This window comes from Chroicocephalus ridibundus, chromosome 1, assembly GCF_963924245.1.
Source record: "Chroicocephalus ridibundus chromosome 1, bChrRid1.1, whole genome shotgun sequence".
Taxonomy (NCBI): domain Eukaryota; kingdom Metazoa; phylum Chordata; class Aves; order Charadriiformes; family Laridae; genus Chroicocephalus; species Chroicocephalus ridibundus.
The window spans coordinates 146,730,435-146,802,523 of record NC_086284.1 but is presented as its reverse complement, the minus strand read 5'-3'; the positions used below and the strand labels follow the sequence as shown (position 1 = coordinate 146,802,523).

Here is a 72,089-nt window from a genome sequence, read left to right as displayed (position 1 = left end):
CACCCCTCCTGGGCACCCTCCAGTGCACCCAGCCACATCCCGCTCTGCGTACCAAACCCCCCTAGAGCCTGCTGAAGGCCACACTTTGAACCTCTCTGTAACACTTGGCATCACTGTGGCCTTGTAGAATGATCTCCCTGCTGACCATTGCTTCATGGGCACATGTTGCACCACAGCAGCTTGCCCTTGCGAATGCTTGGCTCCATCCACAGAAGGGTTATCCCCAGCTTTCTGGGATATTCAAGACATCATACAGCAAGACAGCAAGAACTATATTCAGATTTAGTTAATACCTCATGTATGTAAGAGGCCTTTATCCTAACGCCATGTCTTACCGTAGTCCATGAGATCATTTCAGAAGCACGGGACTCAACTTACCTCACTGCCGTCTTGAATGTATTTCACAAAAATACAGACCTTTTTCAATACTGCATGAAGTTCAGGTGAGGATTTATGCTTTTGCTTCTCCATCTGGAAAGCAGTATGCACACACCATTCTTGCTGACTGCAAAAACATGGCTAACGTTACATATCTTTTCTTCTTTCACCAACTAAGATTGAGGTCATTTTGTGAAACCAATTTCCAAGCTGTCCAATTATTATTATTAGCAAATGCTTATTGCTGCAAGCTGACAAAGTAGCTAGTGCAAGACCAGAAAGGAACTTCGGAGAAAAAAACATTAGATATTAGATGATGAAAGGAACAAAGCTTTCATTATTTTTGACAAATTATATTCTATGCGGAGCCTGATATTTTCAAAACACTGGTGGGGGTTTGGAAGAGACCATCAAGCAATAAATCCTGTCCTGCTAGACTATGTTTTTGTGCTGTGCTACTATTCACAACAGAGTTTTGTCACCCCAGCACGGCATCCTACAAGTGTGCATCAGCCTGGTCTTTAGATGCTTGCAGTCACCAAACATGATGCTGGGGACTCATGGTGAGCTGGGTGGTGGCTGACTGTGGGAGCTGTGGTCAGCCAGAGTCTATGGGGAGTGATGCTGGAGTTCGTGGATGCCGGGATGGGGCTGTAGGCAGCAAAGACCCTGGTGTCAGTGCCCTGGGTTGGTGACTTGTCCCCAGGAGCAGACTGGGAAGCAGTGTGGCTCCCCAGCTGATTTACACAGTGTTCTTCACAGGAAGGTATCATTCTTCATGTCAAGCTGGTGGGGGACACTCGTGCTGTGTGTGACAGATGGCAGTGAAATACAACATGATGGAGCAAATCCCCACTTCTCTAAACCTGATTTCCTGGTCTGGGTTGTTTGCATAGCCAGGTGAGAGTTAACTTTTTGGCCCCCAAATGCTTATGTTAAAATATATTTTCCATATATGTGTGTTTACATCACATCCAGACTAATCTAAGCTGATAGGCAAGAATTTCTAATACCCCTAGCATATTAATAATGCTTCTCGGCCCTATCTCTCTGAATTATGTTTCCTACTTCCCTTTAAGAATTCTTTGAACTTGAAAAAAAAAAAGATTTCTCATGTGATAACTGGACAGTAAAGATAAGAAAGATAAAATACGTTCCCACATTCTCTTATTGGACGGCGTAGAGAGATTTAGCCCGCAGAGACAAGATCAGTGCTGTCCAAGAGAAACAGCCACTGAGATTGAGGCACTCACAGTTAGGACACATCACCAAGGGGCTTGGATTAAAAGAAATATTTAAAAATACTAAGTATTCAGCAGGTTTTTGGCTGAGAACTCTCCTTTCAGACCATGGAGTTGGTGGTCTTTCAGAGACTGCTGAGTTATCAGTTAAGAGTGAAGGAAATATGCTAGGATGATCAAGACATACTACAACGTAGAAAAAAGACAAAAAACATGCATTCAAGGAAAATATTGTCCATACTTTAGTTATTGCAACCAATAATTTTAACATTTAGGTTGTTAAAAATTCAGAGAGGCAGACAAAGAAGTGATGAATTCTCTCTTCACCTTTAACAAAGGTTTAACAGCTTCTTTTTTTTTTCCTCTACTCTAAAAAAGAATTGATCCAACTGAAGACATTACTTCTACCCTCGAACATGGTGTAGTTTTCCAGAGGATACGTGTTAGCCTGAACAGACTTTTCTGGGCTCAGTGCAGGAGTAGATGTGTTTGATGTCGTGGCCTGTGCTGCTCAGGAGGTCAGACGGGGTGATCTAATGGTCCCTTCTGCACTCCAAATTTATGAGAATAGGGAGGGTTAATGAGTTTTGGTCAAGAGAAAGGCTTCTTCTGATTCAAAAGTCTTAAATTAAGCTCCCACTGAGGAAATAAACAAACATGAAAGAACCCCAAGGGTTAGGTATCACCAAATGGTTGATTTGTTTTGACAAATGCATTTCAGTGCTAATTACTGATCCTTCAAACAGTACTGACAAATGTCCCTGGGAATAATTTGTAAAAATTAGGATATCTTATCATTACAGGAGTTTACTTTGTTTCTACTGTTGTTAAATTTTGGCTTAGTAGCAAGGATGAAAAAGCCAGCTTCTGTGTGGGCCAAAGTGAAATTGTATTTCTTGGCTTTATGGTCGAGGTCTACTGCAAAGATCATTAAATTGAAGAATGGCACTGGAGTGACTGCAAAGGGCTGACGCGGTTTGGGGCTCAGTGTCTTCCCCACCCAGGCAACATCAATGCTCTCCTCAAGTGCTATTTTTGTAACCACATTAGCCACGAAAATTAATTGCATCCTTCCATGGCCCAGCCTCGTTATTCTTCAGGGTATATTTTTTGATGTTAGGTCTTTGATTCTGGGTGATCCGGGTTGGTCTGTCAAAAAGGGGTTGCTTCTGCTGACTGTGACAGTTTCCAGATTCAGCGAAGGCCAGGATTTAAAGCAAAACCGAAGGGTTGCAACACCCAGAAAATGAAACTCCACTGAATGTGAGGGAGAGCAAGTGATAATTGTTAGCCCCTTGGGTGGTCAGCTTTGCATCTCATAGCATTTTAAAAATATATCAAATAATAAAAGATGTTCTGTGCTTAGCCTTAGCCAGTGTTTCTAAATTGTGTTATAAACAGACACTATTCCTGGCTGATCAGATTAAATTGTTTATGATGTGCTATTTTTTCCATATACAAAATCTCACCACATTCTCTAAATCTTTTGTGTTAAATTAAGTGAGTAATAAGATTTCTGAAGCTCTCCTTACAGTCAGCCTCTTTGTACTGCCTATACATCAGGGTGAAAAATGGAATACAAGTCTGAATGGGCTTTTTGAAATATTTAATTTAACCTAATTTTAAAGACACGAGTATCCTTCCATTTATATCGGTATTAATTATGTCATTATCAGTCATGGGTTTTTTTCTGTCAAGGACAATAATCTGTTCAAATACCAATTCTGATATTCTGGTTAAAGATAGAGAGTAACAGGCAATGAGCAAAGAGTAAGTTTACATTTTGATCAACTGCTCAAATACAAAAAAATTGCTTATGATATTGCATCATGTTTCTGTGAAAGTTTGTAGTAAACTGTGTGACTGAGGCCAAGTTTTTCAGTGTGTCATTTTTCAGGGATAAAAAAAAAAAAAAAGCCTTCCACAATCCATTTTATTGTGGTACATCTTGAGGAATGACCCCAAGAAAATATACAGTTGGGCACGAGTACATTTATTACTGAGGTCCAGCTCAGTACTACAATTTGCCTTTGATTTTGAAGGACAGCTGTCCCATCACTAAGCGCATAAGGCTATGCCCAGTATTAAAACTGGGTGTATTTTTTGCTTGAATAAAAAAAGTTTCACCGGTTTCACCTGAGACCAGACAATCCCTGAAAAAATGTTAATGTGGAGTAAGAGGTTGCCATCCTTCCCTTAGGGGCATGGGCACAACATTAACTTCACTGCATGTTGTGTGTCTGCTGTAGGCCAGGGTTGACTGGTACAGGACGTCAAGTTTACGCGCAAGTTGTCATTCAGTCACAGCCTAAGTCAGGAACACCAGCCTGGTTGATAGAGAAAACCTACGTAAGTCACCTACAAGACATAAGACACAGAATTAAACCAGGAGTAGTAAGATGACCACGTAAGGCCACAAAGCGGCTGCCAGCAGCCGAGCCACATGACCTTTAGTTCTGCCCCTTCTGTCAATGAAAGCTCCGGGCAAAATGGCACATCTTCTGGGGTTTGTCTTTCCTTGCTTCAGTCCTAACAAATGCTTCACCCCCGTTTATTTAAACTTGGAAACAGTGCAACCCAAATGATACACAAAGCCCTGAAACATTTTGTCACAATAGTTTAGAACTTCTTGCATTTATAAGTAATGGAAAATCCCACGTTTAAATGCAAAGGGATATGCTTTACATTGTTTTCAGGGGGAGCTGGAGACAGTCCAGGGCTAATATACTTCAGTCGTATCAAATAGTAGAGCAAAGGCAGGAAACCAGAGTAATGAGAAGTTAAGATGACTAAAATAAACATTTCCTGACCACGCACTGAATGGTAAGTTCAAAGCAGAGGTGGCACAAACTTTACTGATGGAGATGTTTAAAGTGAGACCGTACACAGACGTGTACAAGCACAATAATGTAGCAGGGAAACCTGTGGATTAAATCAACCGTATCTTTCTCTTTTCACTTGTTGACATCCAGACAATTCACTGAGAGGCTGCTAGCGATGTCCACAAAATAGAAAGACCATCTTAAGTAGGTAGCCACACCTTCCACACTGCTTGCAATTCACTGCAAATCTCACAGCTAGCAACTACTGATAACTCCTTATGTCCTTCCAACATAATACAGCTATGTAGATTAATACATTCTTTCCTATTCCACCTCAAGCACAGGACTATTAATTAGTCAGCAAATTCCTTAAACTTAAATTCTCCTTGTGTACGTTATAAATCAAAGGAGAAAAGCTTGTTTAATTTGGTATTTATATAAATAGGTATTTATATAAAGAGGTAAGAGTTTGCACTGCCAGATTTGGCAGTAGGGATTCTCCAGGTTATTGTAACTTCGGCTTTCCAGCCCATAGATTCCACTTAAAGCCTGGTCTCTGGCCACACAAATTTTTTTTATATGTGTATGTGTTTATATATAGGTACGTATGTGTGTATCTCACAAATCCTTAGGTCTCAGAGACCCCCTCGTGTGCTTTAAAGAGGAAAAGACCATCACTGTAGCGGACTTCTCTCCCATCCAGGGCTTCGACTACCCACATTGACCTTTGAGCAAAGCTACCAGCTCCATCTGTTCTGGCAGACGTTAACGAAGGTCCAACACAGCAGAAGATGCATTGTTTGTTTGGGAGAACATGCCCTGAGGGGGGAATTTTCATCCTTATTAGGGCAACCTAGCAGTGATTAATGTGACATGATGTCACAGGAGAAACACTGGTTTTGAGACTGATTTTTGTTTGTAACTCTTAGCAGTGTGTTGGTTTAGATTTCTGTCAAGTGCCTCAGAGAGCTTCACATGACCGCTTTCCTCTTTGAAGTTTTCAACTTGACTTACGAATGTATGCAGTGGCGGAGAAAGGCCGGTATGTGCCAGTGCGCCATCTGGACAGAAAATGGGGCAGGATAGTTACAAAGCAAAGATTATTTTTCCTCCCCGGTTCGGATTTCCAGGCATTTCGTATGGATACTTCAGAAATGTCATTTGGAATATTACACAGGGCAAATAAACAGTAATGGAATAATGTGTGCATGTGCAAGTGTGTGTGTGCAAACACTCATGTAAAGACCATTTATGTTTTGTTCATGAACTTTTTTTGTGAAAAAGGAAGGGTTGTTTTAGTAGAAACAGATTTCAGACCTCCCTTTGAAAAACTTGCCCGTAGTAATTTGGTACAGGAAATCGTCAAGAGGCTGTGGCAGTTCAACTCAGTGAACTTGCCTTACGTAGGGACCCATCTTCTGCCAAACAGCATCAGTCATGGCGTGCACACAAATGAGGGTACGAATGGACCTTCCAAGGGGTGAAACATTTATTAGCAAAGGCATGGCAGGCATGCCAAATGGTTGCATTGAAAAGATCTGAGTTTTTAAAGGCTAACGTTTACTCTCAGTGGCCCCAGGGAGCTCCGTGAGCGCTCTCAGCCACGGGCAATGCCATGTGGGGAGCTGCACACACCGTGCAGGACACGCACGTTCGGCCACGAAAAGCAGTAGCAACCACACAGCTACGTGCCTCCCTGTTCACATCAGGCAGGGACTCACTGCCAGCTGGGTCACATGCCGTGGCCATGCGGATTTCACAGAAACAGTGAGGATCAGCCCCAGATCTTCTTGCTCTCAAAAACACATGTGCCTATAATGTCCCCCCGGGGAAGGCTCGCTCGGAGCTGCCAGAAGCACAGTTCAAAGGACTGTGAAAGACAAACCAGATTCCCGATTCCCTTCCGCAGCTTTTGCTTTGCTAAACAATTGATGATTACATGTAAAGGTCTTGCACACGCTCTGAACTGGAATAGTCCCTTGTGCCCTCTCACTGAGCAGTAACCACCTGGATTCCCTGTAATAAATAGCGGATAGTGAACACTGAAACAGTTCCTACAGCATCAGCTGTGCCACTATGGTGCATCAGCTCAACAAAGGATGGCTGGGCAAAAGAAAGAGAAAAACAAAAATGGTAGGGCAGCCATCTTCAGCACATGTGGAGTATTGTAAAGAAACAATGACAGGGCAAAGAGGAGTCCAGGGATACTGGAGACCAAACTACTCCAGCAGACTTGAAGGAGCACATCATCCAAGGGAGGAGAAGACAGCGCCTCCAGGGAACCAGGCTAATGTGGGAATGCACTGAAGAAGTCAAGGGACGGATGGCTTTTAAAGAAAGCAGAAGTGAATATCAGCTGTTCACAGTTTTAGAAATATTTCTTACTAAATGTACTATTCTTTCTGGTAAAGTGAATGTGATTTTAGTTATTTCAGATCAAAGACTGCTGAAAGGGAGATCTGCAAGTACTGGATTCCGGTTGCTGTGCTGGGTAGGACACGATAGGACATCGGTACCTAACTAAAGTGTGAGCTATAGACTACTGTCTGCTGAAATGAATAGATGTGACCATAGATACAACACTGAGGATGCTGTTACCCAGTGAGATGGAGAGAAACACCTGAGCACCTCTGAAATCCTAAAGAGTTCATCAATCTCTGGAGACTTGCTTTAAGTCCCTTCCAAATTAGAAGGGTTCTCAAGGAGGCCTCTGAAGTTAAGTACATGCTTAAGAGAACAGAGTGCAGGCAGGAAGAGCACTCAAAGTGAAAAGTGGCAGGAATCTCCAGAGCATAAATCTGTCTAGCAGAGGAGTTTTCCTAATGCTGAAGCAGCCCTTCCCGGGCAGCGTGGGTGTGTGCCTTCCATCCCCAGAGAGTTTTTTAACCCTAAACTTGCATACAAACACTAGCATCTTTGTTTAGACTTTTCAATGCAACCTCTGCTGGAAAGGAAAACAGCAGTAAGGTTTTAGCTGCCCTTTCCGTATGACAGCAGTGTACTTTTGTTTCATAGATTTCTGGTAAGAAAAAGAAGACAGGAGCTCAGTTAATAATGAAAAAAAAAAAATACATCAGTAATCAATCAGCAACAAGATTTATCTTTCCCTATTTTATACCTGATGGTTCAGTACTGGTTTTGAAAACGTTGTGTCCTTTTTGATAGAGACAGAACTACAGACACTTCAGGGTAGACTGGTGCTGTTTGAAATGGCAGATGTGAAGGCTGAACAATGAAAATAAAATTAGGTACGCTGTTTGGATCACCTGTGTGAATTTATTAGATCTGTCCTTCCTGTGAGCCTGCAAAGCGCCTTCCAAATGCTGTGATTGCAAGCAGCCCATAGCAGAAAACAGTTATCAGGTAGAAAGTGGAGGTCCAGGTTAGCTAAAATTTGTGATCAGTTCTGACATAATCTGAACATAATATGAATCTTTCTAATCCTAGCTCCTAACTGGCACAGTGTGGTCTTCTGTGGAGGACTTCAGGTTTTCCGGATGCAATTCCAACGTATGTTACAAGCATTATTCACGCTAACTATACTTTACTTCCAGAAGATAGAACAAATATGTGTTTTAATTTTATAAACGAAGCAAAGTTTGTTTCTGGTTCAATGATGTAATAAGTACACCGTAGTTGCAGCAGGCATAAATCATCACTAGCCCCTTATGCCATAGATGCTGCCCTGGTTTGCGCTCAAGTTTGTTGTCTCTGGCCCCCAAATTCCCCGCGGGGGAATGTATGAAAGCGGGGATATGCGATGGCTCAGTACTGAATGAGGATTTGCAGAGCTCGCCGAGCTACCTGCCACCAAAATGCAGCCAAAGTAGCCCAGCCCAGCTCAGTCTTGCTCAAACAGGCACTGGGAGGACAAACTCCTGTATATCCGCTGTCATAAGCCAATTTAGCCTTAAGCGTAAAGGAAAGAGCCTTACCATTCCATAATTACATGTACTACTTGAAAGCAGGGAAAGAAAAATGACTTCTCTCATCCGAGCACAGGCACAGGAATCACTGGAGAAACTAAATGTCAAACAAGAAGCATCTCCAGGGTACTGAGCATTCCCAGAGGAAGCAAGAGACACATTTCTCCTTGCGAAATTTTCCCACCGGCAGTAAGCATGACCATCACGCAGTTTATATAACAAAAAATTTAACAGATCCCAGTAGTAATAGATCAACTGAGCTTTTTGGGGGTGCGATTATTTTGTTTTCTTTGTTGTTTTTTTTTTATCTATTTCATAAACCTGAAATTAAATATCTACAAACAATATTTATATTATTTTCCTGTTGATATGGCTTTCTCTTTGCCATTTAAAACAGAAGAGTGAGGCCATTTAAAACAGAAGAGCGAGGATTGCAATGCAAAATCGCATCAATAGCAAAACAAGACCACACTGCACTCATCACTTTCGAACATACATTCTTATATTATATGAAAGGAATTGGAAAGCATGATAAGGTTGTAATAACTTAAATCACAGGAGCCGGTTTACTGCTGAATTCTCCTCTAGAATATGTCCCAGAGTACAGGAGAGGGAGGCTCTCTCTAGTCCTTCGTGCACCAGCCAAACCTGGATTCCTCACAAAAAATGGAGAAACACCCTGACACCCAAAATAAACGCTGTCTTTTGATATAAACTTTCCTTACTGAGTGCTAAACCCCAACATGCTAAGGAGAAGGATAAGTCTTCTTTCCCTTGCATAATAAAATGAAGTCCTGGAAAATGACTACTCTCTGAAGTACTCCCCTTTTCTTTCCTCAGTCTAGTCCTAGGCTTTGGTTACCTCCACATACCCATGCACACCCCCTCTTTTCCTCTGACTATAGTCAGCCCTGTCCTTTCCCGCTTCTTGTTCCCATATGGGCAACTCAGTGTCTCAGCACGGAGCTGCTGGTCTGGGGCTGCAGCCTGGCTCGCACCACCCTTCTGGAGGCAACGTGACCATGGTGCCACATGGTGACCCAGCACTGGCGGTCTTCTCTGGTGATCAGCCTGGCAAAAAAAGAAATTATCAGAAATGTAACTGAATTCCAAGAAACGTTAAAAATAAATTTCTACTGAAAAGCCATAGACTGTGAGAAGACAGGAGAGGTAAGGTTTAAATTCCATGCCTTATCTCTTTCACTGTTCAGGTTTCCAGGGTCAGGGCTTTTGGGGTTTATTTCTCTTTGGGATGGGAATCTCTGATCACTTGCAGAATACTATTAATTTTTAAATATTTGTAGCCTGAAATTTGACTGAAGATGCTAGACTTCTTTTTATTTTAAATCGGAAGATAACACAGATTTTAATGTCATGGTAAGGCACTACTATGACATTTTTCACACTTCTGTTTTGATCTGAACTCAAGGAATCACAGGAGTGGAGACAGAGATATTTCCCATTTGCCTTTCTCTTAATAACCTCTTTCATTGGATTCATGACAAATCTTGCTGGAAATATGTTTATCACACCAACTGAAACAGCCAAACTATTTCTGACAAACTATAGGGTAGGGTGAAATTATAGACATAGGAATCAATTCTTACTAGTGATCAAGCCTGGAGGCTGTTTATCAGGCTGGCTTTACAAGAAACCAAACCATAGAAATCCCCAGACATCCATTCCTTTCCACAAAATACAAAGCTTTGGGAGAGTGGAAAATCAGAATAAACATTCTTTACTCTGTGTGTCTATATCTATATAAATGCATGCGTATATGTAGCTAAAGGAAGATTTAAGCAGTGAAGATTAACAGATATACTACATTAGTCCTTCATGTTGATTTTCTAAAAACTGCAATGGATTTCTTCTGAATGCCTTCAAAGGATGGATCCTGATCTCTGATGTAGTATTGACTGGATGGAAGAGGATGCAGAGCAGATCAAGACTCCTGTAAGAAATACAACATTGTCTCGGACAGAACAGTATTAGGAAATAAGCCGCTGAGACTGTATGTCATCCTTCAGTGATAAGGAATTATTAGGTCATGCCTCACTCAGAAGAGAAGGCATATTGCAGCATATTTCTTGTGCGATCATCAGTAAGAAGGGCCGATCATTCACCAAATATTTTTGCAATCCATTCTCTGAATTTCCCAGCAGACATATTGTTCCGTAACTTAGCAATGTCCTACATCAGCGGTTATTTCTCTTACTGAAAGACATGGGATAGGAGTTGAATGAAACTCACTTGCTTTCCTCATGCTTTTGTCCCTGTTTTGGCGGAGGCAGACAGAGCTAGACATGGACAAACAGAGATATTCAATAAACACACCCATCATTTTGTTCGATGAGGAGAAAAATGGTGGATGGATGAACAAACTTTCTTGACTATTAAGGGTAGCTGGGAGCATTGCATTCTGCAGTATCACTGGCCTGTCACCTTGGGGAGTTCATTTCCACATAAATCAAACGTTAACCAGACAGGGTAAAACTGTTCTCACTGTCACAAAGGAGGCAGCTGGCCAGCTCAAAAGGACTAGATCTCTATTCCTCTGGGACATACGGAAATGGTCATTACGAGACAATATTTATTTATAAACACACTTGGCCCCGTCAATTGGGCTTGAATATATAGAGGAATGGAGCTTATTAGTAAGATAAAGCTTTCCCATGACCTATAGAGGACACTGCATAGGGACCACAGATGTTCCGTATTAGAAAAGCTGGAAACTTTAAGTCAATGGCCATGAAAAGCCTAGTTTGAAAATAAGTAAATAAATAAATAAGGAGGTCACCAACAAAGACAAGGTTAAGGACACTGGAAAATGGATCTTCCAGGATATTTAACCTTTATTTATTTAATTAAGTGGAACAGATCCTGGCCTCGACTGCATGTGTCTCTCCTGAGGAATTTTGCTAAAGTTACCAGAATTATTCTGGATTTGCACTGGTGCAGAGGCAGGCATACAGCAGCCTCTGTGGTAGCTGGTCTATCATGCAGGGGAACGCACACACACAGAGGTTTGCCTTTGCAATGAGATTCAAGTAGTGCCAGGAAAGGGCCAGGGAAGAACCGTACTTCTGAAGTTAATCCGTACCACTTTCCATACGCAGGTGTGGAAAAAAATCTGTCCCCAACAGACAAACTCATAAGGACTCAGCTTCGGCTGCATAACTTAAACCATGGAGCTTCTTAACACAGAATTTGTAGCCTATTTTAAGATGAAAAGCCAGAGAAAGCTACGCAAAAACATCAGAAGACCCGATTCAATTTTTATTTAGTGGGGCCTGTTTCTTCAGATGGTGCAAGCTGGCCCATCTAAGCCCAAGGATCATTTCTGCTCACACCAGCTCTGAATCTGTCCCTGACCAAATGCAAACCGTATCACATCCTGGCTGGCCCGAAGCCTTGAATCAAAGGTTCTGTGTATCTGTGCAGGCTGTGCTCATGAACGTCTGCTCATGAAAGGCTGATATTGTTTGTACAGCTGTAGGCTCACAGTACACCTGTTGTCTGGCTCACAGCCTCCTTCCGCACCTCAGCTGCTTCTTCCTCCAGCATGACATGGAGCGATCAGACCAGCATCTCCTCACCTATCTGTACAGCAAGGGACTTTTCTGTCACGCAATAGCTCCTTGGGCAGTCTTGGTCCTCCCATCTGCCAGAGGGTGCTGGCTAGTTACATTCCAGTAGAGCATTCTGAGAGACATCCAGCATGGACTACTGTTTTTTCCAACCATTAAAATGGCCTTCTAATGTTCAAGTGTGCCAGGCCACTCACTGATGCAGGAGGAACTAGAAAAAAATCTCTGTTTTTTCCAGCTAGGGCTGAAAGAAGCCCCACTAACCTACAGGAACAGGAACAAGGCCACAGAACACGTGGGGTGGTGAGACATCTTCCCTACCACAGTTCTGCAATGAAAATGCAACAGCTGTCTCATGGCTGAGAGCACCACAGATGTGTGAGTGACTGACTGACCACCATCAGGCAACCGAAGCCTAAGTTCTTTTAAACCCTTACGGTGCTGCAGGAGACTTCCAGCTTTTCCTGAAGGCCAGACAAGCATTTACACAACTACAAAACAGGGGTGCACCTCTGCTCGCAGTTTGCCTGACTTTCTGTTTTTCCCTAAGCACCTGGTCTCGCAGATATCCCCACCTTTCAACCCACTATAGTCCAGAGTTACCCAGCTTTCTCCCAGGCATGGAGAAGGCACTATGTCCTCAGCCAGCTGCCTACAGAAGCATGGGCCCAGGACGACGTGCTCCTATTCTCCTAGGACCCACTGGTGTGGACCTTCCTGGTAGCACCGTTTGCACCGTGGTGGATTTCCTGCTGGGCAAGAGCTGGAAAATGCCAAAATGAGGGCACTTGTCTTGCCCCTCCCAGGGCAGTCCCTTGTGAGGCGATGGAAGAGCAGAGGACTGTGAGCACCCCAAAATTGGAGCAGGTGGACACCTACTAAAGATCAGAACTTGTTGTGTTAAAAACCAAACAAACCACACTGGAGTTCAACATTTTTTAGTATTGCTTCCCATGATACAATACATATAAAATATCAGTCTGCAGCTCAGGCTGGGTTTACTGCAAGGGCAATTACTGAAGAATTTTTTTCTTTTCCTGTGAGCTTGGTATAGTTTACACTGAGAGAAAAATCCCACAGTCCTGTTTTGCAGACTCATTTTCTTTATGTTTGTTCTGTTTCAACTTTTTTAGGTTTTTTTTTTTCCAAGTAGTTAAGAAGAAACAAAACACTTGAAGTACATATAGCCCTCTGGCTTATGAGAATTCAAGCAATTCCCACTAGCTTTCAATGCTGAGGGGAAAATTTTCATCTGGAGCGTAATAGTATCTGCAATACGGATTTTGTTCGATATGGTATGTTCAGTTCAGTCTTTGATCCATTGAATCTTCATGGGGACTTTTGCAATTGGATATAAAACAGGATCCATGATCATTTATTATTTCCAATAAAAATACAAGACAGAAACAAAATTATCATCATTTTTATAGCACATCACCCTTGAGGATTACCAGATGTATCACAAACAGGAACTGCAAGCATTTCTTTAGACAAGTGATACTTTCGTCAGTTCTTTGACTCTCCTTTGCCATCATTCGTCCCCTCAAACTTGGAATTTTTTCACTTGTCAGTGAAAAACAAAACACTTGCATGGCCCTCTCAAAATCATAGAATCATAGAATCATAGAATTGTTGAGGTTGGAAGGGACCTTTAAGATCATCGAGTCCAACCTTTAGCCTACCCTGACAAGAGCCACTTCTAAACCATGTCCCTAAGTGCCCCATCTACCTTTTTTTTAAACACCTCCAGGGATGGTGAATCCACCACCTCCCTGGGCAGCCTATTCCAATGTTTAATAACCCTTTCAGTGAAAAAATGTCTCCTAATATCTAATCTAAACCTCCCCTGACGTAACTTGGACCTGTTTCCCCTCGTCCTATCACTTGTATCCTACAGTATAAGACAATATACAGAATCACTGAAGGGCTGAGGTTGGAAGTCACCTCCGGAGATCACCTAGTCTAAACTCTTTGTTTAAAGCAGGATGAACTGCAGCAGGTTGCCCAGGACCATGTCCAGTTGGGTTTTGAACATCTCCAAGAATGCAGGCTCCACAACCTCTCTAGGCAACCCATTTTAGTATTGGGTCACCATCACAGTAAAAAAAGTTTTTTCGTATGCTTAAGTGGAATTTCTTGTGTTTCAATTTGTGCCCAGTGCTTCTTGTCCCATCACAGGGCATCACTGAAAAGAGTCTGGCTCCCTCTTCTTCATCCCCTCCCATCAGGCATTTATACACATAAGTAAGATCCCCCAGGCCTTCTCTTCTGCAGGCTGAACAGTCCTAGCTCTCTCAGTCTTTCCTCATATGAAAGATGCTCCAGTCTGTTAACTGCTTTCATGGCCCTTCACTGGACTTGCTCCAGTATGCCCATGACTCTCTCGTACTGGCAAGCACAGACCTCGACCCAGCACTCAAGATGTGCCTCACCAGGGCTGAGTAGAGGTGAAGGGTCACCTCCCTCAACCTGCTGGCAATGATCTGCCTAATGCAGCCCAGGATGCCCTGGGCCTTCTCTGCCACAAGGGCACATGGCTGGCTCCTGGTCATCTTGTCCACCACCCCCTTCAGCTCCTTTTCTACAGAGCTACTTTCCAGCCAGTCAGTCTCCAGAGTGTACTGGTGCCTGGGGTTAATCCTTTCCAGGGGCAGGACTTTGCATCTCCCTTTGTTGAGCTTCATGTGATTCCTCTCAGCCCAGTTCTCCAGCCTGTTGAGGTCCCTCTGAAAGGCAGCACAACTATCTGGTCTATCAACCTCCATTTCTGCAAACTCACTGAGGGTGGCCGCACTGTGCCCCATCATCCAGATCATTAACAGAAGTTTTAAACGGCCTTGTCCCCAGTATCAGTTCCTGAGGTATACCACTAGTGACTGGCCTCCACTGGACTTCATGTCACTGATCACAACTGTTTGATCCTGGCAGGTCAGCCAGTTTTCAGTTCACCTCACTGTCCACCTATCTAAACCTTACTTTATCAGTTTGTCTATGAGGATGTTCCAGGAGACAGTGTCAAATCCTTTGCTGAAGTCAAGATAAACAAGATCCACTGATCTTTCCCATCTACCAAACTGGTCATTTCTTCACAAAGGGTGACAAGGTTGGTCGGGCATGATTTCCCCTTTGTAAATCTGTGCTGACTACTCTTAATCACCTTCTTGTCGTTAATATGTTTGGAAATCATTTCCAGGATTAGTTGCTCCACCACCTGCAGGGATGAAGGTGAGGTTGGCTGGCTTGTAGTTCCCCAGATGGTGCTTCTTGCCCTTCCTGAAGATAGAGGTGATATTTGCTTTCTTCCAGTCCACAGGAACATTCCTCGATTGCCACAACTTTTCAAAGATAATCGAGAATAGCCTCACAATGACATTGGCCAGCGTTTGTGGGAGGAACCCATCAGGCCCCATGGACTTGTGTCTGTTTAGCTTGTTAAATACAAGTATTTCTCCTTAGGGAAGGAAAATACTGACAGTTACTCATTTGTTTTCATTGGGTTTAGGCTCATTTACCTGTTTTACTTCTAGAAACACTGGTGCTGAACTTACCATCTCACAGTTTGCAAATTTTTAAATCCATCTGTCATCCCATCCAATGGAGTCAGAAGTTAGAGACTTCACTTTTTCACCACTGCAGTCTTCACTCTCTGCTTCATCCCTGAAGGTATTCCAGTTTCTAAAACACGAAGAACAGGGGATAAAACCATTTTAATGCTGTTCTTCGTGCTTTTAGTTGCAACGAGAGCCCAGAACCTGTCTGTTGGTGTGCGTTATTTACCCTCGCTCCCCTTGAAACAACCAGCTATGTTTCTAACACCAGCACTCCCTGTTTTGGCACTAACCTCTCCAGTTCTCACAGAGGCTATTCTATGTGGAATTAGAAACACTGATTCATCCCAATTAGTCTATGGTTAGAGCCATTCCTCATCTTCCCATGCGAGATTCTGAGCAACCCACAAAGGGAAAAATACTATCACAGTGCAACCTTTCTTTCCAAATCCTCTGCTGTCCCTGGATACCACAGGAGCCCATTTCAGCCACAGCAGGGACAAAGATATTTATTTTGATTTGTGCTTTCCTATCTGCTCCCCCTTAGCCACAAGAAGCTGATCTCCAAGCAGACGCATCATCTCTGCGTGTATCTGCTCCCCAACCAGACAGTGACCTATTTCAGAAGTCAAACTGAGATCAAATGTTACTCTCTGGTTCATGGGTAAAAAAACTTTGAATCGCAAGAGGAACTAGAGGAAAAAGATATCCATCCTGCACACTGCTGTGTTCACAGTGAGTACGGTTGGTTCCTTTCCCACACATCTTTGCTGTTTATTTGGTTTTTTGATTAAGCTAACATGCATTTCAACAGCTGTATCCTTGAGACTTTTAAAACAGATCAAGAGTAGACTAACCCATTAACAAGAAAATAGGACTGGGAGAAAGAAAAATTCTAACCTGGCAGATGCTGAAGCTTGTTTTTTTTTCTAGTGGCTCCATGTACTCAAGGAAGCGGTGAGGTAAATGCATGTGGGAAGATTTCACAAAGCACATAAACGACAATTCAATGTGTGCTGATCGGCTTAAAATTTTGTTACATCTAGAAGGAAAAGGAGACAGAGAGGCAGATGGAGAAGGAAAGGGAGATGGAAAGGAAGATAGAAAAGGAAAAGGAAAAGGGGACAGGAAAGGAAAAGGAGATGGAAAAGGAGATGGAAAAGGAAAAAAGGAAAAGGAAAAGGAAAAAAGAAAAGGAAAAGGAAAAAAGGAAAAGGAAAGGGAAAGGGAAAGGGAAAGGGAAAGGGAAAGGGAAAGGGAAAGGGAAAGGGAAAGGGAAAGGGAAAGGGAAAGGGAAAGGGAAAGGGAAAGGGAAAGGGAAAGGGAAGGAGAGGGGGAGGAGAAGAGGAAGGGAAAGAAAGAAGAGATAAAAGGGCCCAGCCAAGCCTCCTTATTTCAGCAAATTAAAGCTGGAGCCATTGACCATAAATAAGCCACTTGTAAGATTGGTTCTGAGTCCCAGAGTTCATATGCATGTACTGGTAGCTCATGGTAAGGCTGAGGCTCTTAAATCAAGGTACTGAAATAACATAGCAATACAGCCTCCTTATATTTAAGAGTATTTCGACTTGAACTCTATACCCTCAGCTTCTGGCCACTTCTCCCTTTCCACTTCTGTTGCACCACTAAAGCTTCACTTTTTTTATGGGTTTTGCTGTGTACAACATGCATGAAGAAAAATGATTCTCTGCACTCCAAAGCCACTGGCTGAAGTGACCAAGCCATAAATTTTGTCTTTGTTCAATATGTCATCAAAATATCAATTAAATAAACTTTCTGTTTCTTTTTATGTTCCTTATATAAATAATGCAGAACTTTGCCTTAACAAGGACAGATTAAATGCAACACACCTATAGTTTGTTGTTTGGATTGCTTGTCTTTCTTTCTAAACCAGGTCCACCGGTTATTTGTCTTAGATGGAAACCACTGAACCTTTAAAAAATGGGTGAAAAAAAAGGAAGGATTTGTCTGAGAATTAAGGAACTTCCTGGTACCTGCCCTAAGCTTGATCAGTCCAAATCTGTGTTATTTTTTACGGCTACTCATATTCCCGGTACTGGTGGTATGAAGTCACTTGGTAATAGGGGCTCAATCTGATTCCAACAGAAATAAAAGGAAAGGAGTGATTTCTCACATGTGTTGCCCTAGAAATAGCCAACACCATGTGAAAGGCTCTACTTTGTTATGAAACACTGCACTAGCACAATGGTTTGCCCACAGTTTGTTTAAAGAGCAGTGGAGACAGGGAGAACGTGAAAGAAAACACAGTTTTACATCTATTCAGGATAGAGGCACAATTATTTCCAAACAACAAAAAGATAACGTTGCTAAGTGCTGTTTCAAAGTTGACTTGCCTGTTAAACACATCGAGGTTTAAAAAAATAGAAAGAAAGAAAGAAAGCAAGAAAGAAAGCAAGAAAGAAAGAAGGAAGGAAGGAAGGAAGGAAGGAAGGAAGGAAGGAAGGAAGGAAGGAAGGAAGGAAGGAAGGAAGGAAGGAAGGAAGGAAGGAAGGAAGGAAGGAAGGAAGGAAGGAAGGAAGGAAGGAAGGAAGGAAGCAGGCAAGCTAGCTTTAAAGTTTTAAAAAGCAATAGTAATCACAAGCTAATGTTTCAAAAGCAATTTATGTGCCAACTTTAGCTAACTCATAATACACACACAATTATTTTCTTCCAGGATGTACGGTGCTAAAGGAGTGTCTGAAAATGGGCTCTGCGGTAGGCACGACGGATGGGGCTGAGGGAGTGGGCTTTCTGGGGCTGTCCTGGCCAGTCCTGAGGGACCAGCTCTTCCGTGTTCTATAACCCCAGGAAAACAGAGATTGGAGGGGGTAAACCACTAGATCAAAACCAGTGACACTTCTTGGACAGAAATTGGTGAGCAGTCTGCTGTGGAGCAACCCACAGAAGGAGAGATACTCATTTAAAAAATGATCATTCAACCCGATACAGAGAATTTCTGTGGTATGTTTCAACCGCCTCATTCAGCTCCTATAAAAAAAGGGTTAAGACTGTGCAGCCTTACCCACTTCTTTGATCTTGTAAGTGCAGATTTCCCTTGCTAAGAAAAGGGAAATCTTTTTTGAGATTAGCCTAAACTATGCATGGGCTTAGTAGCTGACCCTCTCATAGACACCAGGCCCCGAGCTGGTTCAACTGGCAAACAACACATGCTGATAAGAGCCTGCTCCCCTTGTCTCCTGCGCCAAATAAAACCCAGTGCAGGTGGTTCAGGGACTCTGAGGATACTTTTGGATTGCTTGAGTCCTTTGCCACAAAGAAAGGGGACTAGATTCTTCTGGCTGGGAAGCAGAAAGCATTGCAGAAAACCTGCTTATAAAGGCATAGAGTTTAGAATAAAGTGTGTAAAAACTCACACTTAATCAGAAAGCCATGCTCTCTACCACTTTACAGAAGAGCTATTTTTATATATACATCAAATATGAATGAGTACATAGAAGACTTCTTGACCCGACCACAGATTGTAACAATAATCTAGATTATTGCCATTTTTGAGAGAAAGGATTTCAAAGAGAAACAAGCAATTCCTTGAGCAGCCAAACTAACGACAACTCCTTTCATAAGGTTTTTACGGTTTTAGTTACTTCATTTTGGTGTCCAAGGATGTAAGATTTCCAGGTGATATTGGGTATAATTGGGCATTTGTTTATAAAGGCACTCTCTTATGCAGGTTCTCTACTGACTACAAAGATGTAGGCTTACACTACAACCCTTCCCCAGTAACAATGCTAATAAAGTCTCTCTCTTCTACTTGGATACTTATTTTTACAAAACTTAGAGCATCTTAATTAGCCTTGAAACCTCTGCCCTTTGGGGTTGATTGTTGCCAAAGGATCTGCAAAAACTCTGTAACGTAGTTTCGGGGCACGAAAAACAGTAAGTTTTATACCTTCTTTTTTTTTTTCATATGGGGAGAAAAGTGGTAGGAAGGATAAAAATTAGCTTCATCTTTGGGAAGACCCAGTTATCTTAGACTAAGGTAACACAAACAAAAATATGAGTTACAAGTAACAGAAACAATATACCTGGGAAGAGGTGAATGTGGCAGACCTTAGCAAGACTGAAGATATCTCTAGCCTGCTTTCCCAAGCCTCTGAGGAAGGAGTACAAGGTGTCTTGCAGTGACAAAGTGGAGGAATGCCTGGGCCAAATCTCCCTGCTGGGACCTGTAGTCAACAGGCTGTTGAGGGAGTTTGCTGCTGCGGGTAATCACTGTCATTATCAGGCATCCTGGTTCTGTTTCTCACTTGGACGTGTGCTTCTTTAATCCTAGCTGCCAGCTTTTGTTCTGACTTTGTCAGATTAAGGGGCACTTTAATGTAATCTTTGACTGTTTTTCTCTCAGCCTTTTAAAGTCACACCTCAATAAACTGAACAGATTTAAATTTTCCTTAGTCTCCCCATTTTCTGTAGCACTGCGTCAGTTTTTGTGACACTCCTTCAATGACCCCAGATTTTCAGCCTTCTTTTTAAAGAGCAAACACTATAAATCTCTTACTTATTCCCATGTTGGTCTCATGACTGTCACATACCAATACAACTGTAGCTCCTTGCCGCTCCTTACTGCACCCCTATTCCTCTATCTGTGGATCATTTTTGTCCTATCGTAGTGTCAGATGGCATTTGGGTTTTGTCCCTACTGATCTCAGCATTTGGTAAGGCTTGCAGTGTTTCCTCAGTCTGCTTTTCTGTTTATCCTGTCCTGCTATGAATTTGGACATAGCTTGGGCACCCAGAAGCTTTGAGTAACAAAACATAAGGACACCGTATAAGAACAAAAGGGCATATGTACTCAATCAGACCAAACGTTCCTCTAACTCAGTAAGTTAGAGGAGGTTTAGTTATGATCAAATGTGATATCTCTTCTTAATGGCTTAATGCAAGAGATGCTTGCTGTGAGGACTTGCCATTAAAAGGTTTTGTTGAGCTGGGAGACAGATCCATACTCTTCCTGTTTATCACCCAGTAGCACAGCGGCCCTTTTCCACAGAAAAATGTCCTGAAGTGACCGATAAAGAGTGTGCAGGGAGCAGGTAACAGTATGCGCCCCCAGGAAGCTCTACCAGCATTTACATTTTGCTGTCCAAAGGCCTTCTGAGGCACAGGTGTGGTCTCACAACCCCAATCTTTTATGGATTTTTGTTCTCTGAATTTGTTAAATCACTTTTTGAATATGTGTACATTGATAGCATCCACCAGATGGTGCAGCGAGGAATGACAGCTTAAGTATATTTTGTGTGATGGATCATATAGTCACAGAATGATTGAGGTTGGAAGTGACCTCGGGAAGTCATCTTGTCCAACCCCACTGCTCAAACAGGACCACCTAGAGCCAGTTGCCCAGGGTTGTGTCTGGATGGCTTTTGAATGTCCCCAAGGATGGAAGCTCCACAGCCTCCCTGGGCAACCTCTTCTAGTGCTTGGTCACCCTCACAGTGAAAAAGTGTTTCCTGATGTTCAGACAGAACCTCCTGCATTTTAGTTTGGGTGCATTGCCCCTGATCCTTCACTGGTCACCACTGAAAAGAGCTGGCTTCATCCTCTTTGCACCCTCCCTTCAGGTATTTATATACATTGATAAGATCCCCCCCACCAAGCCTTCTCTTCTCTAGGCTGAACAGTCCCAGCTCTCTCATCCTTTCTCACATCTGTTTGCTTGTTCTGAACCTCCTCTGACAGTTTGAAGTGATGCCCATTAGCTTGCATTAGATAGAGTGAGAAGCCAACACACATCTTAGAATCATAGAATCATAGAATTGTTAGGGTTGGAAGGGACCTTAAAGATCATCTAGTTCCAATCCCCCTGCCATGGGCAGGGACACCTCCCACTAGATCTGGTTGCTCAGAGCCCCATCCAGCCTGGCCTTGAACACTTCCAGGGATGGGGCTTCCACCACCTCTCTGGGCAACCTGTTCCAGTGTCTCACCACCCTCACGGTGTAGAACTTCTTCCTAACGTCCAGTCTGAATCGTCCCATCTCTAGTTTTAATCCATTCCCTCTAGTCCTACCATTACCCGACATCCTAAAAAGTCCCTCACCAGGTTTCTTGTGGGCCCCCTTATCTTCTAAACATCTGTCACGTGCTCCTTCAGATACCGCTTTTCCAGGCTCGGGGATCCTACCTCATTTACTCCTTCCACTTTACTGATCACCTTTGTTGTGTTTCTTTCAGTTCTACCATGCCTTTTCTGAACTAGGAGGACCAGAACTGAATACAGTATTCAAGGTACACCATGGACCCATAGAGGGAGACCATGATGCTCTCTGTTTTCCTTAGTTTTCCTTTCCTAATGATTCCCAACATCCAGGTGCCATGGGGCATCTGAAGCAGAGGTCTCCAGGAAGGATGCTGCGGTTTGTGCTCCTGAAATGCCAGAAACAAGGAGTGAGGATTTTGCAAGTAATAACTATCCTTTTCCACCAATGGTTTCAGCGGCAGCCGTGTGAACTGATTAACAGGAAATTCAAACCCTCTCTTTTATCTTTGACAACCTGAGTTCAGGCTCAGATTCACTCATGAAGCAGCGAGGCAGATTTGGGGTTTTTAAACGCTCGCTACTTGCCTACCAACATCATTAGGTGCCCAAAGAGTTAAAGCCTGGATCTGAGGGTTTTGAATAAAATCTACAGAGAGACAAGGTAATTAAACCCATGCTTTCTACTTCCCATGCTAGTCAGAGTCAGGGCAAAATGACACACAGTGGCTTGAGCTGAATGAATCGCTTTCTGCATCAGCTCATCCAGCAGCACAGCGAGCTAAATAGAAAGGGGGACTTTCTCTAAAAGGGCAGGAGAGAGGGGGACTTCTCTGCCCGGTTTATCAGCCTGAGCAGCTCCAGGATGGGTGCGACAGAGCAGGATCGGCACAAGCCAGCGGGCACCGGCCTCACTGCGCCGCCCGACTTCATCGCCAAAGGGGTGCAGGGACCCTGCTGAGGGCTCCCGCGCTGCCCACCCATACCTGGGTGCTGTGCCCCCACAACCTCGTATCTCCCACAGGGATGGGCCCTCCCTCCATGGTTGTCAAACCTGCAAACACTCTGTCAGCTTGTAGAGCCGCTGTTGTTGAGCAAAACCCTAATTTACCTGACAAATGCAATGACAAATGATAAAGCTTCAGTGTACTCTGGCTTATTTGTTACTAGCTGTGGTGCAAATGTTCTAGGAAAACAATGTTTAATACCGCTGTCAGCTAATAAAATGGCTTTTTCGGTGGTATTTAGAGGAAGGGCTCGTTTCCTTTGAGTAAGTTTGCTTTGACGTTATTGGGAGATGTTTTGTGGCAGATATTTACACTCGACTGAATTCCTGTGGCATCCTCCAAGTGCGTTGGACACAGGCTTGGGACCCAGGCTGCCAGAAGACGAAAGAGCACTTTGCCCAGCACCTTATCAATTTGTTGTGCTGAGTGGCGTGATTACTTTTCCATGGCCGGGAAGGCTGGCTAACCCTCCCTGAACCATTAATCTCAGGACAGTTTGAACTAAGAGAGATCTCTGTAAAAATAGACCACAAAGAATGCATCAGAGAGGGGAGGCTTTGCGTCTTTTGCAGCTTCTTGACCTCTTCTGGGTGGATTTTTTTACTAATGGGAAGGATTAAACGGAATATCCTGGTGCCTCAGCGCAACGCAGTGACCGATTTGCACAGCTGTTCTTAGTCACGCCTGCAAACAGCATGGCTGCTCGGGCTTTGCTACCGAGCACACAAAATAAGGGCCTGACTCATCGCTGCTTCAGCTCGGTTTCTGACGAGTAGCTCGGATTTTTCAGGTCTCAAACTCAACCCCGACGTACGCTCACTTTTTTGAAGCTTGTTTTCACTGGAACCAGGCTGGAGAAAAAAATGGAGGAAAAGGGCAAAAAAGGCACACGTGAGAAGACTGCTATTTTCCTAGCATATAACTTTTGGCTAGTTGGTGATCAGTTGTGGTGGCAGGCCACCCGGGTCCAGTAAATCACAACATTGAGGAACCATTGCACACCCAGTAATGTAAGATTCATGACAATAAAACAATTGAACGCTAATGCAACGTATCCCACAATTACAAAACTATGAAGTGCATGGGGCAGGGAACGATTTCCCTCAAACTGGGAAAAAAAAGCCTCCTACTGTTTAAAACTGTATTTGTTGTATATGGTTATTTCTGTAGTCATGTATTTTATCTGATACCATAAAATAGAATATAGCTTTTATATTGTGGGAGAAATGCACTCACCTTACCAAGTGAGTCTTGGAAGGCTTCATAAATTTAAGAACTGGAGTAGTAAAGATTGCAGAATATGGAAGTGGTTCTTTTCCAGGGTTCATTTTGCAAGTACAATAATCAAGTAAGTCTTCAACACAGATTACCATTGGGCATATATCAGCGTAGCTCCCTTTATTTTCATATGCTTTTAGCTAAAACATCGAATTCACTGCTAAGTGGAATGAACACATAAGTAGTTACACCAGCTGAAGTGCTTATACCGGCAGATATATATGCTAATTTAGACACACACGGAGGGTGTTCAAATTTTACATCCCACTGTGATTTTTTTGTGTCTGTAAAGCCCGGTTGCGCTATGGTTGTTGGCGTGCTGCCCGGGCAAGGACGTGGCTGCAAAGGTGAAGAAAGTACTTGTGCAGTACAATGACTGGACGTTGCTCCAATGAACACAGATTCATTTTCTTGATTCGGTGAGTTTTCTGTATGAAAAACCTTAACTGTTGGGGAATGCAAGACCAGGGGATTGGTCAAGATACATTTGAGCCTACATTAGCTTCAATTTTGTTCCTTTGGAACTGAGCCAATGCCTAGCAGCAGTCTTATGGCCCAAAGCTGCAGACTAAAACCCACTCAAGCAAACAGTAAGAGAGATCCTTATCTTATCCTCTATAATATATTTTATTTAATTTCATTTTTTTTTAAAAAAAAGTAATTCGGTTGGGCTTTCAGGTTTTAAACTTTACACCAGCTGAAGCTGCTGCAGCATGAACCTTACAACGCCTGGGTGCCGACGTGAATATGGGTACCAGTGCAAAAGTGGGAATTTAACAATGAATCTAAACCTTCAGCCTTTAAATACAGAAGGCATTTAAAAAGTAAATCTGTAACAAGCAAGTAAACAGTCAGCTTTACAGTCAGCTGCTCTGTAATTAGCAATATCTACTCTATCTCTAGTTTCTTTAACTGAGCTGTTTGTGGCTTTTTCTGGGGGAGCCACATTCTTTCCCACTGCTGGACTGTGAGCCTGTGGTTTCCGATTCACATCTGAAGCCTGGTGGGTGTTTCATCACCATTTAACAAACTGTTCACGCGGTGCCATGAACACATAAAATCGTCAAATCTTTCCTCAAAGAAAAAGAAGAAAAGAGAAAGAAAATAAAAGAAAACAAAACAAAAAAACCCACAAAGAACAAACAGACAATAACAACAACAAAAACCCAAACAAAACAAAAAATCACCAAGAAATTGCGTTGTTACCACCATCTAGTGGTGCTCTTGGTAGACTTGCAGCAAGCACTTTAATTGCATAAAAACTACTTCAGAAAAATACGATGTGCACATGATTTATATGACCTTTCTTTCGATTCCTGGGTCTTTGGTGCGAGTACAAAGGGCCCGCTAACTTTTCCACTTATGCTTCTCTTAACTTGCTTTTAACGATTCAGGAGGCTGACAAGTTTTCAGTAAATTACTTACAAGCATCTTTTGAACAATTTGAAGTTGAAGCTGTTCAGAAGCCAGCTGATAACGTTTCTAGAACGAACTTCCAGAGTCATTACCACACACTTTAATGTCTGTCCCTTCATGGTGTTTTTCAGTAGCCAGCACATCCTCGATGAAAATGAATGGAGTCTCAAAGACCTAGAGACAACTTGTTTGTAAACCCCAGCAAACAGAAATCGTTTTCTCCATATGGAGACAGTCATGGCTCTCCTAGAAACTGTCCTGACCTCACTTATTATCACCATTCTTCCAGCACTCCTGGTAACTTCTAGGAGAGGGAGTACAGCACGGCCTGTCCACCAGGCTGGGTTGCAGCGGGACTCCAGAATAGGAGTTAGGAGTAAAGAGCATGCATTAGGCAGCAAAGAATAGGTTTGTAGGATATGTTTCTTTTTCGGTTTTCCAGCAGACTCCTCAGATTCCCTCCAGGTAGGTGTTAAGACAACACTGTGTTTAAGAATGTTGCACAGCTTCAAACACAGGGCAAGGAATACGGGCAGGTAAAGCCTGAAAACAGTTCCCTGTGGATTACAGGGAACTTTGAGAATAAGGTATAACAAATAATGAAGTCCATTAAATAAGCATGATCAGTGGTCATAATACCACGGCCGGCTTTCACCAGCACAGAAACTGGCAGCCTGTGGAAGAGCAGGCTCTGATCATCGACTGAAGTGGACCTGGACCTAGCGGGAGTGCTGCTGCACAAGCTCCACACCTGCACCCAGGAAGTGAGGGGCTGCTGTCACCAACTGCTAAAATCCGGTCACGTTCATTCCCCAGACCAGAGGTGGGATAGAGAGCCCACCTGTCTCTGGTTTAGACTGTCTGTTTACTCTGACCTCTCCCTGTGGGCTCGGCTCCTCCAGAGACTTGGGGAAGTGGGCAGGGGTTGCTGCGCTGCTCCCTGTGTCTGTCTGCCACAGCAGCTCTTGGAGCAAAGGGAGCTGAGGGGTGCGCTGCCCCTGCACCCTGCCCTCTCCCAGCACAGCCCCCAGCACAGACCGGCTCCTCTGACTGGAAACCAGGTACCAAGAAATCCCAGGGGAAGTGCTCTCGTCTCTCCTGTTCCATGAACTTGCCTCGGGCCTCAATTTCTTTATAATATTAAATGTTACATTATTAATTTTTACAATAAATTAATTGATGAAACGATATCATTTAAATATAATCTGTATACACATACATACAAGCAAATAAAAATTCAGATGTGGACACCTGAAGTCAGGTTCACGCTGACCAAGACCAGGACCCTACGGCCAGCAGGACAGAGGATGCGCACCAGGGGGTGAGCCCTGGCACAGAGCACGAGATTAAGGTGTCGACAACTCGCGTCCTTGAAAACCTGGTTCCTTCACATGCTGTTGCGCTGTGTCATATCAGACGCAGACAGAGCCATGGCTGAGAGCAACCTCTCTGTGAAAGACGTTAGGTTGCTCATTTATTCCTTCACCTCAAAATGTGTCGCAGTCAAGCTGTTGGCAGGAAAAATGTCAATGAATCAGCAATCGCTTCTGACGCCGATGAGGGCATTGACCAAGAGCTCTTGTAATATATCTCCAATAACTACATCCGAAGTTGTATTTTATTGTAGGTGGCATCGTTACAATCCACCACTATCACTATATAGACAAACAAAATAAAGGTTTAGTAGGGGAATTAATACATCCAGAACTGCTCATTGTATTTTTCTTCATAGTGGCTGGACAGCTTTCCACAAACAAATTATCAGGTCCACTTTTTAGGGATTTTTTGGGGCAGAAATTTCTGTCCAGCCCTCTGCTCTCTAGTTTGCCGTCACCTCTCTGTAAGGGAAAAGCTCAGGTTTCTAACCTGTAGTGAAATAGATGTAGGAGTTGGGGGGGGGGGGGGGGCGGTTGCCACTAGAGGTCAGCGTACACCTCATTAAGTAGCAGCCATTCCTAGCTACTATAATCTGAATTAAAGGGGAAAATCCTGGGCATCCAGGACCCCGAAGGGCCATCCTCTAAGGACGCAAATTAGTCACGGTGAGCACAGATGGGGCTGAAATCCTTTTACATGGGGGGAGAAGATTTTCTGTGCGACCCAGTCAGGTCAGCCAGGGGTTGGAATGACTCATCACTGTGTAAGAAGCTCTCCCTTTCCCACCTGTAGAACGACATGGAGAATTCAAACCATGCCTTTATTGTGCAAATGAAATGAGAAACCCAGGTCTGGAGTTTAAGATTGCTCTGTGATATCCGCAGAAGCATGGCACAATCGATCCGGACTTCATTGACAAGGCGGTTTCTCATCCCTGCCTGGAGCCATTTTCCCAAGTACGGTGCTTTCCTTCCTCCTTTCTGAAAGCCGTGTTCAAAATGTTCGATCCTTTCTCCTGCCTTACCCAAGAACACCCCAAACCCAACCTCAAAGCACTGTGCAATAACAGCCATAAAATGCAAACTGAATTGTACTGCTTATACAGATTGTGTCTAGAAAGAGTTTTGAAAATATGATGCCTCATAACGGCACAAACTTTTTCCTCATTCTTTATGGATGTTTGTGCTCTGATGATCTTACCTCTAAATATTAAAAGGGGCCAAAGACTCATGTGAGTTATTGGGGTTGTTGCTGAGGTAGTCTGACAGTGTAGCATGAAGCATTTACTCTTTAACCTAAACTTGTTCATTTCAGAATAGGTATATAGGCGTAGAGTAGATATTCTACATCGGAGAATGTCTCCCTTACTCAGCTCCAGGAAACTCAGGGCCCAAGGTCTGGGGTTTTTTGTGCGTGCTCCTTTTGGCCTGACCAACGCCAGGCTCGTGCCTCAAGCTGCAAAAGCTGCTGCAGCTCTGCACCTCCGCACCAACAGAGAAAACCCACAGCAAACAGGACCTGGCTCTTCTGCGCTGCGTACCTAGGGATGGGTCTTTATCGCTTGCAGTCTTTGTGCTTTGGAAAGTGCTTTGGCTGAGCCTGGCCATAAACACATCTGCCCATTGGTTTTAGCAATGACTGGAATTTATGTATTTATTTATTTATTTGTGGCTCCAGGACTTGCCTTAAAGGAAATAGATATAATAAATGAATGGCAGGCATTACAAATAGAGAGAAGCCTGGCCGACTCTTGACAGAAGGAGGAATCAGAGGATTCAAGCTATTCAAATCAATAGATGATACAGCAAAGGCAGGTTGGGTGCTTGTTTTTCTTGTTTCTTGTAACACAATGAAGTGACAAGCAGGAGACTTAAAATTATTTCAAAAAGATGTTCCTACAGGTGTCTAACACCTTGTTTATTTACCTGCTCAACAGATAATTAAACAAGGTATTAGGGACCTGTAGGAACTTTCACAACTTCCAGAAAGACTTCGAAAGAAAAAACTTAAACATTTGTTCTTTGGAACGGGTGAAACCCGTTAACAGATAGGCACGTGACAGGCCCACTGGTTTCCTACATGCTCTCTTAACTCTTCTTCCGAAATGTTTGGTATGCTCTTCAGACAGAGAAGGATTAATGGGCTTCGATGACCAATCGTGTGATATTATTGACTTTCACATGTCTTTAACGAGGGAGCCTGGAAGACAGTTTTGCTGCCTGCTTATCCAGCTTCCTCCGCAATCTATTTATTTACAACACACAAGAATGAGACTTGTTTGTGACTAAAAGTAGATCAGATATTTATCCTGCTGATACCAGCTCATGCAAGTTTTTCTCATGCAAGCTTTGCCAGTGCAGCCTTGGGACTGAATTTCCTCCCAGGCCATGCCTGCTGCCGTAGGGACACAGCCTGGCTTTCCATGCTGTCCCTTGGCATGAACTCGCACCCCTTAAGTAAGCACAGCTCGTCTACAGGGACCTGTAGCCTCAAAGGTCTGGAAAATGTAGTACAGATATACTGGGATGAACACGGTGAACGAGGCAGTGATGCCTGGTGATGCCGGCAGTGGAGTTTCTGCTTGGCTTTCTTTGGAGAAATACCCTAACACCACGCCACGGATCTGGATTCAGGATTGCTGAGCAAGAGGAAGATCCAAATTTTGCTATCAGCTGTTGCTTTTAGCATTAAAAGACACAACTGAACACAGCTCCCGCCTGACAAGGCCATGTTTCTTAACTTGGCCGACAGATGTTGGCGATACACATGCACACTTGCACGGGGACAAATTTTGAAACCAAAAGGCTTCAAGAAAAAGAGGGCACCCTTTTTTTTTCTCCCTGGCGTCAACATGCAGCATCTGGAAAAGGGTAGGAATGAATGTCGTTCAGAGAGAAAATGTTCCTGAGAAACATTTGAGATCCTTGTGTCCCACTTGCGAATACGATGAAAAACTGGGCAGTGACAATTTCAGGAGTGACATATAATTTCAGTCTGAATTCTGGAAAGCTTTCATTCATTCTTTGTGAAAACATGCATTCTCACCTCCCTTTTTTCAGACTAGTGCCTCCCGCACAGCTGTACGGTTAAAAACTGTATTATGTTTAAGTTGTTAGGCGAATCCTAAACATTTCTCTACTGAAAACTAGTTAAGGACTGACTCATTACATTTCAGCGCAGTTTATAGTACAGTTTATTAATAGCACGGTTTATTTTGCCAGCATAGTAAATCAGGCAGGCGAAACTGGACATCTCATTCAAGAATAAATACGATGTGGCTTTTTAAACCTCCAGAAGCTTCATAGCTTCCCAGCTTGCTGAATTGCTACACAGTGCTGCAAAACTTTCCAAAAATCAGCAGCTCAGCCCAGAGGGTCCTAGACGAATCATTTGTCATCCCCTTTTGCGCCAAGTGAAGCACCAGATTCCAATGAATGTGCCAAATGGTAAAGCGTGACACCTTAGCAAATCTCCCAGAGCCCTTTCGTCCCCGATGACCACAGCTGCAAGTCCATCAGCTCTGAATCGAGTCTCCCCTGCACCCAAAAATGCTCCTCCCTTGCGCTTCCAAGAAATGGAGGTAGAAGCATTTTGGGCTAATGCTGGGAGAGACCCAGGCCCAAGACTGGGCGAAGGTTTCCAGCAAATGGAGATAATAAGGGGGAAATTATGTATCACGAATAAAAGTATAATGCGTATAGATCAAAGAGGGAATTATTAGAGCGTTGTTGATGGTTTTTTTTGTTTTTAATTTGGTCAATGCAAAGGAAGTCTGTGACATAATCACTATTTAAACTGTCTTTGACCTAAAACTCAATTGTAGGTCCCACCCCAAGTTTAGATGGGGACATGAATGCTACACCTCTAACCGCAACTTCCTCATGCAATATGCATAGCAGAGGCAGAAATTAAAATCAGTTTAGATCTTGTGAGTGCCCTGGTGTGACCACACAGGTTTAGCAGGGCTGTCTGAACACTGCCAGCTGAGTACAGCAGCTGGAACACCTCAAATGAGGGCACTCACAACATTTGCAGGGAGGTTAATCCTCTCCTGATTACAAAGCTTCATACACCTGCTCTGAATGATCGAGATCTGTGTCCAGGTTTGCACTCATTCTGTTTGACAGAAATGGATTGACAAGCCATTGGCCAACTGGCTAGAGACAAATGGAGGCGACACCAAGATGGATAGGGGCCTGGAGTGTAACGTGTATGAGGAGAGCCTGAAGGCGCTGAGTTTATGCAGCCTGTAGACATCTCTGGGGAGATCATAGAACCATAGAATGGTTTGAGTTGGAAGGGACCTTAAAGATCATCTAGTTCCAACCCCCCTGCTATGGGCAGGGACACCTCCCACTAGACCAGGCTGCTCAAAGGCCCATCCAGCCTGGCCTTGAACACTTCCAGGGATGGGGCATCCACAACTTCTCTGGGCAACCTGTTCCAGTGTCTCACCACCTCAGAGTAAAGAATTTCTTACTAATATCTAATCTAAATCTATCATCTTCCAGTTTGAAACTGTTACCCCTCGTCCTATCACTACACTCCCTGATAGAGTCCCTCCCTACCTTTTCTCTAGGCCCCCTTTAAGTACTGAAAGGGCACCATAAGGTTTCTTTAAAGGCTCTCTTCTCCAGGCTGAACAACCCCAACTCTCTCAGCCTGTCTTCAGAGAAGAGGTACAGATGAAGACAGAGGAGACCCGTCTGTACCCTCCACTACTTCATGGGTGAGAAGGCAGAGTCAGGCTCTCAGAGGTGCACAGTGAGGCTGTGAAATCTCTGGCCTTTGAACTGCTCAGAATTTGACTGGACACGGCCGTAAGCATCCCGCTCTAACTGCAGAAGTCACCCTGGGTTAGGCAGGAGGCTGGACTAAAGGAGTTCCAGACATCCCTTCCACCAACACAAATTACACTTTGATTCTGTTCTTCACACAAACATTTGGGGAATGGCTGTTCTTTCTGAAAACACAGGCATTCGCACACAGCTATAGCTGTATAAAGCAGGGGAAACTAGTATTGCTTGGTTATTACTTTTTACTTGCTTTTGTTATTTATACTCTCCTTGGGCAAAGAGAGCATGTCAAAGAGGGGAAATGCTCCTGGTAACACCAGCTACCATTCATCTGCCAGGAATACCAAGTGGTGGAAGTGAGTATTTTATTATGATCCGCTTAGGAATCGTTTCACATCTTTTCTATATGACTACCTTGGCCACCTGCGTTTCAGGTACCTCTGTCTGTTAATTACATAAAGCCCACAAACCCCAAAGAGAGAGTTCTTAACATGCATTTAACCCAGCAATCGTCGTTGAAGCCCTTGTGCCTGAAAACTTTTCTTTTTTTCCCCTGGTAATTTAATAAAAGAGACTACCACTCACTGCAAGCTTTACATGTGAAGCAGTGCTCCTCAGAGTATTTCTGGTGTAAGCATTAAACTATAGAACAGGCCTCCCATGCTATGCCGGGTATTACTATCCATTCATTTGCACTGCTTTTGTGTTGAATGCTTCCAAGCTATGAATACACTAATCAAGAGGAAAGAAAAAGTTGATGCAAGCTTGCTATGTAAGTGGAATACTCATTTTTTTGTTTTATCTTTGCCTTCCATATACGACTCACTCTCTTCCTGAAGCTCCTCAACAGCCTGAGTACCCCTCACGGGAAGCATGTGCGCTTACGGATTGGCACCAAAGGAGAAACTGGCATCAGAGGACAAAACATGATTATGAATTGGCCCTGTGCAGACCTCAAGATGCCTGGCTAGGAATAAAAGCTACTTTAAAAAACCTTGAGCTCAGCACTGAACATCTGATGGGCAGAATACAAAGCCACTATGCTGCCAGCTGTCTATGTACATCTCCATCGCCTCTTCCTGCTCTGGCTTTATTCCTAGGGGACCTTTCCACAAATGAATTGTCTTACCAATTATTTTTTTTTTCTAAAATCCTGGCCCACCTGGGAACACTAAAGGAAGATCAGATTGGCTTAGAGTCCTTGCAGCTTCCAAACTTTTTCAATACGCAAACAAGTAAAAAGAGTCAGTGACAGTATTAACCCTTTTCCATGAATAAGCCAAAAAAAGAGCCTTCATGTGCTTGCTTCTTTTAGTTGTTGACACACCCACATACATATGTGCACATCCAGACACAGAGCTACAGATCCCTGTTTGAAAACCGATTTTCCCGAAGGCTTTCTCTGAAGGCAGTCATTGACAAACTTTTCAAGTACAAAAAAAGGTGGCTTTGAAGACACATGTCAATCGAGGAAGCTTCTTACTAATCTGAGATAGTTGGAAAATGACTCATTCTTATGAATAAGGACATATATTTCTTATAACCGTTTATCTGGTATAGTGTAAAAGTAGATATCAGTCAAGGATGCCAAGTCCTTTTCAACCTCCTCTTGCATCCTGACCTTGTTTAAACACTGTAATATCAAAAAGCAGACCCCATAGGCGGACTGCATGGGCTCCGTTCCGTGAGTTTTCGTTTGCCTGCTTCTTCGTTTGTGCACCACACCTGGAAACACCTCGGAAATACTTTCTTTAGAAGTTAGAGTCTGTTAAACTGTGAAAGGAATAAAGAAAGACAGGGAATAAGGGGCAGCACTCATGCTGCAAGCTCTCTGCAGAGCTGGGCTGTCAGACAATGTTCAAGCCTACACCCCTGGCTATTTTTAAGAGCTGGCCTCTCTAAAACCTGCTATCTTCCTTTCTAACTATAGCATAGACCAATAAGGTGAAGCACTTATGAGTCAAACTTTTATACACCTGCCTTTTTTCTAACCACTTGCTTTATGGGGATGTTTCCTTTTTAAAGGGATTTCTCCTCATGGCACCCACATCTAAGCAGCAGTCTTGCAGAACTGTGGGCAGCTGAGTCACCCCGGAGGATATGCAGGCTTGGTATAAAAGGACTTTTTGTTTTTAAGGAAAATAAGGTTGTGGAGTGTTTTCAGTAGGGTTATGGAACAATTGGTATATGAGCAGGGAAGGTGCTGTAAGTTGGGGTGTAGCAACCCAGCAGGACTTTTTAATCTTCTTGGTAGCGTGATCAGCTCCTGGTGTTTGAAGTCATTAAGCATTCTGCTGTTCTTGAAATAGTGCAATTTTGTTAAGGCTGTTTTCTGTTGTCTCCCTTGGTTTGGCTCTCCGTGAGCTTATCTGGGCAATTGTTAGTTTTGTTTCTTTTCCCCTTGCAGAGGGAGGGAGCGACTCTGGGGCTGGAAACTGCCCCTTCAAAATGAAAGCTGGGGCTGTCTCGTGTCTTTGGATAATTCAAAAGAAAGGGAAAAAAAAAAGGGGGATTCTACAAAAATCTTTATCCCCTTGCGTGGATTGGCAACGGCTTCATCATAAGTGGATTCCCCTTTTCTCTTCCTTCTCTGTCATTTTATAACTCCAGAACAGTAACCTGACTTTCATGTCAGTCATATATTTTTGCTTAGCCCACGCAGGTGTTGGGAGGGGACCAAGACGAGATGATTGCGTAGTGTTGGGTGTTTAAAATACGGGACTGAATTAGTGCTGCACTTCCCCCTCAGTGTATTACACGATCATTTGAAGTGTTCAGAGAGCATTTTCTTGTCATTGTTTCTGAGTAACTCTTACGCAACTGAGGGTGCAGAAAAGAGGACAAAACAGGAAAGCAAACAAACAAACAAAAAAACCAAACTAGAAACCTTTTCTGGAAACTACTTATTTTACTACTATTTTACTTTTTTGCCTCTCTTGAGTATTTTTTGCAGATATTCCATATCAGTTGTATACTGCCAAACAGAAGTCCCATAAAGGATTAGGATCTTTGCCGTTAGCAAAACAGACCCATCAAAAGTGAAAAGCACAGCTTTTTTTTCCCCCAAAAAGTATGGGGCTCCTGCAGCGTTTTACCTTTACGATTAATGTTGCATTTGCCTGATGCAGCTAATTGGTGCAGCAATTAATGCAAACCTTTTGTCCTTTAACTCCGTTTGTAAGCTAACTAACTTTGGAAGCATTTCTCTGCTGACAGTACCACACCAATGGTGTGTATACTTCAGCATTTTTTTATATAACATTTGCCCTTTGCTATTTATGCTGTGCAATCAGCAATGTGGGTTTTTGTTTTCTTTCTGCACATGGGCGACTGAATTGTTATAAAGCGTGTGTGTTCCTCAGATCTGCTAAATTTGCTGAGTGCCCCACTCCATTTGTGACTACGGTATTCAGACCCAGCAGAGCCGTTCCCCACGTTCATGGGAACCCTTACCCGCTTGTGTGAAGGACTGAGGGACTGAACAGAGGCCAACTCAAAGCACTTTAGAAATATTATGTTATCTTCTGTGGGTTTTTTCCGGTTCCCCCCCTCCCCGCAAAAAAAAAAAAAATGCAGAATGAGCAGACAGAGGGAAAAAATCTGCAGCATACCTCTGTTTAGTAGGTAAATATCCTGTCATCTGGGAGATGGATAGATTGTGACAGGGAGAAGAATGATGCTTTGCCAAATCCTCGTCTGAATATCGCATTGCAAAGCTGTCATGGTTTAACCCCAGACAGCAACTAAGCACCACGCAGCCGCTCGCTCGCTGCCCCCATGGCGGGATGGGGAGAGAATCCAAAGAGTAAAATGAGAAAACTCATGGGTTGAGGTAAGGACAGTTTATTAGGTAAGCAAAAGCCACGCACGCAAGCAAAGCAAAATAAGGAATTAATTCACCGCTTCCCATCAGGCAGGTGTTCAGCCATCTCCAGGAAAGCAGGGCTCCATCACGCATAATGTTTACTTGGGAAGACAAATGCCATCACTCCGAATGTCCGCCCCTTCCTTCTCCTTCCCCCAGTTTCTATACTGAGCATGACATCACATGGTATGGAATAGCCCTGTGGTCAGCTGGGGTCAGCTGCCCTGGTTGTGTCCCCTCCCAACTTTTTGTGCACCCCCAGCCTACTCACTGGCGGAGTGTGTGAGGAGCAGAAAAGGCCTTGACTCTGTGTAAGCACTGCTCAACAATAATGAAAACATTTCCATATTATCAACACTGTTTCCAGCACAAATCCAAAACATAGCCCTATACTAGGTACTACAAAGAAAATTAACTCTATCGCAGCCAAAACCAGCACAAAAGCCTTAGGACATCTCCCAAAATTGCCACCTTTGAAGTCAGAGTTAGTAGCAATCGATTCCAACTGATGGCTGCCTCTCGGCTAGATTTTTCTAGTGTTCGCTACAAAGGAGACGGTGCTGCAAACAGTTGGACTCGTGCTTATCCAATACATCTCTCCACGCTCCAGGGTACAGTGGGACATCTCCAGACACTGCAGTTGTAAGCTCTAAGCCTCTAGGATGCTGTGTGAGGCAAAACTGGTCCAAACTTTTCTTGGGAGAGAGTGTTGGTTAAGTTACGTTGACTGAACTCTTCTTGCAACATATGCATAGGTGTAGGAGAAGGGGATGACCTGCTGGGGTGTAGATGGGATGATGCTGAAGGGACAGGGACACGTGAGGCTGCCCTCCCTGGGGCAGCAAGTTGTCCTGCTCCATTCAGGCCCATAAAACCTGCTCTAAACAAGACTCTCCCAGACACTAACCAAGGCACCAAATGGCATCAAGGGAAAATGACCCTCTTGGAGTCCAGGTAGATGGAAACATCAGACCCTGCTGTAAATACCATGAGATAAAGGTTGTTCAGCTTTTGTTTACGTATAATTCTCCATGTAACTATGGAAATAACCTTGTTTTACTCACTTCCATTGTTCATACCAGTTTCCAGGCAAGCCTTCAGCCCATTACCTTTCTCATCTGAGCTCTTCCTTATCTATTGCTGTCACCTGAAATCTTAACAAAAAGTTTCCTGTAAAAGAATGTGTGTTGTATGTACCTTATTCTCTTGTGACAGTCATCCTAAAAGATTGAGAGAGAGATGTCTTTTTCCCTTTTCTTGTTTGCTGGAAATTGCCCCAGCTTTGTTGCTACAGAAATAAATGGTAACAGATGTCTCAGCACCCACGTGGAGCTATGAGAACATCATATTCAGGCACAGTCCAGAAGCTCGACGGAGCTGAGCAAGGGCTTTGGGCTCTTTTTTCAGCTGGTGATTGACTTCAAGTCTTCAAGTAGAATGAGGTGAGACCCCTAGCTCTTGCAGAAACAGCTGCTCATTTGTGGTGGCTCTGTTTGGGGACACCATAGATGTGGCGAGCAGCCCCAGCCCAAACAAATTCAGCACAGCAGTGAAAACCAGACTTTTCCTACTCTGGGTTGGGCAGCTAATAGCACCAGCTTTTTTTTTCTTTCCTTTCCTTTTTGTGCCATTGCTTATCTGGCAGCAGTTAATATGATGTGCTTCAGGAGGTGCTGTGAGGCACAAGTAATCTCTGTTTGCAAAGCACTTCAAGGCGCTCGACTGGAAGACGGTAGGAAAGTGTCACCCCTGGCTACCAACAGAGCTAGGATCTACACAACAGCTTGGCCCTGGAAGCAATAATTTCTGTAGAATGACATGCCAATAGTCGCTTATTATACCTCAGAGCAGCTAGCACTCTAAGGTACATGCCCTCTTTCGAGTGGCAATCTATCTGACACGTGTTTGTGCATGGAGGCTTTAGCATCTGCAATGGGCTGTATGTAGCAGCAGGTGCCCAAATAAGAGAGTAACCTTCCACTCTGAAAATGTCAGTAATGGCCACTCTGACAGCTCACCTGGCCTAAAGTGGATGGTAAATATCCCCACTGTTATTTCCATATATGCCCAGAGCGCCTAAAAGCCCCCACACAGCTCAGGACCCCATTGCATCAGGAACCATTCTCGGGCAGAACAATGCCAGAGGTGGCCCAGGCAGCTTGTTATCTTGCACAGGTGGCAACAGATGGATGCAGGTCAAACGGAAAATAGAAGGAAACAAGGAGAAAGCATCAGGCGGTACAAGTTATGTCACCCTGTGGTCTTAACCGTTTTCCAAACTTTTGCTGGCATCCCTGCGGGAAAGTTCTGCTGAGGTCAGATACAATAGGGGAATGGGAAGGGGGGAATGATGTGTTTTCTCTGAATGCTCCTCATTGAGTTGGGCATCTCGCATTGAAGCTGGGGGGCATAACACATGGCTGCTCTTCAGGGTAAACGAAACTACAACCAGCTAGACAGTCTTTGACCAAAAAGGGGAAACAATAGAAAAGCCACAGGGGACAGCAAAATTACTAGGCGGAAGCTTGCTGGATGACCCTGGGAGACTTTTAAACTAAGGTTCAAAACAACAAAGGGGGGAAAATTGGTATCTTTGTCCCCAGTTTCTCCCGTGACCAGGCAAACGGCCCTTTGCTATAGGGTCTCTATAAATGAACTGAACTGTATCTCTGTTATCTGGTTTTCCCTCAAAAGGAGACAGACTGCAATTGCTGAATCCCGGCTGCCTGCTTGAGCCGCAGAACAGTATATGCTTGGGTAGAAGCAAGGTGCACAGGCGATGCTCTTCAACACAAGCCAGGCAGAGCTGATATCATTAACCTTTCCTTAGGTGTTTGACACTTTGGGGAGGATTAAAAAAAAGAAAAACACAAGCAATTTTTTTGCTTTCTCACTCTTGTTCTGAACTTGGGCATTTTTTGGAAGCAGATGCAAGTTAAGTTTGCTTAAGTTTTAAGTGAAAGCATGTCTTTGTGTCCTGTTGAACAGTCCCCTGAGAACAGCAGCATGCTTTTAAAAAATACCACACGTTGCATCAGAACAGCTCATCAGAAAGGAGCTCTTCAGTTTATCCCAGCACTTAGTGTCTCCTTCCTTTTTTTCTCCCCTACAAGTGAGATCTTAAAGTGGGCACAAAGCCCACCCAAATCCACATCAAGTCTCTTCAAGCAAGCAAATTCACTGCCGTTGGCCTTGTGAGTGCCTGGCCAAATGGCTCCCCCTTGCCCTGTGTCGGATGGATGACAGAAATTAGGGACGTGTCTCAAAGGTCCTGAGTATAAGGCTGTGCTCAGTGAGGAGCACCGTGGTCAGGAAGACCCTATTTCCCATATTAAAACATCATTCTAATAATACCAAGAGACTGCAGAAGGTTAACTTGTTATCTAATTTAGCATAACTCTATTGTAAGTAGCTGGCATCCAGAAGATCGGAATTACCCTTTCTTTGTATGATAAAATGATGATAAAATTCACTAGGAGTGAAACGAGTTTCTGCATCTGACTACAACACGACAGATATGAGGAAATGTGCCAGGTTTCTGTGCATACACTGTTCTCTGTGCTCCTTAAATTTGTTGTACGTATATTGTGGAATTTGGACAATGAGGTGAAGTCTCTGTGCACAAAGAGCAATTAAGACTGGCTTTGCTATCTCTTGTGCAACCCAGGGGAGTGAAGGCTTGTCTGGCTATCACAGGACACATAAATGATGGGGTAGTCTTGGGGAGCCAGGACAGCCCTGCTTTTCGTCAGCAGAGACAGTAAAATCAAGATAACAGAGACTTTGTGTAGCTCTTTGTTTCCTTGAGAGGCTGCCATGCCCGGTGATGGACCTTTGCCTTATTACCTGTGAAATGCATATTAAAGTTGACACCCCTGTATATGCTAAGGAAGATTTCAGAGATCATGCTAAACATATATGACTATAGCACTCGTCTCTCCACCCAAATCATACTACACGTCACCTAGGGGAGGGAAACCTTGTAATTTGGGGGATAAAAGGATGGAGAAAATGACTGTTCAATTGGGAGAGAAGAAACCTGATACCTGACGGACCAGTGGACGGGCTGCGTTCTCTCCCTCCACCCCAGGCAGGGACGCCTTTCTGGGTAAGCGCTGCGCCTTTCACCCTCTGGTGAATGTTACCCTGCGTTGTTGTACTATCGTTATTTTTGCTAGCAATATTAACCTTAAGTAATTAGCGCTATTGTAGTTAGTGAATTTATCAACGGCAATCTCGAATCTGCCACTGTCGCTCTCAATAAAATAACTAATTTTGATTATTTGTGAATCTGATTCAGTGAAAATCCTTTGGTGGGACTCTGATGGTAAATCAGTGAAAGTCCTGGGACTCTGACAGACAAATATCGAAACTACAGTCCTTTTAACGCAACATATATAAACACTTAATACCTTAAAAGGGAAATATACATACACATATACGTATATGCGTCTATATACGTATTGGTGGATGGGGGAAGTAAACTCCTAGCATCTTAACATTTCACAAAATACTCTTTTTGGGTAATTATGCAGAGCCATTCACTGTTTAGTAGGTTGGTTTCGTAACAGACCAGTTCGACTGTAGTGGGTTAGAACATGCCAATTAAGAAGACAAAGAAACATAATTCTGCTTCATAAATTGGCTAATTACCATGAAAGCTTTGCAACTTTGAAAGTCTGAACTGTTCTGCAATAGACAGTGTGTAAGAAAAGCAATGTTCTGGTTTAAGTTGAAGCCCTGCCTGGGGGTACCTGGGGCAATAGCAAACAGCAATAGCAAAAGCAATAGCTCCCTTACAGGAACGGCAGCTATTTCCACCACTATGACCCATGACGGAAGTTTGGGTGGATTGTTCCATTCCCACTCTGCTGTGAAAAAAATCATAGTAAGCCTTTGTCTCCTAGTTTTAAACATCGAACTGCTACTTGCCTTCTGGCTTGGCTTCTTCAGAGTGCAATTGGATTATTTTCTTTCTTCAAACTTTAAGTTAGAAGAGGTAATTTTCTCATACAGTCACACAATCTCAGGTGCTACGGACTTTAAGAAAAATTATATATATTCATATTTCTATTTATAACCTGAAACTTCTGGTAGAATCACAAGAGTTGGCATCACTGGCTCTTGGAGTACCTGGACTTTTCTTCATGTGAGGACAAAGCTTTATGTACCTTTTCTTTGATTTCACTCTAAACACAATTACTCCTTTGTTGGTCACAGAAGTGAATAATCATAGCTCCATGGAGTTCAGCATGTCCTTTATTTTGATTGAATCGAGCTGAGTCAGTTCACAAGTGAGATCTTGGCTCTTAAAATTCAGTTCACCAAAAGCTCAAATGCAGTCTGTGCCGTGGGGGAAATACTGGAAAAGCCTGGAGACCTCTGCTCGGGTTACATCTGGATACCTGCTGTCAGATCTCATCATCCTTGGGATAGCAGCATAACAGGAAGGCTAAGCATGTATTTTCCACCACAGATGCCATTAGGAACATCAGAATAGAGCCTTTGGTAACAAACTCAGCAGCAATACTCACAGGAGTCACAAACCAGCTAAAAAGAAAAGACTAGTAGAGAGAGATGAAAGTGCTCCCTAAGGACAACCAAAAAGTACTTTGTTGGAGGCAAATTGTTACAGGTGGCCCAAGGATTAGAAGACAGATAGGTATCTGAGGCAAAAAGACCCAGATTTGTGCCCCCACAATTGAGACGCCCAATTCAGAGCACAGGCAGTGAAGAGAGAGAAGCCTCTCCAAGGAACAAATCATAACTCCGATGGGATAAGCTGGGGCTAACATCCTCGTAAGGGACATATTCCTAGTGTCTGCATCTCCAGCTCTGTGTGTGAACTTCAAGTAAGGCCCTGGTTAATCTGTTTTAGTTAGAGATACCGCTCAGTTAAAGCCATTGCAGTCACACCTGTAAAGAGGTGCTTGCTGTCGTATCATAGGGTCATAGTTGGAAGGGAACCATAAGGTCTTCTTTGCATCTTACAAACTCCGATAACACAACAGCTTTATATTGCAACACCTGCCCTCCCATTTTGAGGAGTACCAATGGAACACACGTCTCTACATGTACATCACGCCAAAATGCCACATTTTATATGATGGCATAATGAGACAAACTCAGTGTAAATTGGCTGGTTAAAATAATAATATCAATCTTTTAAATTCTTACTGCTTGCCCCATTGTACTTTTACTGGCATGGGTAACACTGAGCTGATATTTTGGTAACAACTCTTGGTGCAGATCTTTCCTGGAGCTAATTTCATAGCTCATGGCTGGAGCTAAAGCAGTGTATGGAAGTAACAATGCTTTGCTGAGTGCTTTTAAAACTCTTGCAGAACTGAGGACGGTCACATCCAAAATGGTTCTTACTGATCTGGAAAGGCCAAGCTCACACCTGCCCCGCTCCAGCGGCTCTCGAGAGGAGATGATGGCATCCCCGCAGTAGCCAGCAGCAGCAGGCCCACAGCTGACACCTCTCCTGAGTCTGCTCACAAAGTGCTGATGAGGAAACACACAGCACTCTGGCAGAAAGCCCAGGCTGGGCTGGCTTTTATAGGCCATTGGAGTTACTTCCTTGAGATTTATACCATCAAGACCCAACACATCATGGAAGAGGAAATGCAAAGACAAGCTTCCAAGGACAAGGTCACCATACTTGCCAGTAGCAAAGGCAGAAATAGGAACAATGATGCCTTCTGTCCCGGTGCCTTCATTACTCTAAATAACTTTATATTATGAATGTCACTAGGACACTAGTGGGCAAAAATGATGAAAATTAAAAGACAACTACTGGAATATAAAGTGGAGAAGTTATGGAACAAGGTTTTCAGAAAATGACAAGGAACTGACAAGGTGGTTTAATGCTAGGTAAAAGAGGAGCCTGGGCAGGAACTGATCATACTTCTAAGACCAGCATCAATATGAAAGAAAAATCTGCAAGAAAGGAAATTTTAGATGAATGACTCATGTGATACTTGTTTCCGGCAGGGAAAATGGCAGTCTGCAGGGTGAACTGGTGTGTACTTCTCCAGCTCCACAGCAGCCTGAAACGTGAATGCCACGACTGCAGCTCATCAGGAGAGACCAGGCCTCCAGAGAGACGTGGTTGTCCAGAAGCTCTGGAGGTATAGCTCTTGAGGGACCCTGAATGAAAGATTTCCTCCTGCTAGCCCACGCATGACAGAGCCCTAAACTCTTGGCACCACAAACAGTGTCTGTCTCAATATGGTGAAGTGAAAGTCAAAGTCAAGAGTGATTAGTATGCACGGCCACGAAGGTGCAACTGAAATAGGCCAGCCAGTGGCAGTAAATCTGCAGTAAATAAGAGAGGCCAAGAGACAGTGCAAGGGGTACCCCTTGCCTCCCCCTCCAACAGGAGGATGCCAAAGGCTGGTGCAAGTCTCTTTGAGGCTAAGGGGAGAAACTGTCTGTTGTCCGTGAGCCCCTCTCACTCCTTGATTTCTGAGTCGGCTCTCAACATCATAGGGGCAGTGCAATTTAAGGGAGAACAGAAGGCATTTTAAGGAAACCAAAGTGTCATTTCCTATTTAACATATGCATCCCAATTATCTGCAAAATAGGGGACTTTCACTCTGTTAATTACATGTGCAATGACAATTCAGGTTACTGACATGAAAGAGTATATAATAATTGCACAGCAAACTCAAGTGGTGCTTTCCAACCTTCTCCCTAAACACTTACAGATTTCTAAACATCATACGTCTCTATTGTGAAAGTTATACACTACCATTATAAAAACATGCCCTTTTTTTTTTTTTCCCCATTTTACTTGCCTTGTGCGTGCATCTTGGTACGGAAATGTTACATTTCTTGTAGAAGTCTGCAAAACACAAGCACTGCTTTTGCCTCTCAGAACAAACCTGCTTTTGTTCCCAGATAACAGCATCACTCTTTTTAGCTCAGATACTAGGGACCGAAGGGTGAGAAAAGAAATCCTCAGACATCCTACCAAAGACTCAAAGACTCTGCGGTACTTTGATTCTGCACAGCATCAGAGCACAAAAACACACAGGAGAAAAAGCATCCATAGCTGGTCCAGTGCTTGGGGTGAAACATTTTTTAAAAGCCAGGAATATTACTTTTGGAGCTATTGTCATTTCAGCTTCTGACATACCGTTGCACACCGCTACAAAGCAGCATTAAAATTTGAGGTTCGTCTCCCAAGGTTCAGCCTAGAGTTAGCTCTGTGATTTGAAATAGCCGCAACTCACACAGCAACAAAGCTGAAGTGGAAGCTGCCACAGGAAAACCTTTCCTATGGGATTTCTACTCCAGCTTTCCTCAGCCTGGAATTGCCCTTTTGCTGAGTGTGAGCAGGACAATGAGACTATTAATCAGCTCAGCTTTGTTTTCCATGCTATCGAAACCCTAAATCCCTCCTGGGAGAGGATCCCTGTAAGAGGAGAAGTTGCTATTAGCATCTGTAATCAAGCAGTACAGACAGAGAAACAAGTCGCCTCTTCAAGGACGAGCCTTGCATCCTGTGCTTTACACCGCTCAGCCCAGGCAGCTCCTTGCTGCTGCCCCTGATAACGCTGGAGAAGCTGGACTCCTTAAATTAAGTTTGGCTGAGATAAAATGAGCAAAGCCTACACTATCTGTATGCACAGACAATATTTTACCTACTGACAGAACCAGCTGAACTTTCAATGTCCTCTCTTTTTTTTTTTTCTCCCTGCCCTCACTGTATTAAATCTAACAAAAATTGTTGTGAAATACACTTTAAGTAAAAAGTGAATCAAAAAGGCTAGAAATATGAAAAATGTGCCCTGCCGTGAAATCAAAGGACATTACTGGCAGAGTGTATAACAAATGTTTTGAAAAGCACTGAGTGCTTTTTTTTTTTTTTTGAAAAGAACTTAGTGGCCAAATGTGAATGAGGGCCAGGATGTATGTCCAGCGTTGCTCCATCTGGCATTCAAACCCCACGCTGTTCCCAGCCCAGCTCTGACTTCAGGCAGAGTACTGATCTGCTGCCTGCCAGGGACTAACAAAAAATATGCCTTCCAAAAATGTCTGGCTTCAATAATATTGGATATTAAGTGGTTTCTTCGCTGTGTTTTGTTTTTGTTTTTTTTTTAACTCCATAACATCAAACATTGTCTACTAAGGAATGCTGAACAACAGCCCAGCTGGAATAATCTGATTTCAGGAGTCAAATCCTTATGCAGTCTCAGAGGAGAAGGATTCCTGCACATTTGCATGAGCATGTCAAAGCCCACAAGGAAACAACAGAGAGGCAGCAAAGGGGGACAGCCCTGCCAGATAATACTCAGGAGCGGTCAAGCCACAGCAACAGGCCATCCGCAACCACCACCTTATCACGCAACTTTTCATTCATTGCACCGTGTGATTGCATCTCCAGAGCTTGCCTTGGATCATCTTGTTTACGGTCCCCTTATTTGGAAAAAAAGCTGGCTCCCAACTGTATACTCTTTCTACTGTATTAAAGGTAGGTATCCCATGGCTGATGATGAGACGGTTCATACCGGGAGGTTTCCTGGCTCGGACTCATAAGCTGCTCTGCGTGCTTATGGCACAGGTGTACGCTGTCCCCCGGGGCAGCACGGGTGGTTTGCGGAGCCCAGTGGGTGCAAGGGCTTTGCTGAGTTCATCTTCGTTATCTCCAGGCTCTGTCAAGTGCTCAGCCTTGCCTTATACAGCCCTTCGTCTCAAATCTAGCCTGAGTTACAACTAATGAGCTCATGACCTTCAGGTAACGCGAAGAGGGAACCGAGGGAGGGCATCAACACGGTCCAGACTTCAAATGTAGCATCAGTCCACAGACCAAAGCAAATCTGCCTCACCGGTCGGCTGCAGAGGAATCCTACACCACCTCCCTCAGCGCTGCCCACATCTGAACTTAGAGCTCTGCTGTTCGCCATAGCTCACATCTGCCTCCGAAAGAGGTTCTCACTCATTCCTCCTGCCACAGGGGCTGGTACCGGGCTAGTGTCTAAAATCATCTCCTCTAGTGGAAGGCAACTCTGTTGTTCTTAACGATGCTAACTGGGTTACTTGGAAGGTATCACCTGTTGCTGCTGTGATGCAAACCGCTTTGCTATAGTGTTGATCCTCCTGATTGTATTTGTACACTTGTCAGGCTTAACCATCTACCTGGAATTGTCACAGCAACATCAAAATTAAAGGGAATAAAGATAAAACAATTAAAGGACAAATACAAAGAATTAACAAGCTTTTTGCAATGCCACCATGTGCCAGCCAGACATATTAAACAAAAAGCTCAGGTTGCTTCAGCTTAAAACCAGCAAGGTTTTGAGTTGGATTTTTTTTGACAGTGTTATTATAAGCATCATAGCATAAACAATGAATCACTGGAAAATAAACCCTAACATGCTAATCAGAGTATTGAGCTTTAAATCCCACTGATGATGCTTTTCATCTCGTTTCCTTGGGGAAGAAAGGCTAAGGAGGATCATACTGTCCATCCCATCCTGTCTGTCTTTTCCTTCCTCCTCATTCCATAAATGTTGAACCGCTTGACCAATTTCAACCAACTTGACAGAAGACAGAGAGATGAGGTTCCCAGAAGTTTCAGTAGACAGGGACTGGGTAGAGGAGAGAGACCTCCTCGTAATGCCCTGAGCAATGAAAAGGCTGACTAACTCACCCTGTACTAGACCTCAGAGAATCCACAAATGACAGAGCCATTAAAAGTGAAACCTATTACTTCTCCCATTACTGGAAGAACTTGGTTTTTCTTGAAGCACAGTCCCTATCGTGCGGATCTTGCTAAACGCCTTCATTAACATATCTTAAACGGAGCTGTCAACCAGCTACAGACTTCTAAGCTGTGCATCCCTGTGCAGTACAGCCATTGCGGTATGCAGTAGTCCACCCTTGCGGCTGATCCCAGAAATCACTTAAAAATTATTTTTCTAGGCCTTTACCACTACATAAGTGAAACAGGCATGATGTTACTGAGTAGTGGAATTAATGCTGTCTCTTGCTACTAAGATTTCATTCTGCTTTCCCTTGTTACCTTCTTTATCAATCAGAACAAGCCCCTGACTGCTAAACACTGACCTCTCATTTGGTAACTTGGGCAGGGACCACCTATTCTTGTGGAAAAAGACAGCCATAGGTTTGGGATGGTAACTAACTGAATTTGGCCATTTGCAACCAAAGCAGGATTCGAGATGATTTAAAGATAAAAGACTCTGTATCTCATTTACCAGTCTCTCGAGGCCACCTGGCTTTCTGATAAGAAACGAAGCCACAGAAATAAAGAGCCAAAAATTAAAGTACGCTCTCGTACTATTAGCTCTTTCATTTCATTCTTATTAAGATAAAGAAGAACTCATTTTGAAAATCCATAATGCAAGACCTCATGCATTATTTCCTTGAGAGGTACAGATATCTGAAAAAAGCTTTCTAATTAAAATAGGACATCTTTAACGTTTGGTTTGCACATCCTCATAGATGCACACTTACCGAACATAAAGTTAATAAAAATTGTGTCTACCACTAATGTCTTGGATTTGTACATTAGCAGTATTAGAAATTTTCCGGTGTCTCCATCATGACACCCAGATTCACTGGAGTTCACACACGCCAAAGCAAGACACTGATTTTGTGGAAAGGTGTTACTACAACCAGAGGACTAAGCAGGCTTGTCTTTGCTTGCTGGCTTCTTGGTCCTTCCTCCCCTGTGCCGCTTAGGTTTTTATTTCCCCCATCCACAAGCTGACACGGACACGATTTCACCTCACGAAACCTTCGACACGGTGGTGCCACAGAAAAGCAGAGATTGCTGCTGTCGCTGGGGTCGTGCCGCAAAGGGACTCGGTCCTGGCTGCCTTTAGGCACCGCCAGGAGCCAGATGTGCACCCCAGCACGTCCCCCCAGCACAGCCCTCTCTCACACGCTGGGAAAGAAGATGCTTGAGAGCGCTCAGGGAAATGCAAATTTAGCTGGTTCAAAAAGAAAACGAAAGTCAGAGGGTTTGCGCAGGAAACAGCCTGGGGGCGGGGAAAGGAGGCTGAATGCCTTTCATTGAAATGCAAAGTGGAAATTTTCCTTCTCAGCAAGAGCAAAAAACCCCTCAGGGCGGTGATTTTTTTAAGGGAGCAGGAGAGTAAGTGGTAGCAAAACCCACGCTAGGTTGGTCCTGAGAAAGAGTGCGAGTTAAATCATCCCTTGTGTATTCTTGCAAACGCAGCCCCGCTGCATCGTCCTTTCTGGTTTTGTCGTCGTCGCTGCTGGCTTTGAATACACAGGGGAAGAAAAAGCCTATCAGGATTTAATGAGAGTAGAAATGATGCAAACAGGAATCCATCCAAACTGATACCAGCATCTCCCAAGCACATCTAGCAATTGCCATCTGCACGTGTTCCCCATTAACTTTAGTCGTTCATCTCTTCAGCTGCATGCGCTGTGCCGCTTCTTGGTGGCTGAACCTCTTGCATACAAAACCAGCAAATGCAGAGGCCCCTACTGCAGAACGTGTGGGTGGCTGCTTCACAGACAGCCGTTCTGCCACCCTTGGAAGCTTTTTTTTAGCTTTGTCAGGCTGCGTTTGAGTGGATTCATCCTATCCAGCAAATGAGGAAAAAAATGGGATTGGGTTTGACGGGCAGAAACAAATTACGATTTGGCTTAGTCTGAAAATGAGAAACACGCTGGTACAACCAGCAGAGAGTGTTAGATGGCAGAGGGAGCAGCTAAGAGGAAGGTGTCTTGGAGGGGGCACTAAATTCAGCAGGAACCGAGCCCAGTGAGCAATGGTGTGTATTGGCACATGGGCCAGCCATGGAGGCACAACCCCTATGGCCGGCACTGCTGGCGTCATTTCTCACAGAGCACTTGTACTTCTCTTTCAGACTCACTTGGTCTCCAGCCACCGCTGCTGGTGCACTAATTGGCGACACATCTTCACAAATCAGCCTTACCTCCTGGTTCTTGTCCCCAGGGTTTTGTTTTACCATTGCCCTGACCACCCCGGCTGTGCAGCACTGACATTACACAATTGCCTGTCCTGTTTCATCAAAGCCCTGCCCGGCTGAAGAACAAAGAAAACAAGCTGTGTGGGCAATGCTTTTTCCACTAATTAAAAAGCTAGTAATTTTTTTTCACAGTCTCCTTTGTCTTTCCCAGCCACCCAGTTTCTGCTTCCGCTGCATGCTTTTCGCTGTGTGTGCATGCCAGCCCACACCTACTCTTTGTCCCATTCACGTGATGGAACCGTTGCTGCCCTGCAGTGACAGGAGTGGCAAAATCTGCTGATTCTTCTGGTGACCGTGCATGTTAAAAAATGCTACAGGCTGCAAAAGGAATGTAGTCTCTTTCCAAAATGTCTCTGTCGCATGGATTCCTTAATGGCTATGAAAAAACCAAACTCATTAACTTCCCATGTAGGACGAAAGCATGAAAAATTCTCTCCTGGTCCTCTTTTGCTGAGTGTGTAGAAAGTTAGTGGTTTCGAGAACCCTACTCTTCTCCGATGTGTAACTGAAATTGCCCAGGAGTTACTCAGTAGTTCTCAGGAGAGAACAGAGCAGCAGTCACACAAGCAGAGCCTGTAAAGATGATCAGATTTGATGCTGTGTTACCTTTTAGGAGACAGGGCAGGTAAAAAACAAGCACCCTAGGAGAGGAGGAAGAAAGTGCTGGAGCTTCACGTCTCCACAGCTCTGATCTGAGGGTTGATGGGAGGGGTTGGTACCCTGCTCTGTTTGCTGGAAGAGAGAGGGCTTTGGGCAAAATGCTTCAACATTGCTTTTTTTGTTGACTCCAATAGGTATAGCAGTTACAGCCATCCTCTTAAGTACTGGAGATAAAGATTACCTTCAGTATAACTGGAGTCAACAAGCATAAAGAGTGTTAAGAGTACTGATGTATCTAGGTAGCCCTTGTTCACAAAGCAGAGAGGAAGAGTTAAGCAAACTCACTACAGACTTTGGGGAAACACAAGGGCACTTCAGATTTTTGTGTGCTGAGTTAAAGCTTCTGGTAAAATTTTAACCTAGCCTTTCTTCATCTGTTTGCTTTCTTAGAAAAATCTGTGTGGACCTATATGAAGAAAGAAACAGAAATGTCAAGAAGAAAATTTAAAATACATATAATTTTTTTTTTTTTACTGTCACATTCTAAAGGGAAGGAACAAATCCAACTCCAGGAAGTCTAACTGAGAGATGGGTTAAATGTATTTGAGTGTATTATGTTTTTAAACTGAAAGAGGGGAAATTCAGATTAGACATTAGGAAGAAATTCTTTACTGTGAGGGTGGTGAGACACTGGAACAGGTTGCCCAGAGAAGCTGTGGATGCCCCGTCCCTGGAAGTGTTCAAGGTCAGGCTGGATGGGCCTTTGAGCAGCCTGGTCTAGTGGGAGGTGTCCCTGCCCAGGGCAGGGGGGGCTGGATCTAGATGATCTTTAAGGTCCCTTCCAACCTAAACCATTCTATGGTTCTATGCACTAAAATGTGATGAAATTCTATGGTCTACCTTTTTTCTTCTGCTGCTGTTGTTCATGTATATTTTAGGCTCTCATTCTGCCCTGAAAAAGATGGAGTTAAAAAAAAATGAGTCTTTGTAAGCTTCCTGTGTGGCTGTGTACGTGGAACAACCTATTGAAGAGAAATGTCAATCATAAGCACCTAATAATTGGTGTTACGTATTTCTGGATTATTAATACTTTGTGGATACTCTATTTTACTAACACAACGCTTGAATAGATGGTGGCCTCTTCACTGTTGATCATTTCTATTCCTTCTTGGGATGCTGCTTTGAAATTCTTTCACTGGATTCAGTGAATCCAGACTCTGAAGAGGAGGAGCACTGCTTTGTGCAGTTGCTTTATCTTTTGAATTTCCTTGCTTAAATGCCTCGGAGCTTACTTCTGCCTGACAGGCAGAATATCTAAATGAATGGCCCCTGGCAAAATGTAAATATCTGACATTGTGCTGGGGGGGGAGAATACAAGTTATTTTAACAGTGAAAACAAGCAAATACCTATCTAAACAATACTGTATCTGCTTTAAAGAAGTAAATATGTGTCACTAGATAAGAAATGTTTAAGAAATTTCTCAGTATTCATTTTAAGGAAGAATTGTAATAAGCAGCGTGAACATTAGTATTTCCTCTCCACATTGCCAGCTTGCACAGGGGGTCAAAACACACTCTTGTTTTGGCCACTTTATGATGCCCTCATCAGCCCTGATTACTTTGCAAGCAATCCCATTGAGTTAAATGGAACTAAATAAGGAGAAGATTATTTACTCCAAGGTAAAGAAGTTTACAAGCCCCTCACACAACAAGGTTGCAGAAATAGGATCTCTGTCCTTGAGAGGGGTCATATGAGCCGAGGAAGACGGATTTGCTTTCCAGAAGGGCCAGTTACACAGGTGGTGGTATTACTTGCTTGTGTCAGTGAGCAGTTTAAAATGCCTGAGACGATCACCTTCCTTCATTCACAGCACCACAGCGGGGCTTTGAGTTTTGCCTGATAGTTACTTCCATCTATGCTTTACTGGAGATGCCTTGTTCAGAAAAATTAAAAAAACACCTTTTATACAACTCACTCTAACCGCAATGTAAAGTTACAACAAAGCAGACATAGCCATAAGCTGAAAATGTTTCTACTGAGGAATAAACTTGGATTGAATGAGCTAGGTCCTTTCCATTCTGGGACTCCAGAAATTAAGTTCTTCGAACATGGCTGGTTTAGATCTGTGTTTTTGTACCGGAGCTCATTCTGAAAAAACTGTGGCCAGATGTCCCCAAGGTTTAACCACTGTCCCCTCCTGCTGCTGATGCTGCTTTGGGGACTCCTTGCCAGGGTGTTGTTAGGACTTTACCATTGTGAATTCCAACAAATGACAGATTTACCAGCAAACTCCATCCCTGGTTGCTGGAAGTTAGGAGGACATACCAGAAGTAACTTCTCTCAGTATTTGTCACGCTTCTTGTATTCCTTTTTCACTACAACAGGCATCAAGATCCTGGACTAAATGACCCATTGCTCTGACCGAATATAGCAGTCGTTAAAAATCCATTCAGCGCAGCAGCTTGCTTGTTTTCTGCAAATCTCAAAGCGCTTTACAAGGAGCACAGGCGCAGAAGCATGTCTCTGAGAAGTGAAGGGACTTGCCAGCAATCTCTGAGCAGACTGACTCCTAGCACTCAGGAAAAGCACACAGATCTCCTTAGATCATTTGTGGTATTTCTTTCTCTTCTGTGGCTGTTCCTAATCTGGCTTTCATAAAGTCCCTAGTTTATGATTTTGTTGGTGGTGTTTGTAAACTGCTGTCTCAGTTGTTCTGGTAAGTTTGACACCACTACAATCTCTAGTGTGCTCTCTCAGCTTTATCTGCGCGCTGATTCTATGATTACCACCCTTCCCTTATTTATTTATCTTGCTATAACATGAAATGCAGTGGAAATAAATAATAACAGGGTGTCATTCACAGTGCAAATAATGCATTGAGCTCTTTAGAGGTCTTGAGGTTTTACTACGTGATAGCTGTCTCGCTGTCATCCTCATTTGGTAGCAAATCCAATTACATATAAATTATAAGCCCCCAGGCCTTGACACAACCTTTACTGCCCCTTTTATATTGCCTCTTGATACCGCCGTCTCCCAGATGGCTTACCCTATCTGGAGCCATCTATTTGCTGTTTGCTTACGTTTGCTGTAGCATGCTGTATTCCCTCCATAAGAGATCTCAAGCTCCAACTGTAAGTTTGTGCTTTTGGATCACAGAGTCTGAAGACAATTTGTTTCTGGGTTCATGTTCTTCTGCACCTAGTGGATGAACACAATTTAAAAAAAAAAACCCACAACAATGCATTTTCAGAGAGTATGTATATATGCCAAGAAAAGTATCTGGAGCCAAGAGGAAAATGAAATATCAGTCAGTGCTTGGGTAAGGTTTCCTAAGGTTTCTCAGGCTGAGAAACACACCTTGAAGGCAGGACCAAAGGGAACTTAAGTCTGGATATTACAAGCATCATTAAAGACAACGGAGCTTTCATGTAGATGATTGACGCTGTGAATGAAAGAAAAATCAGCTCCATGGTCAAAAGAGTAACTGAATAACAGAAAAGACCATGAAAAGAAATTACCACTGAGATATGATCATTACAAATACTTTGGAGCTGGGTGTATGCAGCACACAAATATTACCCTGACATGGAATTCAGGACAGAGTAGATTTCACTGATTTGGAGGTGGCGATGGTGCTGAAGCAAAGGGGCAGCCAAGATAGGCAGGGTAGGGATAGATGCAATACGCTGTGAAACACCATAACCTAATGTTGCTTGTGCTGTGATTGTGCTTGGAAATCTGAATCAGACTGTATGATCCTAGAGCCTAAAATGCCACACCAACTACTCAAAGGCAATCCCCCCGCACCAAATCTTTAAACCTCCATAAAAGCTCCAGCTGGAGTTCCCACTGACTTTCAGGCTGAAGCTCCAAGTAGAGCATAGAGCAAAAGATACTAATCAGGAGAATAAACATTACCCTGGCACTCCCTGAGCTGACTAGCTAACAAATTTATCCCTCCACAGCACAAATCAGAAAGTTGTCATCAAAGACAGATGCCAAGAAAGCCATCGAGATGTATAGGTCTGATCTTCATTTTCCACCTGAAGGAAACCATAGATCAGTACACGCTGGGCTATATCCAGTGTGATTTTCAATCTTCAGACCAGTTGGAAAGGGATCAGAGTAATCAGGAGACTCCGCACACTCAGAGTAGGAGTGGCAGCAATAAAGGGCTTATAAGAAACTCAGCTAGTCGGAAGGCGCCCTTTTATTTCCTGACCCAGATACCCGAAATAGGGGAAGGTTATACTAGTGTCAGTGAGGGCAGCACAATGTAAACACCAGAGATACAGACATAACTACTTACATAATTCGAAAACCTCAGTGGCTCCTGACATATGTACTTCACAATTACTTATTTAAGAGATGTTGCGATTACCTTGCTGCTTGAGATAGAAATATCCATAACCTTTTGCAATACTAAATGCTACCTTGTAAGACATTTTATTAGTGAAGAAGCATACTGGCCTAAATAGCATAAAACTCCCAGAACCAGTACCTCTGAGGCCCTTAACAGCCAGAGGCACTTACACTTTTCTCTTTTTCTGTTTCTGTGATGATAGCACTAGTGTCATTTTGCATCCTGAAGAGCCATCAGTTCCCTAAGGACTGGCCGACCCTAGTTTTACGGAGCACTCTTTGCAAGAGTCCACCGTGTCATTCATACAGTAACACAATCTGATTTCATTTTTTTACATACGCTAATGAGATCATGACAGAATTCACTGTAGCTGTAAACCAGACTTCCAGCACATGAGCACCAGAGGGAACCTGAGCTGGAGATGGTGTTCCTAGACCTGCTCATTTTCCTTTGTTAGTTTGGGCACTGAACGCTGCTAATGGCACTGCCCTGCTGCTATAAATACACAGGCAGTCACTTGACCTTGGCAATTGCTTTGGCTGGAATAATTCTCCTAGAAATTGGCAAGGGGACAATAGGAGCACGTGCCTACCGTTCCCTGCAGCCCAGCGCTCAGCTGGAATGAATGACCTTCGCCTTGCTCTGAAGGTGCAGCTTCAAGACTGGCTTATGCTGAGTTAAGAAGGGCTAGTACCAAAAATGGTGATCCCATCTCCTCCTTTTCCCCTGCTACGTGTCCCTAGCCGCTTCTGTGACTGATCAGACTGAAAATGCATCTTTTTCTCCCCCCCCACCCCCCTCAGTAATTCAGCTCACTTTTAGAGCGAAGGGAAGGAAAAATGCACTTGTAGGATTCAATGCATTTGTCCCCGTAATGGACACTGAGATTAAAACAGACGAAATCAAAGTAACTTCTATATTTTTCCTTTCACTGTAAGGTGACTAGACAGTTAGAAGTCTATGTTCGGTTTATCTAAAGGCAGATGAGATAAATTCCATCATTAAAGTGTGTATTCATCTCTTCTACATCTCCCCATCAGGAAGTTTTCTGAGCCAGCTGACCAGAACCGTTTATGATCCTAGTGAGAGGTATGCATCCCTACAGGCACTTCATCCTCTTAACCTGTATTTTAGGACTAGTCAAATTGCCCTCAGGATCAAGCATCAGGTGCTATATTGTGCCATTAATGTCTGTAAGGATCTGTGTTTTCTCCAATTAAATTCCCTAGGTCAACAGTTCACTACTGAGAAAGCCCAGGATGGCCTCTGTCACGTCAGATTTCAGAATCACAGTGTCAGCCTCATGCCAGACAGATCCTTCAATGAGGTGCTTTCCTTCACTGATCAGCCATCCATGGAAGAAAATGTTGCCCAAGTTCACTGCCCACAGGTATTTTTCATGGCAAAAACAAGTGGAAAAGGGATGGGCTCTTTCTGCATATTTTTTCTGCATTCCTTTAATAGCTAACATATTATAATTTATATTTAGATAATATTATAGTTCACAAACTACATTAAAAGGCAACTGGGAAGTCGTTCAGATGTCACAACTGTATTTTTTTGTCATTTACTGCACCAAAAATAAAGCAGATCCCTGGTCTATTCTTAGAATTGTTGCTGCTACAGTAACACCATTTTGAAGCTTGTCAGAAAACTACACCGTACCAATCGAACTTACTATATAGAATAATGTACTTATACTATAGTATAACTATTCTCTAACTACACGTACCCACACACAGACTAGATATCAAACGTAGTTTGTTTGACACGTCATGTTTTATATACAGAGGTGACATAAACTGTCCCAGAAACAGGATCTTGCTCTCCAAGGTGAGCCTCCACCGAGAGAACTGGCTGGCATACTTTCACAGTCTAACTAACTGCACTGCCAAATCCTTTCTAGCACTAATGACGTCTTAGCATGGACGGAATTACAATAAAAGAGTTAGTGCAAAGAGTAAACAGCAATAAGCAACAGATGAAGATAAGCATCCATGCTCAGGCAGGTTGTTCAGTTGCTATTTAGAACTCATTACCTTGTACAAATAGGGACAGATGTTGAGTTTCTTTATTACGTGAAGCAACGTTCAGGGACGCAGGGCTGCGAATGTCCTCTTAGTGTATTTCCTATCATATGGCAAGACAATTTAATTATGTTTTGTACAATGATGAAACTAAAGAGAAGGTGGAATGTAATCACTTTTGTGTATGTATTTGATTTGAAAGGTAAGCACCGCATCCCCAAGTAGATACAACAGCTGCAATGATATTAAAAATCACTTGTGTAATAATACAGGCAGATACAATATACTTTGAAATGCGTTAAGCAGCATCATATATTCAATAATTTCAAAGGGGAATAGGTTTGCAAAAGTGAGCGACTACAAGGTGCACCAGATGTACCGAGGAAAAGTAAACATTAAGTTTAGGACATCACGTAGTTTAAAGGGTTTTTAATCCACTCACTGATGTAGACATAAACATGACATTCACTAAAGATGGCAATGAGTAGGGTGCCAATCTGTAGCTAAAGGGATGAGTTGGAGAAAAAAGCAGGTATTTGATACCTATCACATAATGTTCTTTCATTTTCTGTCTTTGGTGCTATGAACTTCTCAAAATAGTCAGGGTAAGGATGTCCATCTTTGAGGAACATAACAAGCCCAAGCAGGCAGAGCAGTCACAGTAAAAGTATAAAAGGATAAGACAATTCATGGTCACACAAAGTACAGTTGTCACCTGCTTTCAGAATGGCTTTCATGCACAGTGCTTTCCTTTTTTTTAAAACTTTCAAAATAAACCACTTCTTGTTGCACCTCTGCAAGCCAAAAGCCCCAGCCATCTAACATGCACCCTTTTAAATCTATTCATTTTAATTACTATTCCAAGTCCTGATCAGTAAAACTAAAATCCAGGCAGGGTAAATTTCTACCTACTCTTCTTAGGGTGCTAGAAAGCAAATCAACAGTTTCCAGGGAGCTTGTGACTTTCTGAACCTATCAAAGCTCCTGCTGCCAACATGCACATGTCTCATCATTAGCCAGGAAGTTTACAATGACACAGAGATTTCAAGAGTACAAACTAAACGCACACAGCAAATCTCTGGCACATGCCAAGGAAAAAAATGTTGTGCTTATCTAGCCAGTGTTAGCTGATACCGCTGCTGGAGTTGATTATGCTATTCAAGACAACTTAAGATAGTTTCTCTACATGAGTTATTATTAAGAAGCGTTGGAATTACAACACCGGGTACAGGAAGAGGTATTCACATAGACTAAATTTAGCTGAGTGAAGCTAATTCCCATCCCCAGCTCCTTCTGTAGTCTGTGGAAACGTGTGCTTCTCTAGAAGGCAGCTCAGAGCACAAGCTTAATTTAGGCTGAAGTTGCAGGAGAGGCAGAGAGCTGATTTAGTGTTTCTCAGCCACAACAAAGGGAAGGGACTCCCCTTGCGCCTGCTCGTCCTGGCCCTTCTTGAGCTGCCTCTGGTGTTTGCTGGGCACTTCACTGAACCCACTCAGCTGGCTAACGAACAGAGAGTTACTTCAAGGAAAGAAAAATTATTTAAGGAGCTGAACTGTTTTAGGAAGAGATTAGAGAAGTATCAAAGCTGGTGGGTGTGAGGGATGAGCAGGGGTGGAGGGCAACACTTTGAGACTTGCCTGCTCCTGCAGTGCTGAGCTGATCCTTTGACTCAGCTCTGCTGGATAACTTCACCCTTGGCTGCTCTGTAAATAGACGGTTTTAATGGTGGTAGTGGCTTAAAGGAGTCCCTACACCCACATCGTAATTTCCCACTGTTCTCATGCTGCTGTCACTGTCATGGGGCTGGAACAACAAACTGAAAGAAATTATCTCCCTGAAAACAGGGATTTGCTTTCGAGCCAGTGCAATCGCAGCAGCAATACAGATAAGAGAGCAGCAAACAGCGACGCAGAACTGGAAGCTGACAACATGGGGCAAAAACATCAGAAGCTGGCTTAGTTTCTGAAGCCAGCATATTTTACTATGCCTTGAATTGCTTCTGGAGGAGAGTTTCTGATGACTATGGTGGGGGGATGAAAATAGCTTCCCTGGGCAAGAACTAACATTTGGGAATAGGCCCCCCAGAAGGTTCCATTTATTCACTCACTATGGTGAACTCACACAGGAGGGGTTCAAGTCCTCTCTTCCGTGGGCATCTCGCTTAGGTGCGAGTCAGAAGGTCAAAGCTGGGAGTCTGCGTTACGTGCAGACAGCAGTGGGTGTCTATGGTGGGTGAGCAGTGCCTGGAGGAGGTGATGTGAACAATGAGAACATGAGCTACATCTTAAACTTGCTTTGGGGATGACTTTCTAATGTCTTGGCTTCTTTGCTTAGACGAGAGGGATATGAATATCCAAAATAATGGTACTTAGATGGAGTCAGACAGTCAGAGAGCAACATCTTCTGATCTCTGCTGGTTTGACCCCGTTTTGGAGCAATGAGTTTGCATTGAAATCTTCCAGGTCACATTACCGAATTACAGCCATGAAGCCTTTCACTGGCTCTTCTTTCAGTATATAGTAATGGCGTGTGCTAAAGGAAACAACATTTCCTCACAGTATTTTCCACAAAGCTTGCTCTGTGAACTGAAGAGCAGTATGGGTCCAGAGTGCAATATGGCAAAGGTTTGTTAAGATATCAATGGACACTTCCCAAAAAGGAGGGTGGTCGATCAACCTTGACCCTTAACATCAGCAATCTTCTTCAAAGGCAGTGGCTGGAAAATTAAACAGAAACTAGGCCCAATGCCAAAAACAAGGATTCATTCCTTCACCTAAAACTGGGGTAAAAGAAGCTTGCAGAATTGCCACTCCAAGATAATTTTTCTTTATTGTGTGATGCATTTTCCCTTCAGATGGAAAATCCAGATGAATAACCACAGAATTAAAACATAGGTGGACCAGAATTTTAAGTCAGCATCTGACAGCATTGTACAGACATCAGAACTTTGTGATTTCCAGCAAGTGAATTCAGCTCTCTGTATTTTGCAAAACTGGATCACTGATTCTTATTTCTCCATTACAGTCATGTGAAATAATGAACATATCCATCCTGCAGTCTAATGACCTGATCAACCAGGTGTGTCGCAGTCACGTAAGATCACCTTTACTTGATGTTCTCCAGCCATCAAGGCCTATATCCCATGTTCTCGCAGTGTAATGGGCTCTTTCCCTTCCTAGGTTATATTCTTCATGATGTTTCCTACCTTAGGACTACGGCCATCACCAGACCATGGCCATCAGGCCATCAACAATTTGCTGTAGGAAAGGGTTCCATTAATAGAGTTTTTCAAGTGAGATCTCTGTCTCTAATCAGATTTAATTGCAGTTTTGGAAAAAAAGAAACAGCAGGGAACTCATATCTACTTTCAAGTGTTTTAGGAAGATGATGGGACAGATGCAAGTAGTGGAGTATCTCAGACTTATCTAATTACAGACTCTGTATACAAACCAAAAGTTAAATGTGATTAAAATGTACACACAAAAAAATGTTGTAACTGTATGAAGGTTACCAGGCAAATTTATTTAGACTCTGTCCCTTAACAGTAGGGTTTGTTTTTCAGGAAAACTGTGCTTCGTCAAAAATACCAATGTTGCCAACTAGAGTTGAACTTTGAAACTGTGACCTGTCATGAAGAAACTTCCCATGTGACCCTGGGGAGATCTTTTCCCTTCTCTGTGCCTCAGTCCTCCATCATCTGGAACAATAACTAAGATCAGGAACAGGGAATAATCTTTTTTCTGCTGTCTTGCACCTGGCTTGGCTATGTAGATTGCAAGTGCTTCAGGAAGGGGATTAAATACCCCGTGCTTCTAAGACTGTGAGCAAAAGAAGGCATGACCTAAAGGAGGGCCTAGGAGAGCTGTTCTGAGATGTGGTACATGGTCTGGTCTGCTTTTAAAAGCTTAGGAACTTGCAAGTAGGAAAGTAGCATTTTCCTCTGTATTTAATTACAAATGCTACTATGATAATTGATTGTTGAATGCTCATAAGGAGTGAGAATGATCCTGTCCAAAGAAGACATAACGCAGCAGCGAATGCTGCTCACTACAGGCCCAGGCGGGACAAGCACAGCCCCTTGGTTCTGGGTCAGGAATGAAAAAATCTTGCTCTGATCCTTTCCTAGCCTCTCCTGTATCTTTTCTTCTCCCTTCCCCCTTCTCTTCTTAAAGTTAAGCTCTGCATGTTCTCATCTCAATTATAGAGGATAGACTTTCTCACTTCTACATTTCATTGTGTAATTATTATTTACCTCCAGCTCCCACTTCAGCTGTAGTTACCAGTCTTGAATTTATTTGCTTATAGCAAGTCACTACCTGAAGTGCCCTGTGGATGGCTTAACTCATTCCTTTCCCCCAGGGGACCCTTTGTAATTTCAAAAAATGTAAAGAAGCAAAGTAGGTCATGGTTGGATTGTCATTTAAAGCCAGCATGAGTCGTACTGCTGCCCAGGAAAGCAAGTTTCACCCTTTCCTCACCACTCTTGCTCGCCACCTCTCTTGTGCTGGCACCAGCGTTTGTTTGGCTGCTTGGTGAGCCAGAGGGAATTAATCCAGTTGTTACTAACCTGGCAAAATAGCTGGAAAAAAAAAATAATCAATGAAACTAATTTAAACTGGCCACAACAACAGGAAAAAAAAAGGTAACCATAGTCTTAGACGGGAAGGGCTAGGCTCTCTGCCTAGTCACGTTTAACCCAGTGACTTATTTGGGAGGACTCTGGAATCTTACCCTTCTGTTTTCCCTCTTGTGAGAGAGTTAATCACGTGTGACGAGGAACCTAAACCCTTCATTTTTGCTGCCAGTGAAACTGGAAATGCATACAATTCAGTGTTTTGTCTCTACTTTCTCCATTGACAGCTAGAAAGAAGTGGTATTACAGCATTAGGAGAAAATATCCTTTGCTATTCTTTCCTGTTTCCCATGCATTGCTCCTGCAGGAATTGCAACAAATCACTTCCTCCCCGTTCAGCAACCGCGGGAAATTGTATACCCCAAATTTCAGTTGATCGATTCCATAGGCCAGAGGAAAGGCGTGTCATATCGTCTGACTTTTCCTGTTACAATGACAAATGCGCTTATCACTTTAACAAGGCACAAAACTCCATTCAGGTTCCAGGGGCTCATTCCACGGGCCCCACAGATCACAACTTTAAAGTGATGCTCCCCTGGGATAGAGGGAAAGAGTCAGAGACAGCGTGATGCCGGGGGGAGGGGGAGCGGTTGTGGCACCGCATCAGGTTACATTCCTTCTTCCTCCAAAGCATTTCTCTGCGCCTCCAGGCGCGCCATTCTCCCCTCGCGGACAATGAGGGGAAGGGGGGAACGAAGCGGGGGAGCCGGGGGCGGGCCGGCGGCACCCTTGAGCCTCCGTCCTTGGCTGGGATTGAGCGCGGCGGCCGCCGCCCCCCCAATGGCGCCGGGGAAGGCGCGGGAGGGGGCGGCGGGGGGCGGCCCGGCCCTGCCCGCTGGCCCGCCCCTTCCGCTGCGGAGCCCTCATTGCCCGAGCCCTGTTTGCTCGCGCCCCGGACGGCAGCGCTCCTCTCCTCTCACCGCTCTGAGCCTCGCCGGTGGGTACGGGGCGAGCGGAGCTGGCGGGATCCCCTCTCCGGGACGGGAGGTGCTGCAGGGTCTCCCGGGCCTTCCCTTCCTTCCCTGACCCGGGCGGCTCGGTCCTGCCGGGCGCCTTCCCTCGGGGCCGAGCATCCCCGGGCGGCCGGATGGCGTGTGGGGCGGGGGGCGTCGGCGCGCGGTGGGTCCCAGCACCGCTGGGACGCGGGGGCCGGTGACCGGAGCCAGGCCGTGGCTCCTGAGGGAGGTTTGGGCGGGATGGCGGCAGGAACCCGCGGGGTGCTCCCCTGTGCCGGTCCCGGCCGCTCGCTGGGCTGCGGCTGGCGGGGCGGGGGCAGACCGCCGGCCGCGGGAGGGAGGGAGGGAGGGAAGGATGTGCGGGTGGGCTGATCGAAGGGAGCCGCGGGGCCGAGTGGAAACGAGCCGGGGAAATGGCATCAGGCTGACTGGTCCCCAATTGGGCCCTGGTTTCATGACCAGCCCCGCCGGGCGCTTGGTTCCCGCTCGCTTGCTTTGAACCAAACCTCCCTGTCTCTCCTTGCAGAACACCATGGCAACGCTGAAGGAGAAGCTGATCACCCCCATCGCCGCGGCAGCCACCGTCCCCAACAACAAGATAACCGTTGTGGGGGTTGGACAGGTTGGCATGGCCTGTGCCATCAGCATCCTCACAAAGGTACAGCTCAAGGACAACGTGCTGCTCGAGTTCCCGCTGCGGTTATGTCTCAGCGCCGCCTGTTTGTCTTAGCAGGTGGTGGGAGACTGGGTAGGTTAGTACAGGAATGAATCGCTTGCAGTTGGTGTAAGCAAGCAGTGACCTACACTGGTCATGCAAGGTTGACCTCCCCATTCAGTTTCTCTTTGTGCCATCACCTTTCCATCTGTGCTTAGCAATAAATCAGTCGTTCGGCAGAGTTATTTTGCCGGCTGCTGGGAAAATGTAGTGAAGCCCCTGCCAGACTTTTCTTTCTTTTTTTAATTTTCTTATTCTTCCACAACAAAGCTAGAGTTCACTTGGTGGGAGAGCTCTGCTGGGCAAAGAATGCAAACAGAGCAGGAATCCATGTGAAATATGGGATAGGAATCAGAACTATGCATGTTTGATTTTTACTCTTTTAATGCATATGTGCTGTAGTAACTGAAAATACTGCAGTTCCCTTCCATGGGCTTTATTGTTCTTAAGCTCTTATTGCTTGGTTGTAAGGCTTTGTTTTTCCAGAGGGGTTTTAGCTAGTTTAAAAATAGAGGGCTGGACTTAGAGGTTATTCTGACTTTTCCTGTTAGTGGTTTCAGGATTTTTTTGGCAAATCTCATTTTGTAGTTTTGAGCAAAGCAAAGGCTTATTATACAATAAGGATCTCTTGTACTTTGTGCTTTGTTTTTAGAGAATATTGTGAATGACTTAAACTTGATTCCTCTCATGCTGTTTTTGAAAAGACAAATGGGAGCTGCAGATTTTTTATTTTTTTTTTTAAAAGAAGGTGCAAACAGATATGCCCTAGCCACTTGCAGGGGCAGATCTTAAATCAAGTAGCTTGCAGTGAGATAAAAAAATCTTGCATTTACTACTAAACTAGCTGTAACTTATTTGAAGATGATCCCTTCTCTACCTGGTACCTTGAGGATGCGTATCTTAGAGTACTGGGGTTTTAAATATTACACATTTCTTAAGGGTTTTGACTTGCTGATATTCATGAGGCAAGGAAAAAACTGTCAGACAGTAAGAAAGGGCCACAGTGAAACTAAGTACTGATGTGAAGGTAACAGTTTTTAAAACTATAGAACTAAAGAAGAAATTCAATGGAAAACCAATGACAATTCATTGTGGGTATTTATATTTTTTTAAGCGAATGTTTGCCTCTGTCTGAACTCATTTGTTCTTGAAGGAGTACTGTAACCTGTAAGGTTGGCAGTGAGGGAGCCAGGTGAAGCTACCATACGCTTCACTACAATCCAGCATTCGTCTGCTGCTCTAAGCAGGATCAAATTGTGCCTTCAGAAATCTAGGCACAAAGTTTTACTATTAATGAGTTGTATGCACCAAACCCAGAGTAAAAACTGATTTTAAATTTTTCAAGTTTGGATTATGGCATGATGGAGTTTATTTCAACCAGGCTTCTGCTCTCTTTTATTGTTTCACAAGTATAAGCTGCAGTAAAACACTTTCATAACAAAACTGTCTGATTCTTGTCACTGAATTAGGTGTGGCTTTGATTTGTGCATGATGGTTGGCTCCCAAGATGTCTTTTTTAAACCACGGCATAAAATTTTGTACTTAATTTCCAATACTTTAAGATGTACATGTGGTTGAATTCTAGATGTCTCCGGCTTTTATAAAACTAAACAGTGTGTTAATACTGATTTCAGTTTACTGGTGTATTTAATATATAAATTTGAATGACGCTAAAACTTTCACATTGGTTATTTTTAGCTCCCTCTCAGAAACAGGTCACTGATGTTGCCATACTGTTTTAGAAATGGAAACATCTCCACAGTCACAAGTCAGCTGCTTCCAGCGAGAATATTTAAAGCTGCATTTGGTGATTCTGTAGATTTCATTCCTGTGTGTGCTAATAGTGAGACGAATTCCTCTCTAGGCAACTCTGATGCAAATTCATGAAACTAGTCATTGGAGCTCTTCCAGGTGCTCTTGTATTTCAGTGAGAACCGGCTCCTTGAACCTGCTGACCCTGGTGACTATTGGTTGCAAGGTCTGGAGTGAGAAAGTCCCATATAATTAGACTGCCTATGTATACATTGATCCATAATCACACACATGCACACAGTCTTCTTTCAAATTCTGAATACGCTAACTTCTTAACACCAGTGACTTCAGTTAAGGACACTTTTTCATAATATTTAAATAACTGAGACTTTAACTTTACCCTGCAGAAAAGACCAAGTGCGGATACAGACTCTTAGGGTTTTTATTCAGCAGTTGATGAATTCAGCTGTGAAACAATGCAGAAAAGCAATAAACTCTTAACATGACTTTTAGAGTATGAAATGAAAAACTGAAATATGCCTGCTGTTAAATACATTTTCCCACAGAAAAAACAGTGCATATTGTTGCTTGTGTTGTAGTTTAGTTGTAGTTTAGTTGTAGTTTAGTTGTAGTTTAGTTGTAGTTTAGTTGTAGTTTAGTTGTAGTTTAGTTGTAGTTTAGTTGTAGTTTAGTTGTAGTTTAGTTGTAGTTTAGTTGTAGTTTAGTTGTAGTTTAGTTGTAGTTTAGTTGTAGTTTAGTTGTAGTTTAGTTGTAGTTTAGTTGTAGTTTAGTTGTAGTTTAGTTGTAGTTTAGTTGTAGTTTAGTTGTAGTTTAGTTGTAGTTTAGTTGTAGTTTAGTTGTAGTTTAGTTGTAGTTTAGTTGTAGTTTAGTTGTAGTTTAGTTGTAGTTTAGTTGTAGTTTAGTTGTAGTTTAGTTGTAGTTTAGTTGTAGTTTAGTTGTAGTTTAGTTGTAGTTTAGTTGTAGTTTAGTTGTAGTTTAGTTGTAGTTTAGTTGTAGTTTAGTTGTAGTTTAGTTGTAGTTTAGTTGTAGTTTAGTTGTAGTTTAGTTGTAGTTTAGTTGTAGTTTAGTTGTAGTTTAGTTGTAGTTTAGTTGTAGTTTAGTTGTAGTTTAGTTGTAGTTTAGTTGTAGTTTAGTTGTAGTTAGTTTAGTTGACATGGAAATATTATAAACTACAACTAATGAGTGTTAGCTTCTTATATAAAAGTAAACAAAGAAGCTTGCTGGTAGTAATACATTTTCAGTAGCATAAATATGTGTTTACTTTTTTCAAATGGGATGTAGATACCTAGGAAAATAGAAGGAAGTAGTAGCTTGAATCTCAGTGTGATTTACTGAATGATAAGCCTTAAGTATAGTAGAATTTACAAGGGTAGTAAACACTTCTGTCAAAAGGCAGTAAAACTTTGCATTACAGCAGAATGCCTTTTTCCTCCACCTCTGTATTTCCCTATTTTCCTGTTCTGAGACTATATGACGTCGTCTCCCAACTTAACCTGGCTGGACAATGAGCATATGTGGCTAAATCTGTTCTGCAAAGTAAATATAATGTAGTAGCTCTAGTAGAGAAAGTTAGGTGAAGACTCTGTTTTCTCTTGATAGTATTTTTACTCTTGAGGAAAGTCTGTTCCCATTCTACTTCTTGTGAAATGAACTGGTTGAAGGAATGTTATCAGAGAACATTAATTTGATAATTATGCGGTGTGCTGTTAGTATTTAAGTATTTAAAATAAGCATATTTGCTGGATAGATTTAGGAAGTTTGTTATGACTCTGAAAGATGCAAGTTTTTTTCTTAAGTGCTTTACTAGCAAAGGGTTAGCTGTGCACTCAAACTCCCCACAAATAATACCTTATTTTTTTAGAGAGTCTGAGTTTTGTGAACCTGTGCTGTAGTAGCCTCTGACTCTGTTACTGTGAGACACATCAGGACACTAAGACAGTGCTGTGCTACTGGTTTCCTTTGGAGAAGAGATGCTTTCAGATGTGTAACATGTCACTTGAAAATGTAACATAGCTTAACTCAGGGGAGACTTTAAAATGCAAGTTAACTGCTTCATTGTCTCCTTCAAATTTTGCTGTTTTCTTCAGGATCTTTGTGATGAGCTTGCTCTGGTTGATGTTTTGGAAGACAAACTAAAAGGAGAAATGATGGATCTACAGCATGGCAGCCTGTTCCTTCACACTCACAAGATTGTGGCAGGCAAAGGTGACCCTCAGTGTCTCTTGTTTAATACTGGTATTCTGTGAATTTTCTTAAGGGTGGAGCATTAGTTGTGTAATCTTAAAGAACTCTTAAAGCCTTGGCATTGAAAAGTTAAAGTGTATGAATAGGGCTGAGATTTCAGAAGAACACCGTAACAAGGGGTTAATGGTTTTAATGGTTAATGTCTCATGGTTTTTGGCTTTGAGTGTATGCATGGTGGGGAAGCTACCTATAATGCCTCTATGAACACAATGCTATTGAAATTAGTGATAAGTCTATTTAACATGTTCTGTACCTCTTCCCCCATGCTGTGTTGTAGACTATGCTGTCACAGCCAACTCCAGGATTGTGGTAGTAACTGCAGGAGTTCGTCAGCAAGAGGGTGAGAGTCGTCTCAACCTGGTTCAGAGGAACGTGAATGTCTTCAAACACATCATTCCTCAGATTGTTAAGCACAGTCCCAACTGCATCATCCTGGTGGTTTCCAACCCAGGTAAGGCAGTCTTATCCTAGAACACTTGTGAATTCTATTTGTTGGAGAACCAGTGTTTTGTTTTATCAGTCTTCTCAACTACAAATTGAATGTTGAAAATTAATACTTCTGTTTGTGTGGACATCTGCCATGTAGTTGCTAGCAGCAGAATACAAAGAAATAATCTGTACTTTGTGATGCTCTCTTTATTCAGAGCTTCTCATGGTGTCTGTACTTTAAAAGCATGCTTCACAGTAAATATGTCAGTTCTTTAAGGTCCTTTGGCTTAAGCAGTTAGGTACGTTAAAATTTTCATCTCTAAAGGAGACCTCCATTTTGCTCTTGAAAGTTATGGTTTACAAACAATTTTTTTTGTCTGGATATGATATGGTGATTTTTTTTGGGGGGGCGGGATGAAGAATTTACCCTCTAGTCTTGGCTATATTTTCGGGAAAAAAATATCTGCATTATGAAGGTTATGGTGGGGGAAAGGTTAACTGTACTACATCATAGAATCATAGAATATTCATTTAGATTATAACTGATTGTAATATATATATCTATATATTATATATAACTGAGAAAAGTGTTATAGCTGATTATACACATCTGTGTGCTCACTTGCAAGTATCTCTTTGTACTCATACAGCTGGGACACTTGGATGTGTAAAGCTGATATGCTTTGTAGGGTGTCTCTGTAGGGCTGTCTTTGCTTGAATTTACATCTGAGTAAAGCCCTTACTACAGAGCCCTGGCAATGAGGTAACACTGCTTTTGAAGGTATCTCGGCAGAGTCAAAGCAGTGCATGTAAAGCTAGTGACTCGGTGGTTGAGTAATTAGCTGTTAGACAATAACTACTACTGAATACTAGTTTCCTGAGCAAGTGGCTACTGTGCAAGTATAATAACTTATACCAATTTTAAACACTTATCCAAAAATCAAACTGAGTCAAAGATAAAATTGTTTTTGTTCTAGCAAGGGTGAATTCAAACCATAGACATTTCTGCAGTGGAGCAGGTGTAGGAGAACTGCATGTTGCTTTTCAGAATTATTTTTATACTGCTTTGTTTTGTCAATGTGTGGAATTTTGTCCACTGGTCTCGTATAGCAGAAGTTATTGTGAGCGCATTAGAAAGGACTTCGAGGGTGCCAGAGCGTCAGGGGTGTCTGCTGCCTGTGTGTTGGTGTGTGATCTGATGTCCTTCCCTGTTTAGCTTCCCTAGATCTGCCTGGGCTCTAGCTTAGACAGCACTGTCCGCAGCCTGGCCTGACTGGGAAGCCCTACTGTAGGCAAACGATGAGATTACAAAGCACAGCTCAAAGTTTAGGGGTGTCTTGGCACTTAACTTGAAAGCCAGACGGTCCAGACCAAATTTAGGTGTTCAGTAGAGAGGTACTCTGTAGTCTGTACAAACTACTGTGATCCTGGCAGGAACTGCCTCGACTGAAGCTGCAGGGAAACTATGCCTGTGAGCATGTTACTTGCAACAGCAAGGTGTTATATATGTGTACACAAATACATTCCCTTCTGAGAATTGGCTGGCTTCTGGGAGTGCTGGAGCCATAATTATTGTGGTGTGTTTATTATTGTTACGTTGAGCTACATGTTAGACTTTTTTTTTCCTCCCTGCTCACAGCCTTCTCTGTCTGCCCCAACCTAGGTTTGTATTTTTTCTAAAACTGTATTTTTAGAGCCACCTGTAGTGAAAGCACAGAAGCATGGAGCTCATCTGGCTTTTCATGCTACGGAGACGGTGCAAAAAAACTGCTTAATGCACAAATCTGTTTAAGAAATGAACCTGAAATAGTTACCAACTAGAAACAGAGTATGTGAATTTCAAACATGTTTCATTTCCATTTGCTTCACCTCTTATTGTGATGATAAAGTAGAAGGTAACATTACTTCAGGAAATTGCTTGAATGTCTTAGCCATATGGAGAGTTCAGTCCCAATTCTGGATGCACTAGGGATTTAGCTGTGACAAAAAAGTGCCTCCAACTTTAGCTAGCAGGATGCTAATCTCCAAAGACCCTCATCAGTTTTAGCTAGATGGGTCCTAAATTTCCAGCAGTCAGACCCCAAATAGTCAGACCTAAAATACTGTGACCAATGAGCCCAACTGTATTTGGAGTCCTCCTGATTGCCTACAGCAAAGTAATTGTTGGAGCATTCTTCCTGGTGTATGTGAATTGTGTCACTCACTGTGCATGTTCTTCTTTTCAGTGGATATATTAACCTATGTCACATGGAAGCTGAGTGGCCTGCCAAAACACCGTGTGATTGGAAGTGGCTGCAATCTAGACACAGCAAGATTTCGCTATCTGATGTCTGAGAGACTTGGTATCCACCCAGCCAGCTGCCATGGCTGGATCTTGGGAGAACATGGTGATTCTAGTGGTAAGGAGCCCTTCTGACCTCCTTGGGAATAAGCAGGACTGTGTTAGAGGTTGAGGCCTAAACGGTGTTGCCAAATTCTGAAAGAGCAGATGCAGCTTGACCTTGAGTAGTGAGCACTTTGCTGTATTTTTATGAAGGTCAGTGGTGAGACAAGTCCAGGAAATCTAGCTATGCGTTTTTAATAGAAGTGTCTGTATGATTAAAGCCTGAAAAAGCCAATTTTGTTAGCTTAAGTTGTGTTCTAAAGACAACAGCTTATACTTCTGTTTATCCTCAGTTTTTGGAGCGTCATAACATAGTCTGTAGCACTGTTCTCTGCTGAAAGCAACACTAGCTCTTGTTAGGTTAATGGCAGAGCTTGTTGCAAGTAGTAAAAATAGCTAACAATCCAGATTCAGGCTAACAAAATTATCCCTTAACTTATTTTGTAACTTTTGTCCATGCTATTTAAGAGAAGATAGATTTAAAACCCTGTGAAATCAAAGAAGCTTATTTGTCTTAGTTCAGTCTGATGTGATGCAGCAGAACACCTGTGTAGATTGGTACTGCTCTATATTTTAGTGATGTGTATTTTTAAGGGAGCCATCTTTTCAATGACCCATTGTGTTTGATCAAAGTACAGTGTCTGATCAACAACAGTGTTTATGGAAGCCAGGCCTACTCTGTAGTGGAGGCAGAGCTTGGATGAGCGTACGCAGAGCTCATCTTGCTTTGGTGTTACAGCTGCTCTTGCTTTGAAGGAGCTGAGAAATTTCCTTGTTAATTCACAGGAACAGAGAATGAGTCTGCCCGTAAGCTTCCAATATGAAGGGAGACGTGCAAATTCCTCTTCTGGTAGTCTTAAGTTTGCATATTGCTATCCTGTTATTCAGGGAAATAAGAGTAGAATTCTTGAAGGCTAACCCTACTACCAAGTAGTGGGACAGCAAATGCATACTTGCTGCAATTTTGGAGTACAGTTAGTGTTAAAAGGCTGAACAGCTAAGATGTGCCTTTTTGCTAGACTTGGAGGTTTCTGACTTCAAAAGTAGCTGTCTACACCTTTCAAGGACTGAAAGTTCTGTTGTTCATATGCTGCAACTGATTTGTTAAAATGTCAGTACTAAAATAGTCTCATATTTGAACCCCCAAGTTCTCAGAACTAACTGTATCACAGAATGGTAAGGGTTGGAAGGGACCTTTGGAGACCATCTAGTCCAACCCCCCTGCAGGGTCACCTAAAGCAGGTTACACAAGAACATGTCCAGGTGGGTTTTGAATGTCTCCAGAGACAGAGACTCCACCACCTCTCTGGGCAGCCTATTCCAATGCTCTGTCATTCTCAAAGTAAAGTTCCTCCTTCATGTTTAGATGGAGCTTCCCATGTTCAAGTTTGTGGCTGTTACCTCCTGTCCTGTCACTGGGCACCACTGAAAAGAGCCTGGCCCCATCCTCCTGACACCCATCCCTTAAGTATTTATAAGCGTTGATAAGATCCCCCCTCAGTCATCTTTTTTTTCCAGACTAAAAAGACCCAAATCCCTCAGCCTTTCTTAATAAGAGAGATGTTCTGGTCCCATAATTATCTTCATAGACCTGCTGTAGTCACTGTAGTGAAATGAAAACTTAAAATGTGTCCCAAACATTATTGTTTCCTATGCAATTATCTTAGACAGGAAAAGTGGAGGGGGAGCTGCTAATGGCTACTGAAACTTAAGTCCTCTCTCTGTTACAGTGGCTGTTTGGAGCGGAGTTAATGTGGCAGGCGTTTCTCTCCAGGAGCTGAATCCTGCCATGGGAACTGACAAAGATGGCGAGAACTGGAAGGAAGTCCACAAGCAAGTGGTTGAAAGGTACAGTGCCTTGAGGAATGAGGTGGATATTTGTGAGGCCAAAAAAGCTAGTCTGCCTCCTTGTCGCTGCCTCTCCGTTCTACTGCTGCTTTCATGCCCTTTTATTTAGAGGACTGCCTGAGTAAGTGCAACTGCTGGTTTAAACACAGAAACGCAGGATTTCAGTTGGTAAGCTTTACGATCCTGCAGCGAGACAAGCTATTCCATAACATATCCGCTGCAGTGCTTAGAGCCCTGTGCACTTGTTTTCTCACAAATAGCTGCTGAAATGCTTAACTTTGTTCAAAGGACACAACAAAAGGTGGTATGTTTCTGTGAGCAGAGTGGTGGAGTTGATTTGGGCAAAACTTTGTTCATTGATTTCGTAAAACTTGTCTAGAGGTAACTATTCATGTTGCTAAATCACTTGTCTCACTTGTGAAATAAGGACCATACTAGTATAGGGCTTCTTTATTACATATGGTATGGTGTAGGCTTAGTGCTTTATCCTTTAATACTGAAATATGTCACTCTCTTTGATGTTTTAATTACTAAACTTACAATGTGTCACAGGTGTTTCAGATTTTTTTTAAATGGGAAACACTCACTCATCTAAGACTTGTCATTCTCACAGTATCTTGAAGACTTCTTAACACAACTGTATTTCAATATTTCCTTAGTGCCTATGAGGTAATCAAACTTAAGGGATACACAAACTGGGCTATTGGCCTTAGTGTTGCTGACCTCTGTGAGACCATGCTGAAGAACTTGTGCCGCGTTCATTCAGTCTCAACACTGGTAAAGGTAAGGAGTGGTGGCTAATTGGATGCTCTGGTTCATTTTGTTGTTACGGAAAAGCTATTTAGTCTCAAGTAGCAATGTCCTGAACAAAGGAAGCTTTGTAAAATACTACTTTGAATTTAAAATGGGAGCTTTGAATTTTGTGCACTATTTGCTATATATATAAGTGAGGGGTTTGGAGGGTTTTTTCCCCTGAAATCTCCATCTCAGTATTGCCAACCACTTGGTCTAAAACAGCTCTGTACTTTTCATTTTCTCAAATACATTGTGACTGAAAACTTTCTGCATGTTGCAAAATAATTGCCTTGAGCTCTGCTCTCAGAAGGCTTCCTGCTGTAGAAATTAAAAGCAGATCCGGTGTGATGGGTTCTTGTCTGATCTCTTTTCTTTGTGGCAGGGCATGTATGGTGTTGAGAATGATGTCTTCTTGAGCCTTCCTGCTGTCTTAAATTCCTCTGGATTGACAAGTGTTATTAACCAAAAGCTGAAGGATGATGAGGTGGCTCAGCTGAAGAAGAGTGCAGATACACTGTGGAACATCCAGAAAGACCTCAAAGATCTGTAACTCATGAGTGTTAGATTCCGGTAACAGAAAAACAGCATGTTGTGTGTGAATACACATCCTTATGGTTAACATTTAATGCTCTTCCAGACTGAGCTTTGTCCACAGTAGCTATACTTTTGCTTGCTGTAACGCACAGGCCTTATGAACAAATAAAGCGACCTTCAAGCATGTTTTGTTGTCCTAGTGACTTGCTTTCAGTATTTAAAGTATCCAGGTTACTCTAGCCTTCTCCTTTAATGATTGCCACAGACCACATGGAAGTGTAGACACAGATAGCCTTTTAAAAGGTTAGAAACAAGGTAGTAATCAACTGTGGTGGCATTTCCCTAATACAACCTTACTGGAAGCCTTTTCTCTATGACTTAGTTTCAATCCAGGTGCTGACTAAATGTAGTTCATTCCTAGAGTTGCTTCTGATACAGTTAAGTCTTATTGTTTCCTGACAGGTAGAGGAATTGGAATGGGGATTTGCCACAGGACACCTGCCCAAAACATGCCAGGATTAAGATTCTATATGCCACTGCTCCAAAAAAAGGGTCCT

General features: G+C 43.2%; 1 protein-coding gene across 2 annotated transcripts; it reads left to right on the top strand.

Annotated features, from left to right (window-relative positions):
* The first annotated feature begins 60,661 nt into the window (after positions 1-60,661).
* LDHB (lactate dehydrogenase B) lies at positions 60,662-71,718 on the top strand. Of its 2 annotated transcripts, none has more exons than XM_063357578.1 (8): positions 60,662-60,792; positions 61,338-61,469; positions 65,387-65,504; positions 65,821-65,994; positions 68,198-68,371; positions 70,086-70,203; positions 70,863-70,986; positions 71,381-71,718. In XM_063357578.1, exons 2-8 carry the CDS (start codon positions 61,344-61,346, stop codon positions 71,546-71,548), a joined length of 1,002 nt encoding a protein of 333 aa, XP_063213648.1. In that variant the 5' UTR covers positions 60,662-60,792; positions 61,338-61,343; the 3' UTR covers positions 71,549-71,718. The 2 variants fall into 2 exon arrangements, with proteins under 2 accessions (XP_063213648.1, XP_063213639.1); XM_063357569.1 differs by having other exon boundaries at positions 60,730-60,842.
* Positions 71,719-72,089: the final 371 nt, after the last annotated feature.

Bases quoted from the DNA above. Each gene is read 5' to 3' on its own strand.
- LDHB (XM_063357578.1), top strand. From the start codon at position 61,344: ATGGCAACGCTGAAGGAGAAGCTGATCACCCCCATCGCCGCGGCAGCC. The intron at 61,470-65,386 runs GTACAGCTCAAG...TGTTTTCTTCAG, and splicing joins CCATCAGCATCCTCACAAAG to GATCTTTGTGATGAGCTTGC. The intron at 70,204-70,862 runs GTACAGTGCCTT...ATATTTCCTTAG, and splicing joins CACAAGCAAGTGGTTGAAAG to TGCCTATGAGGTAATCAAAC.